This window comes from Antechinus flavipes, chromosome 5, assembly GCF_016432865.1.
Source record: "Antechinus flavipes isolate AdamAnt ecotype Samford, QLD, Australia chromosome 5, AdamAnt_v2, whole genome shotgun sequence".
NCBI lineage: Eukaryota > Metazoa > Chordata > Mammalia > Dasyuromorphia > Dasyuridae > Antechinus > Antechinus flavipes.
Window position 1 is genome coordinate 178,486,271 of NC_067402.1, and position 60,948 is coordinate 178,547,218.

At 33.8% G+C, this 60,948-nt stretch overlaps 1 protein-coding gene across 4 annotated transcripts; it reads right to left on the reverse strand.

Annotated features, from left to right (window-relative positions):
* Positions 1-819: 819 nt before the first annotated feature.
* On the reverse strand, positions 820-60,719 carry SLCO1A2 (solute carrier organic anion transporter family member 1A2). Of its 4 annotated transcripts, XM_052000597.1 has the most exons (16): positions 60,621-60,719; positions 60,168-60,278; positions 57,703-57,844; positions 53,302-53,434; positions 52,435-52,538; positions 49,208-49,354; positions 34,822-34,920; positions 32,556-32,765; positions 27,076-27,240; positions 23,349-23,544; positions 20,218-20,383; positions 18,743-18,915; positions 13,632-13,696; positions 10,140-10,257; positions 7,425-7,461; positions 820-1,962 (listed from the first exon to the last, which is right to left on the reverse strand). In XM_052000597.1, exons 2-16 carry the CDS (start codon positions 60,225-60,227, stop codon positions 1,933-1,935), a joined length of 1,845 nt encoding a protein of 614 aa, XP_051856557.1. In that variant the 5' UTR covers positions 60,228-60,278; positions 60,621-60,719; the 3' UTR covers positions 820-1,932. The 4 variants fall into 4 exon arrangements, with proteins under 4 accessions (XP_051856557.1, XP_051856558.1, XP_051856556.1 ...); XM_052000598.1 differs by lacking the exon at positions 7,425-7,461; XM_052000596.1 differs by lacking the exon at positions 820-1,962 and having other exon boundaries at positions 6,386-7,461.
* Positions 60,720-60,948: the final 229 nt, after the last annotated feature.

A 60,948-nucleotide genomic window follows, 5' to 3' on the forward strand; every position in this document is an offset into this window, starting at 1 on the left:
TTGATTGCAGAAGTGATTGGCTGATTTCTAGTCCTATGAAAAGATGCTCTAAATCACTATTAATCAGAGAAATGCAAATTAAGACAACTCTGAGGGTACTACTACCCACCTCTCAGATTGGCTAGAATGACAGGGAAAGATAATGATAAATGTTGGAGGGGATGTGGAAAAACTGGGACACTAATATATTGTTGATGGAGTTGTGAACTGATCCTGAAGTGCCCATGCATGAGAAAATACAGGACAGTCAAAATAATGAAAGTTTTTAAGAGTGTTTATTACTGGTCAAGACTGATTCCCCAACATCAGGACAGGAGAGGTCAGTGAATGAGTGGTCTCAGAGCCATATATTTATAGAAAAAAGAGAGATATCAAAATGTTTCTTGATACATTTGTCATAATAAAAGGAATTTCTATTCTAGACAGTAGGCAAAGGTTTTCACACTAAGGGTGTCATTTCCAAACAGCAATAAGACAGTATTTCTTTATGTTTATCAAGTTGTCAAGGTCTTAGGTTTTTTTAGGGCAGCACATCTGGGGGTGTAAAAATACCATCTACATAAGGGCATGGAGAGCCAGTAACAAACTTCTAAGTACAAAGATTCAAGATTATGTTTCTCATGGTCCCATCTGGGGTACTTTTCCACTTCACTCCCCGCTTTTCTTGAGATCGTTTAGAGACTGGATTCATCAGAGGCCAGGGGAGAGTAAGTGACTCTGGCAACAAACAACTTAACAGCTTGGATCCTTTTCCTGATATCAGGCTTAAACTGTGATGACAGCGTTTAGCACCCAGGGTATTTTAAAAATTAGCCGGAGTCAGGATAAGTGAAAGTCCTTCATCTTTATTCTTTATGGAGGTGAATGGGAATGGCAATACGAAGTGAGAGCAATGGCGACATGAATCCGGCAAGAGTGACTCTGGCTTTCTCACTCCACCCACCAACTCCTCCACCGAATCTCCCATATAACACATCAAACTTGCACAGAGAGTGGGCAGGGCCATTCTTATTCCAAGCATATATCAATAGAGTATTGTCCAATTGGTAATTAGTCATAAGTGCTTGGATTGGACCTCAGTGTATCTGCTCAGCTGCAGCCCATTACATCTCCTGCTTTCTTTTGTTTTAGAACACAGGTGGTTCCCTGTGTATCCCTGACCTCTCAGGGAGGTAAGAGCCCTCAAGGGGAGGTGATCACACCCTCCCTGACATCTCAGGAAGAGAGATGAGAGGCACCAAAGGGCAGTGGGGATTGCTAATGGGTTTCTGGGCTGAAGGGTCTTATTAGAAACAGGTATGCACAAGCCCATCAGCATGGGAGGTATTACACAAGCACATAGCAATAATGCACAGGCTATTAGTGATGACTCTCCCCACAGTCAGTGCAGGCTCAATGTGGTGTAACAAACATGAATTGTACATGCAAATAGTGATATAACAAACAATATGAATCAACATGGTATTGTAAAAGATTTCCAGAAGTCCCAGAAGGAAGATATGTAAACAACAGTCACACATACGCCTTCTTCAGCAACCAAGAGATAGTCCAAAACCAATCTATTGTCCATTGCTTCACGTGTCAGGGAATCCAATGATCCCCACAAGTTTTTGAAGTCCTGCAAAAGTCTTTTTATGTGTTAGGGAATCCAGTGATTCCTGCAGATTTTGAAGTCCTGCAACAGTCTTATCATTTCTCAGAGAATCCAATGATTCCTGAGGGTTTTCAAGTCCTACAACAGTCTCATGTATCAGAGAATCCAATGATTCCTGAGGGTTTTGAAGTCCAACAATTTTTGATGTCCATGAGTCCAACACCATAACTGCCATGCTCTTTCAGTTGTGGGCACAGTCAGCAACCGAACCACTGATGTTTTTTGGGTCTTCTCCTTCGTTTCAAGGATCTGCTCCATCTTTCTCTGATGGACAAGGTTCATTGCCACCCATTTGATTTCTTCTCCACCTGTGGAGATGCAAGCAAACCCTCTCTCTCAAGCAGTTACCTATTTGGTCCCTTCCATTCACCACTTTCTGGATCTCTCCACATCACCTGGCAATTATCTAAAGATAGTGGAGCTGCTCACACTGGACACTGCCCTTCTGGTGGGTTATAAAACTTGTCTGTCGGAACCAGTGCATCTTTGTCAAATATCAAGAAGTTAATAGTATAAAGGGCTAGATTTAGAAGTTCTCTAGGGTTACCTGTTGCTTCCCCTGTCTTTTGTTTTTGGAGGAGCATTTTAATGTCTCTGTTTCTCCTCTCTACTATTGCCTGTCCTTAAGGATTAAAAGGTATGCTAGTAGTGTGTAAAATCTTATACTGTGCACAAAAATGTTTAGAAGTATATGTAGGTTCATTGTCTGTTTTTATTGCTTGTGGCACACCCATAATTGCAAATGCTTATATAAAGAATTCAGTGATCACTCGGGCTGTCTATTTTGCTGCTGGTATTGTAAAAGTGAATCCTGAAAAGGTGTCTACTACAACATGGATAAAAGACAGACGACCAAAAGATTTATAATGGGTCACATCCATTTGTCAAATTTCATGGGATCTTAAACCATGAGGGTTCTTCCCTGGAGGCAGTGTAGTGCCTTCCCATGGAAAGGAAGGCAAGCTGTATAGGCTTTTACTATGCTCCTAGCTTCCTCTCTTGTTATTCCAAATTGTAAACCTAAAGCTCAAGCAGCTTGATGATATTTAAAATGAGATTCTTGGGCTTCTTGAAATAAAGGAGTATTAACCAACATAGTTAGAAGACTATCTGCCTTTAAATTACCATCAAAAATAGGACCTGGAATTCCACTATAAGAGTGGACATGCAAGTTGAAGTTCCTTAAAGAGCTGATATATATTAGAAGCTACAAATTTTATTTGGGCTGTGGAAAATTTTTTACCACACCTACTGAATAGGTCAAATCAGATATTATATTTATATCTCCTTGATAATAAGTAAGAGCACACAATTCATTTTGCTGAGTGGACTGAAAAGGAGTTCTGGCTACTCTCTCTATAGTTAAGTCACGAGAATATACAGTGCAAATATTATGTTTGGATGCATCTGTAAAGATAATTGGTCCTTTAAGAGGAACTTTAGAAACCTTTTCTTCAAGAATCCATTGCCAATTATGTAATAGTCTGGTTCTTTTTAATGGAGACCTGTGTGTAAAATTTGGAGTTGTGGCTAATAAAATTGGCCACTCTGGGATGGTTTCACAGCCACATTAATTTGTGCATTAGTATAAAAGGTGTATATCTTGTCAGATCCTATCCCAGATAATTGTACTGCTCACTTAATGGCCTTTAATAAAATTCTAGGCACAAGCATTGGATAAGGCGTAAGGCTTTGTTCTGGTTGTGCTGGGAGGTTCACCCACTCTTATAACACTGTCTCCTTGATGAAGAACTGCTGTGGGTGCCTCTTGTGTAGCAAAAACTGATATTTCCAAAGGTTTTTGAGTGACTCTTTCAACCACATTGGATAAAGCGAGTTCAACTTCTCTCAAAGCCTCTTGGGCTTCCTTTGTAAGCTGATATGGTGAATTTAAAGTACTGTCTCCCCTTAAAATATCATATAAAGGTTGCAATTGATAGGTAGTCAAGCCTAACACTGGACGCATCCATTGGATATCTCCTATCAATTTCTGAAAGTCATCTAAGGTGTTTAGCTTCTCTGTTTTTAAGGAAAGTTTTTGTACTGTAAGCAGTTTAGGGTATATTTCATATCCTAAATAATGAAAAGGAGCATGTCTTTGAATTTTTTCTGGAGCTATGTGCAATTTATAGTTCCTTAGTGTTTCTGTGGTCTTTTGTAGACATGTACCTAACATTGTTCCTCAGGTGCACATCCCAATATATCATCCATGTAATGTAATAACATTACTTTTGGAAATGCTTTTCTTATTGGATTAAGAACAGCAGCAACATACATTTGACACATAGGAGGGCTGTTTTTCATCCCCTATGGCAAAACTGTCCATTCATGTATTTTATAAGGCTCAGCAAAGTTAACGCTGGGCACTGAAAAGGCAAATCTTTTCATATCCTCCTTATCTAGAGGGATAGAATAGAAACAATCCTTAATTCTATGACCCAAAGAGGCCATTCTCTAGACAATTGAATAGGAGATGGAAGTCTAGGCTGAAAAGTTCCCATACTTTCCATCTGTTCATTTACCTTTCTTAAATTAGTCAACATCCTTCATTTTCCAGATTTCTTTCTTACAACAAATACTGGGGAATTCCAAGGACTTAGAGAAGGTTGTAAGTGTCCTTGGTCAAGTTGCTCCTGTATTATATCAAATAAGGCCTGAATTTTATCACTACCCAAGGGCCCCTGTTGTATCCACCCTGGTGTATCAGTTTTCCATTGGATAGGAACAGGTGAAAGTGTTGGCAGGCCTTCAACAGCAGCCCTACCTAAAAAACCGAAGTACTCATTTTTAATCTTAATTGTTGTAAAATAAGGAGTAAAAACTCCTGTTTCGCCTTTAAAAGTCCATCTCAAAGGGGTAGCACTAACTTCAGCTGCTATTGATCCTCCTACACCAGACATATAGCTCTCTGCCTTAATCTTTGGCCAGTGACTGGGCCAGTTGGTACCTCTAATTATTTTACAATCTGCACTAGGTCTACCAATCCTTCTAATGGTATGCCATTTATATAGATAGTGAGCATAGTTCAGTCAGCTGTCATAGCTGCTGTCTAGTATATTTCTGGATTTTGTTGCTTGGAGCCAGAATCTGGGTGACTATCACCAGATTGCTTATTAGGTGTCTGTATTAGTAAACCTGATGCTACTACTTCTCCTGGGTGATAACTCACTCATTGTCTACTTATATTAGTGACTGGGATATTATCTACACATTCCCCAGTTTCCCACATCAGTGTATGGATGGACACTGTTTTGTAAGTACTCTCAGGAGGCGAAATGATCAAGCCTATTGTGCCTTGAGGCAAGGGATCCATAGGCTGGAGAGGAACAGCTTTTACCTCTCCAGGGTTTATCTCAGTTATCCCAGCTGCATCCCAGCTCTATTCACCCCAATTGTAATCCCTTTGTCCCATCAGGTTGCTTCCTGGCTGATTGGTCATGTCTGGGTACTGGATTTCTAGGCACTCTCTGGGTGTAGTATCGGCTGCCATTATATCCCCAAGTATTTTTTGTCTTGCCCCCTGGGGCTGGGCCCCTCATCCCATTTCCCTGAATCAGTCTGCATTCTGATGCCCAATGGAAGCCTCTGTCGCATTTTGGACTTATTCTCCCACCCTGTTTTCTCATTCTGTCTTTATGCCAACATTAAGCTTTCAGATGCCCTACTTTACCACAATGAAAGCATTGACACTGTCTCTCTGGAGGTCCCTTGCCAAAAGGGGCCCTGGCTATAAAAGGTATTTGTGCCCACTGTGGCACAGCATCTTATGATCTCCTCTAAAGGAGCATCCTTGCGTAGTCCTAGTATAATTCTTCTACAAACCTCATTAGCACTTTCTTTAGCAAGTTGTCTTATCATAATTTCTGTTGCTGCATTTTCACCATTAGTTTGTAAGACAGCAGTCTGCAGACGTCCCACAAAATCAGCAAAGGATTCATTTGACCCTTGTGTTATTTTTGTGAAGTCTTCACCCTTGTCATTTTTATTGGGGAGAGATGCCCATACTTTGATACCAGCAGCAGCAATTTGCTCATATGCTGCTATGGGGTAATTAATCTGTACTGAAATGTGAAAGTATGTGTTTTTATCTGTCATAGAATCCTTATGTTTTTATAAAAATACAGCTTAGATGCTGTCTTCAAAATAAATCTTTTTCATGCTTCTCCAAGCTTTTAGTATTATCTCTGTCATGAAATTATTGGTATTACCTGAACACATGCTATATTATATTGATTAACTTATGCACATGATGCGTAAACCCAATAGAAGGCAAGATCTTTGAGGGCAGAGACTCATTTTTGTTTTTGGATCTCTATTCCTTAGTACAATGTCATCCACATAGTCAATGAATCAGTGCTTGTAGAATGAATTGAATCTCTATTGCTATGTCAATGAGAGGCCAACACTACAGCTGCTAATGGTATTAATAGAGGTAATAGGAAGACATTCTCTTTCCTTAGTATTACATCTATATGTCTCAGCTCTTGGAAGTAATAGAGGTTTTATTACATGCTGATTCCAAAGATGACAAATATATTTTGCAATGCAGCATAAGAAAGCAAAATAGATCTATCATCTATGAATGGCAAAGACAGTCAGTTAAGGAGATGATAATCTCTGTCCCTGAAAAGGGATAGAACTCAGACCCTTGAAACTTTCTGAAATATATAACTAAAGAAGTAAGAGTAGGTTCTAGAGCAGTGGCAATTATATGACAACCAGTAACCTCCATTATCCTTAATGATTTTATTTTTGAATGCCTGGAGCCTTGGTAGTGATGGGTGAGGTCTCTGTAAGTGCTAACTTTGAAGATGGAAAAGGTAAACTGTCCATGGTATGACACAAAATAAAGTAAACATGGGTTTACATATGTGAATGTTACATATGTTTCAGGTATAATTAGAATGACACTTTTTTTTTTGATTGGGAGAAGAAAAGTATCAGGGATTGTCCTTATATTTTCTTCTGTCAGATAGAAACAAAAGTCCAAAATATGTCAAAATATTCATAGCGCTTAATAGCAGGCAGCAAAGAACTAGGACAAAGTGGATGATCATCATTTGGAAATAGTTGAAAGAATTACATTATTTGAATGAAATTAATTATTATCCAGTCAGAAATGAGAAATTCAGAGAAACATACAAAATTTTGTAATGAGTAATGCAGAGTGAAAGCAAAAGAACATATACACAATGCCTACCATAATGTAAATGAAAAAAAAAACATTAAAAGGAGATGAGTGCTAAGAGAAAAATCAATAGTTATCATGGAGAACAGATAATATATCATATCCTCCTATCAATAAAGAGGAGAGGGACTGTCAGAGTAAAATGTTATATACGTTTGTCAGATTTGATAATTGCTTAATTTTTGAGTATGTTGCTAATAAAGGAGAGAGTTCTACTTCTAGGTGGGCAGGTGGTTGTATTTTTACAAAGGGCTGTGATTTAAAAACAAAAGCAAAAATAAAACACATTGAAAAGAAAAACATTGCTATATATTATCACAAAATGAGAACAAAACTATGATTAATTTTGATAGTAAATAAATTATGCATTGTGGTCTCCTACTCTGGGAAATAGTATCTAGTTAAATATTAAAATTTTGTTAGTATTTCATCATCTTTCAAATATACTAATTGCTTGTTTATATCTTTATCTTCATTTTCCTTCCTTTTAACGACCACCTCCATCATTGTAGTATTGCTTTCAGATGGCTGATAATGCTTCCTCAAAATAAATACGATGAGTAAAGCTGGGACATAGCTCACCCCTCTTAAGATGGTTGACAATCCAAGATACATAGCTCTGTGAAGAAATGTAAACCCCATAAGATCTTATATTATTAAGTAATACACTAAACATTCACTGCTTTCAAATGCTGAATTACCTATGCATGAGCAATTTTGCTAATGTCTCACTATTACATAGCAGTTAGAGCTGAAAGGGATCTTAGAGATCAACTTATTCAATACTCTCATTTTACAAATATAGAATCTAAAGTCCAGATATGTAGAATGACCTGACCAAAGTTACACTTTTAGTAAGCTGCAAAACCAAGATTTTAACCCATTTAACTTCAATATTTCTGTTAATTTCTTTTGTATATAAGGGACCTTTCTGAGAATGACAAAGATAAATAAGACATGATACCTGCCCTAAGGAAAATTACAATCTAATAATTGTATATGATAACTATTATATATGATATATGTAGACACACATGTTAATATATCTATATATAATATATACAGATATAAATGTGTTTATGACATGTATTGATACATGCATATATATTCTACACACATATGTTTACACACAATTATACACACACACACATTTACATGTAAGTTTTTTGTGGTTAATTAAAAATTCTTCTTTGATTCGTCTAGGAAATACTAAATACATTTGGAGAGAACACAAAAAGGGTGCAATGGAAAGGTCATTGGATTTTGAGTCAGAGAGCTGAAGCTAATTCCTGAGTTCACTATTTAAATCACTTAACCTCTCTGTGATTTGAGGAAGGTGGACTGAGCAACTTCTTAGGTTCCTAGCACTGTTAAAGATCTAGTATTCTATGACTATTTGTTTTTTAAGTAATCAATCTATAGCATCCCAAAATAAGATGGGGAACTGAAAATAGGCCTTTGTTTGTGGCATAGAGATATCCAAACCAGGGAGAAATTAGTATGTCATAAATCTCAAGATCAACAAGCAAATTAGTCAGTATCATGAAACATGATAATTATTGATAACTGGAATTCTATGAAAATGATGTGTTATTGCTGGTCTTCACACAAAGATTGGCCTTCTCTTTGTTGGGATATTGTCAAAAAGAACATTGCTCAAGTGTGGATTGGACTAGGTGCCCTTCTTTAGGTCATTGAGAAGCTGTTAGATGGCACAGTGAATAGACCAGAGTTCAAATATTGTTTAGGACATGTAATAATTATGTGACATTGAACAAGAAACATAACCTTTCTCAGCTTCAGTTTACTCATTTATAAAATGGGGAATAATAATAGCATCTGTACCCCAGGGTTGTTGTAAAGATCACATCTTATTTCTTACCTGACCACACTATTCTGGGACTTCTTTATTATGACTGGGTATCAGATACTTCCCCCTTAACCTCCTAATCGTTCTGCTTTTGGACAATTTTCACATTTTCTTTGTGTTCTATCTTCCTCTATTAGATTATAAATTCCTTAATAGCTGGAATTGACTTTTTTTTTTTTTTAGTATTTATATCCCCTCGCACTTAGCACATAATAGGCACTTAATAAATGTTTATTGGAGGTCTGACAAATGAGATTATATCTCTATCTATCTATCTATCTGTCTGTCTGTCTTTCTTTCTTTGGAAAACTTGAAGTATTATATAAATGCTAATTGTTATTTAAACTCTAGTTATATGATCCTATGAATGTTATGAATATACAATATTTTACATATTCTCATTGGTCATGATTTGTGATCTGAGTTTATCTATTTTATAAGGTAATGTAAGTAAAGCTCTTTTCAAACTTTAAAGAACTATGTAAATGCCAGATTATTATTACCATTTTGAAAACAGAGAAAGTGATATTATGAAAACATCCATGGGAAATAATTCATTTAAAGCAATTGAAAAATTAATGCCATGGAAAATTACCATTACTTAAAGGAAACCCTAGATAAGATGAGTATTATGAGTATTATTATATCTTTATTTAAATAGTGCAAGAAGGTATACTGTTACTATTTTAGGCACTGACTTTACTAATACAGATCACATCAGCATTATTCAGGGGTCCTCAAACTTTTAAAATAGGGGGCCAGTTCACTGTCAGACTGTTGGAGGGCCCGACTATAGTAAAAACAAACAAAAAAAAACTTTGTTTTGTGGGCCTTTAAATAAAGAAACTTCATAGCCCTGGGTGAGGGGGATAATCATCCTCAGCTGCTGCATCTGGCCCGGGCTGTAGTTTGAGGACCTCTGAAGTAGAATGAATGTTTTATTTGGAGTGTGAGGACCTATGCTTAATACTAACTCTGCTACTTACCTACCTGCATGACTGAGTAAGCAATTGCATCTTTCTGTGTCTCAATTTTCTTATCTGTTAAAATGAGGAAGTTGGACTGGATAATTTCTGAAATTCATAATCCTGTGATCCTATGTCCTCTTAGTTAATAGTTGAGCCATTATCAGGATAATTCATCAGCTGATGACCAGCATCATATTGTGCTGAACCTCTCTAAAGATCCAAAGATTTCAGGTATCAGTTTGCCATTTTCCTGCTAGGAAGAATTATTACAGTTTGTGCTCCTCTGGAAGAGTTTTTAGAAAACACACACATACATACACACACACACACACACACACACACACACACACACACATGATAACTTTCAAGACACAATGAGGCATTAATGTAAGACTTTACTGATTATATATCTCAGTAGAGGGCCTTTCACTTAATGATCTAGTAATCAACAGTTATTACCTGAAGTTGGTGGAATCATAGATCCTGCAGGCTCCTGACTTCCCACACTGCAAAGTTCCCCAGTGCAAACATGTGTAATCTATTAAAACTCCAAAGTAAATGGGAGCTGGAATTCCAGCTTAGATTAAAAAAAAAAAGATTAAGATCAAATTCTGTCTTGTCATGTAGGTTGCCATATTTTTTTCTTCCCCCCTCCCTTACTATATTAGATCCTCAATAGGAGGTAGTCAAACATATTGCCATCCATAATGCATACCACAGCACTCCTCACTGTGCAGAACCAGATTAAAATGCAATTGTGAGATAGCTAAAAAAATAAGTACAAACAAAATAAAATATAGATAATTTGTGATTTTGTAAATCAACAGGCAGTTCACATTAATTTTTATGTGTGATTTAGTGGCTTTTTTTTTTAATTTGACACCACTGATATAGTGGATAGAAACTCAAGTTCAGAACCAAGAAGACTTGAGTTTGTTTCTTTGTTTCTGGAAATATAGTGACTATGAAACTTGGGGCAATTTAAAATTGTCTAAAAGACAATTAGAATCAGATTGGTTTTGGTTTATGGTCTAGTCCTTAAGAAAGAATTCTAGCCAATAAATCCCAAAATATCTTGGAAGGGTTCAGAAGTGCAAAAGAGAAAAAAAAATACTTTTTAGAACATCTGAAGAGGGCTAGAAACCCTGAAGATCTTCCCCTCCTAGATTCATTCATTCATTCATTTAGTTTTTTTGTTTGTTTGTTTGTTTTGTTTTGTTTTGTTTTGTTTTTTTGATTAGGTTGAAAGAGGAGATTCTTTGCCTCAAAAAGCTGGAAAGGATTGAAGTCTCCCATTTCATCCAGGGCCATCTCCAGTCATCCTGATCTCTCTATGGCCACTGGACCTAGATGGCTCTAGAGGGGAAAGTGAGGTAGATGACTTTGCTCCCTCACTTAAATCTAAATCACTTGCATGTCATGGCATCACCTCTCTGAAGTCATGGTCCTCTTCAAGAAGGAAGGACAAACAACAACGGCTCAAGCACACTAGATAGTGCCAACTTGAACCTTCTGTTGCTATTATTTAGTCATTTTCCAGTCATGTCTGATTATGATCCATATGAGGTTATTTTGGCAAAGATGCTAGAGTAGTTTGCCATTTTTTTCTTAATGGATTAAGGCAAATAAGGAGTAAAATGACTCACAGAGTCACACAGCTAGTGAGTATCTGAGACTAAATTTGAACTCAGATATTTCTGACTCCAGGCATTGCATTCTAACCACTGAACTACCTAGCTGCCTCATGGGGAATTCTCTATAACAGTGAAATTACAAATGTATTTCTTACCCCTATGTTGTAAAGTTAATATGGTATTAAAGGAAATATTTTTTACAAGAGAATAAGGAATCTCTCATTGCTTTGAAGGTCTTAACCTGCTTAACCCACTTGACAGTTATTTTCAAAGGAGAAAATTTTACTCTAGAGGTGATGAGTGATCCACATAATGAACCATAATTTTAGGATCTTTATGCAGTAATGGTGTAGACACAGGTCTTCTTAAACATTTACCACTCTCAACCCCTTTTTGCAAAGGAAATTTTGATGTGACCTTGCATATATAAATACATAAAATAAGCATAGAAATAAAATATTTACTGATAATAAATAATCATTTCATGATTTCCAAATTTAGTTATGAGATTCCATATGGGGTCACAAACCACAGATTAAGAAGCTGGGATGTAAGAGATAGCATGATAGATTTGGAGTCAGGAAGAGATAAATTCATTTTCAGAAAAGTACTAGCTATCTGACTGTGGACCAATCATTTCTCCTGTTTAACCTCAGTTTCCTCAGTTATAAAATAGAGATAATAATATCAACTACCTCACAGGATTGTTGTGGGGGTCAAATGAAATAATATTTGTAAAGCACTTAGCACAGTGTCTGGCACACAGAAAATAATGTTTGTTTCCTTCTTTCTTTTTTACTATTTTATGATATGTTTGCTCAATTTTATAAATATTTTTATAGAACTTTTTTGCTCCTCTTTTCAAAACTTTAATAGCTGAGAAAAGGACTGGGTTGGAGAAGGAATTTTGTTTTTAAGAGAAATATATAAGCACAAATGATCACAGTACATACTGTTCATCAAACTCAAAGACTCCAGCTACTAGAACAATGATTCACTATTTGACAAAATATGTTAGAACAAATGGAGAGAACTCTGGAATACATTAGGCATCAGCTAAAACCTTACATCATATACCACAATAAATTCCAATGAGAATATTACAGAAATAAAAGATGGTATGATAAAATAATTAGAACAGCAAGGAAGAAAATATCTTTCATATTCACAGGTAGGGGAAGGTTTTTATGAGAAAACATAAGAGAAATTATCACCAAAATTAAAATGGTCCATGTTGATTTAAACAATTAAAATATTTTTGCACAAATAAAACCAATAAAGCTAAAAGGAAGTCAGGCAACTAGGAAAATATCTTTGTAGCATATTTCCCAGATTAAAAATTGATTCAAATTTATGACAACAAAAGCCATTCACTCATATGTAAATGATCAAAAGACATGAAGAGATAGTTTGTGTAGGAAGACATCTAAGATGTCAATGATCACATGAAAAAAAGGATTAGAGAAATGTAAATTAAAGCAATTCTGAAGCCTTATGTCACCTCCATTAGGTTATGATGAATAGTTTTGGGGGAGAGTGTTATAGGGTGAGATAGAAAAGTACAAAGTTATAGTTGCATAAAGGAATTTCAAAATTCTTATTTATAGAAGTGTAACACTTGACTGTCTCTGTGTATTGCTGAGGAAGAATGAAGAAGTAAGTCATAGTGACATTTCTTATAGCAGAAGATTGGAAATAAATTGTATGATCAAAAATTAGGGTAGGTAAAATGTTCAATATGAATGCAATTTTTGGGAAACAATGAATGTAGAAAAATAAAATTATGAAAATATGTAGTTAAAGAAAGGACAAAAGAATGTTATATAAGAAGTGATATCAAACAAAAACAAAACACATGGTAAAGACAAAGGATGCTGATGTTACCTTGTTAAAGTTAATACACACAATTTCTGTTACTCAAGAAACAAACAGAAATATATATATACATACACATATATGTATGTATATATATATACTTACTTAAAACTATTTTCAAAAAATATTGTTTACATGAATCAAGAGGTTAGGAATTTTATTTGGTTTTGCTTATACTATGAGTGTATTATTTGAATTTTTGTTTATTGTCTTCCTTGATCATTTTACCTTTCTCCTCTTTTTATACATTTTATAATATGTGTATATGTTGATAAAAGTTAAAATGCAATTATCAATTAAAAATAAAATAACATCAATATACAGAAGGGACGTAGTTAATAGAATTATGCCCTGATAAAACTACATAATTTATATAACCATCATATTTTATTTCATTTATATTTATATTATATTGAAGAAGGGACAGATAACTCATTTTTACCAAGTATTCTTGTACATAACATGTGTAGACCCACACCAAGAGCTTTCTCTTTGGGCTTGAGGCTCCTAGGGGGAAAAAGAAATAAATAAAGTCATCCTGCCATTAGAAAAAGGGATAGAAAAGACTTAAATCATTTATCTCTATTCATGCAACTTTACACATTTGAGAAACCTGAAAGGATGATTAACATCAACCATCCTCTATTCAGGGAGTGATTATACTGTTTAAGACAAGATTGCCATTTTTATTACTTTCATTCTCCTATTTTCTCCTCTGTATTCTTTATAACTTATTCATTTTGTTATCCTAACATTTCTTTCACCAATCCCTTCTGCTGCCATCCTAGTATGGTTTTCTATTACCATTCCTGGAATATTGCACTGACATCTATACATGTCTTCTTGTATTGAATTGACTCTTTTCTTCCTCTAACTTTGGATTTGTTGCACCATCACAACAATCTTACTTATGCATAGATGTTGTCATGCTACCAGTCCAGTCAAAAAAAATTAAGTTTTTATTATCCCTTAAGAAAGTTAAAACTTCTCTGCCATTTAAGTTTCTCCACAATCTAGGATCTCCTTGCTTTTTCAACCTACTCTCAGATGACCTTCCTCTTTATAATTTGTGCTCCTCAAGTGGGACTATTTTTTTTAATCCACCAAACAAGACTCTTCATGTTCTGTATTGTCTTTTTATTTTTTACTTAAAGTTCTATTGGTTAACTTCCCTTCACACTGCCTTTCTACCACAGCTGTTTCCAGGGAGTTAACCATTTAAAACTTCTCCAGCATCAAAAAGAGAGTTTAACAGAAAGAATTACCAGCCACGGAATTTGATGGTCACATCCTCAAAAGAGAGAATGGAAGGGTCCTGCCCTTCACTTATCTAACTCATTGCCTTTCCTAAAACTAATCTCTGGATCTGGAACATCCTAACTTCCTCCTCACCCTCCCCTCCCCTTTATCTGTTGAATGACTTTCCTTAACCTTTAAAATTTTATTATCTTTTATTTGTATATTGCCAGATATCTTTGCCTTTTCATTCTATTCTCCTGGAGAGTCAATCCTTACAACAAAGGCTTTTTTCTTTTTATAGAAAGAGGAAGAAGAAAAAAATAATTGATTAAAAGTGAGCAATATATTGAAAAAATGTTATAATGATGTTATCATTCTTGATGTATAAGAAGTACTTAATAAATGCTTGATTGATTTTTACAATTCTTTTGTACTTATATGCATAGCACTTGATTTTATACTACTCAAATGCAATTATCATGTATTATTGTGCAATAATTATCTGTGTTAATTTCTTATTCCTTAACTAGACTGAACTCTATGAAGGACTGGACTCTACGAACTCTCATTTGCCTCTTTATTAATCCAGTGTCTAATATTGTGCTTTATGCACCTAAGGCATTAATAAATGTTTGTTCAATTGAAATGGTTTGAAATTTAGCAAATGAAGAAGGATGCCAATTTTGTCACCTAACACCAAGTTTCCTGTGGGTTTATTTCAAAGATCAAAATTGTGGATGTTCAGAATAACATAATTTTAGCAGCTTAAATTCTAGGAGTCTTACAGAACATAGTTTTCCTAAAGTTCAACTTAAGGAAAGGAAGAACATATAAGACCTGTAAAAGGATACCCAAGAAGCTACCTGAATGGATTAACCAATATATTCTGATTTAAATACGTTATAATAAGCAGTTTATCTTATTTAGATAGCACATTGGACAAAGTACTTTTCTCAAAACAACCTTATGAAAGAGTTATTGTAAGAACTTTTTCTCTATATTATTGTAAGGAGAGAAATGGTTTAAATATTGCTTTAGTGATACAAAAGAAAGGTAACCAGCTCTACTCTGTGGTGGTGGTGTTGTTAATTTAAAAAGTTACTATGGTAATCTGTAAGAACATAGGTTAGTTGATAGAGTCATGGAAGGATTTGGATTGAATATAATTACACTAATGTGAGAGACAAACTATGGTTAAGTTTCCCCAGAACAATTAAAATTCACTTTCTCAGAAACCATGAGCAGACAATTGATTTCTCTGATTTCTGTAAAAGGATACCCTTCTACTGATTTCTCTGACAATATTGGGGGTTGAATAAATGTTGACCCAAAGCATCACCTGAGTCTGGGAATAACTTCCAGGGATTCATGTTTGGAAAGGACTCTCAGACTTTGTTATAGATGAGGAAACTGAGGTTTGAAGAAGTTAAATAACTTATCCAGAGTCATGCAGCTAGAATGTAGAGGAATCAGGGTTACAAATCCTCTAAGCCCAATTATCTTTCTACAGCACCTTCTCTTTTATCCTTTTTTCAATAATTTAGGCTCATTGAAGTCTTTAATTCTTAGAACAGGAAACAGTCTTTCATTTCACAATTGATGTTGACTTAAAATGCAAAGATATCCCTAAAAGAGGTAACAATGCACTTACTTTCACACTAAAGTATAAATTATAAAATTTGTTGCTGGTTTTTGTTTATTACAAATTAATTGAATACCTGCTATATACAAATCATGATGATGAGATACACCTTGGAAAAGTTAAAGATGGCTCTTTCATCTCTGAGTTTTATGAAATTTGAATAGTCAATATACTGTAGGAGCTTACAATTTAGTCAGAGAAGTTATATGGTTTTTTATAAAGGCTAAATAGAGAGATAAGTGTAAATTGTAGAGAAATACTGAATGGGAATGGACAACAAAAGAAGAGAAAAGGAGAATCCAGAGACACTCAATGCTAACTTTGATTACATTCCAATTTTGCCTATAGCTAACCCTGCTGCAATTCAACATAGATATTGAGAAATTAGAACTATGGCTATGAGAAGAAAGTAAAAAGCCAATTATTGTTGGAGATGTGTCTGTTTTACAGCTTTGTATTTATTAATTTATTATTAGTAGTATTAGGCTCAATAAGATACCTCAGCCAGTACACGTATACATGCTAGTGACTCCCAAAAGGGTCCATGACACAAAAAAATGAAGAATCTCTGCTTCACAAGAATTATCTCTATGACTTGCTGATGCATTACTTCATTTAAGGCCTTTACATTCTCCAATTAACTAATTATGCTCTAATAATTTATCTCTTTGATTAAACAACTAGCTATATATGGGTAAGCTCCAGAAGAAAAATGACTCTCGATGAACAAAAATGTCTTTTTTTACTTTCTTAGATCCATTTGGCAAGTATTAATTCTTCTCTTCACAAAGAATTGGCTGGTCCCAAAGAGATGAATAGGCCATGAAATTCGCAAAATAATTACTAATTAAGGCAGTCAGTACTGTTATAATGAGAAAGAAAAACAATATATCATTATTTTGCAAAGGGATTCCAGATGTCTTTTTACATGGCCTTATGCAACTTTTGGTGCCCATATATCTGTATCTCATCTATCTTCAAGCCAAGATTCCTTAAAGGCAAGAACTACATGGGCACGGTGGGTGGTTGTAGGAACTTGAGATTAGAGGAAGAAGGATGAATTTAGTTCTTTGTTAACAGTATTGAAGGTGAAAGTACATTACTTTTGGATACTGAAGATCATGGTTCAAAGTTTTGCTCTATTATTTATTAACTATGTAACTTGGACAATTTATTTTGTATCTTAACCTCAGTTTTCTTAACAGTAAAATGAGGGAAATGGACTTTAATAGATGGACTTTAAGATTCCTTTTGACTTTCACATTCTATTATCCGAAGATATATGGTCCTAGGCAGAAATAAAATGCAACTTTTAAAATTACATTTACTTACTGTTCTGATAAATCTCCTTATGATAAATTAAAGAAGTAACAGAAAGCAGACCTGGCAAGCATGACTGCCAAAGACTCAGAGGTATATACTGCTCTTTCCCCTTTCATGGCCTAAAACTTGATTAAGTAACCAAAAGCAGATTAATTATTGTGAAAAATATCAAACTGCCAACATTGTTGAATGAAAAGATATAACACATATTTTGGCCACTATAGACTACATAATAAATGCAATGTTGCAATTTCCTCTGCAACTAAATTCAGTTTCAAGTAAATGAGACAAATAAACAAACAAACAAAGCCCAACTGGGACACTTTTTCAGAAGCTTAGTTCCATAACAGCTTTCATCCACTTCTTTGGGCTAGAGACCAAAGAGAATATATAATTTAGCAGACAAGCAGTAGATGGCAGAAGTCCCAAATTACTTCAGTCTCAGATGTCCTCAGATTTTGTTTGTTGTTGGGTGGGTGGGTCATTTGACTTCATTTTTAACCAATGAAATTTTCAACCTCTTACCTACTTTAATACAGTAGCATGGAGAAGAAAGATTTCCCAGTGCCCTTTTAAGTGGTTTACTATACATTTCCAAGTTGTTGTTTACTTCCACTAACTTTATCATCATCCAGCCACAGGGATATTGGTATTGTGAAGCCTGGGGAGAGCCAGTGTCTATTTAAGACTTTAATTTGGGAAACATGTAAAAAAGCTGTTAAGAGGTACTTTTTATATTGCAGATATGATCAGGTTTGTTTAATTATCACTGGATAATGGCATTATGCTTTGTTTTTTGTTTGTGACTTCTTCCACTAATAATTATTTCTAGCCAAAATCATCTAGCCCACGAACCCCAAACATGAAAAAAAAATTACCTAACTATACTTATTATTCTTCAACTCTCCCTAATTATAGCCTTCACCCCATCAGAACTTATTATGTTGTGAATTTTTTTCACTTTCCCAAACTTTGGCACGTCTATAAAAATAGTCTATTCAACTTATTACTGCTGAGCAAAATGCTTTACCTATTTGCTCTTAAAAGCAAGAGAAAGCAATGGTAAAATGTGAGTCAAATAAAATAACCAATAGTTCTTAAAATTATTTCTAAGACTGAATAACACATGAATATTTTTTTTTGATTTTGGTAGTCAACCAGCCAACCAGAAATACTTAGAACATGGGCTATAATAGAACTCAATAGAATCTTAATCACTATAAGATACACAAAAGAAATAGAAGAATCTTACCTTCAATGAACACTCATATAATTATACAAAAGAATAGGGAACCTAGCCACCCAAAGTGATAATCTTCATTCAATTTTAAAGAGGAAAATCTTTATACCTTAGAAAGACCATGTATCCAGGTATTGCAGCTAAAGAAAAAATGAAACTACTGATTGCTGACAATATTAGAAAGTACTGAAGCATCAGAGAGCAGGCTGGTCTACTACTGCAGAGTCCAAGAAAGGCTGAAGCATTTTTTGAAGATTTGATGCAACTGCAGTTTTGGAAGCCCTGTTTAAAAAAAGACCAAGGAAATAATTTAATTAGGAGTAGTTTATTAACATTTTATTATATAAGAAGAAACCTCATTAGCTCATTACAAGAAAAAAAAAGCATGTAAAGTCTTCAACTGAAAAATCAAAGATTTTTCACTAAATCTGCTAGATCAAGTTGAGTGCTATTGATTTCTAATAGTTAAAGGATCATTTTCCTAAGGCTTGCCTTTCTCAGGCTTTAGGAATAAAGTAAAACAAATTATTATTTTTACAGGACATTCTATAGACATGTTAAGAATATACTTGTCCTGCCTCAACTATTTTCAAATAAAATTTTGAGATATATACACACACAAAATGTATGTACATATATATCACATGATATATATATGAGTGTGTATATATATCTATACCTATATTATATATCTCTATTTATATCTCCATATCAGGATGTGATCCTGAACAGATTCAGAAATGATTTAAAATGATGCAAAGTATTTTAGAATGTTATTAAATTATTTAATAAAGATCATATTTCTTTCCCTTAGAGTGCTTAAATAAATATATGTGTATATATAAATATATACTTTATATCTATATCTACATCTGTCTACTTGTATTTAGAAAAGCAAGTATTTGTGAAGTCTTCACTCAAAATAGTTTTTTTTTTTACCTCATACAATATACTTCCATTTTGAAAGTATAATTAATTTTTAAATATGTTTTCTAGTATGACTACCACTTATACTAGGATAGATTCAAATTTTTTTGTCTGAATATAGATTCAGAGTCTATATTTAGAAATACACAATCACAACATTAATTATGAAAACAAAAAAAATGTCAAGCAATTATTACATTGCCTTCACAATGTCTCAATTCATTTGTCAAAAGGGGAATAGATTAAAAAAAAAACTTATCTGTATAATTATATTTCTATACCCTTTTATTCAATTATTTAAATATTTAAGTTTTCATTATTTAGGGTTGGCATTTTTTTTGTGGGAAGAGAGGAACTTAGTTATCTAGATAATTATCTAAATACTACACTTTGTTTTACTAGGACTTGTTTGGTTTTAGCTGATATAGAATTGTTTTGTTACTGGTCTAAGTCTAATAAATCTAGGAGGCAGAAAAACAAGTCATGTATATAGAAATTGACTATTCCCTCTGGAAATATATATAAAGTATCTATTTAAATTTTAAGGAAAAGTTTAAGGAAATTGCAACTTGTGATACCAAAATGATATCTAGGTTGTTTTCAGCTATAAAGATGAAATCAAGTTCACAACTTCCATAAAGAATTTCTAGGTGTTACCATATTCACTCCTGTTCCGAAGTGTGTCTCACATCCAGCAAGACAAGCTGACATATATGACAAATTATTATCTCCACACACAGGGTCCCATATTTTATCTTGACAATTGCAGTCAATGTTGCAGTCAGCCAGTACATTTCTTTCCATATACTCATTCTGTTGTGTTCTATAAATGATTAAAAATGATACAAAGTATATTAGAATTATAAAAATATAATAAAGGTCATACTTCTTTCCCTTCTTTCCCCTTTCCTTTTAAATTCTTAAAGTGAGTATTGATGTTAGGCCATCTATCACACAGATAATAATAGCATCTCATAGTGTATATATATAGAGATGTGTGTGTGTGTGTCTGTGTGTGTATTTTTATACACACACATATATATTTCTTGATGTTCTGTGGCTACATGAGGGGGAAAGTCCGTAGGAGCTTGGAAGATAGGTTTGGTTTTTACCCAAGGAGAAGTTCTCCACAATCTCTATTGTAGCAAGTTGGTTATAAGGACCTAAAGGAGGTTCTAGCTTCTTTACGTTAGCTTCTTCCCAGTATCTTTTCCTATTAGAGACTTCTTCTTGAAGAAAATGTGACATTGCATCCTTCTGTCTATAAACTAGAAACTAGAAGACTTAGAATCTCTCTTCAAAATCATGAAAACATAACATTGAGCAATTTAATCTCCATCAATGAAGAGAATCTTCTATAAAGGCCTTTGAATTTCTGATTACATTCCTAACTTAATAATTTACAAAATTATTTCCTTTAAACAATCTGATAAGCATATTATTATTACTAGTTTTACACATGAGAAATGTAGATGCAAAATGGCTGACTAACATTGTAACACAGATTATTTAGAGATGATATTTAAAACTGTCTTCTAATTCATCAGCATTGTTTTGACTATATAATACGTGACACCTAAAAAATATTAATGTATTAACAATAAAAGCACCATTGACTATTTCCAGTGTTTCCACTCACTCCAAGGTTAGGAACCAGATCTAAGATGAAAGAGTCAGAAGATGGGAAGTACTATAGTCTTGAAAATGGAATAGAAAAGTCAGAGCTAGGAAAATATATAATGGACATATAAAAGCTACATGACTCTTTAAATATTAATGTATGTATTTATGTCATTGATGTATCAATGAACACAAGAGTGTTTAATCTGGAAAAGAACTTAGTGATCATAGAATCAAAGTATAATAGGATTCAGAGCTATAAAAAAAACTTACCTATATTTTATACCCAAATTTCTCATTTTAGAGAAAGAAAAACAGAGCCATAGGTTATATTAATTTATTTTCCTATTCATACAGCTAATAAGCGGCAGAGTTTAAACTGGAATTCAGATTTTTCTGAATTTGGCTAAGTTCAATTATCTTTCAATTATAATATGTTGCTTCTTTCAAATCAACATTGATTTGTAGTCCACTTGCCACTGTGTTGTGTTGTAGATAGGGGGACTGAATAGAATTATAATTTTATTTAATTTATATCTATCTAAACCCAAATGGATTCGTATGAACATTTCATAATAAAGCATTCTGATGCATCAGGAAATCTGTGCTCTAAACAATGTATATGTTCCCTCCGGTGATGCTGATAATAAATTCACATGGAGTCCAGTCAGTATTCTGGGGCTCTTCCTCAAATTTTCTTGATATAATGCTGATACTAATGGAATATGTAGACTATCTTTCAGTTATTACTAGATCTTACCATGTTGTCAATTCATTTTCTTAATTTTTTGATCTTTTTTTGATGTTTTTTTTATAATATTCCCCTCACATAATTTTCTATATAATTTTCCCTTTCCCTCAGAATATCTATAAAATACATAAATTCTCTGGTAATCATTCCATCAAGGCATATAATACTTGTATAGATATAATTATATAATACTCTTTAATGAAATACTAAAAATAATTAGAGATGCCAGTTGTTTATGACTAAGCCGTGTTCATATAGTAAAAACAAATACTGTTGTTTTTACTATATGAATATGGCTTAGTATTCTATTTGGCATCAAATATTCTAGAGATATTATCTATTTGTTTATATGCTCCTCCCTGGAAGACAATATGGTTCCATGAAGGACAGCTCTGTGATACTTTATGCTGTATATACTTGGAGGAAAATGTGACTTGTGATTAATAAATCTTTGAATTGTATGTCCCTAGTGAAGTAATTTTTTTTCCTTGGTAGAAATATATCCAATATTTTTATCTTGATCCCATCACAGATCCTATTCATTTTTTCATACATATCTTCACTATCTATATTAATCTGTAAACTTCAATTTTTATTTACTTTTTGTTTGGATAAACATGTTTGTTTAATGTATGAGATTGTCTAATGTGTGACCAGTGTTTAGTGGGAGAGAAATAAACTGACTGAGAGTGAATCATTACCTACTTTTTATAGTGACCAGGGCATATGATTTTTATTTTTACCTCCCCCACACAAAGAGGATTGTCTTTCTAGCCTACAAATATCTGATATGCAGTAGAAGATATGGATCTAGTTTAATACCTCTTCTGGAAATCAGAGAGCAAGGAATTGATTGTTCAGCCAACATTGTCCTGAATTCTGGTTGCATGTGTGTGTTTGTGTTCTTTATACCTATCTTGTAAACTTTTAATCACCAATACCAATAGTAGGAGACAAAGAATGATTGATTTAAAAATGATGATTCTGAAATTATATAATTATGGAACTGTAAAATAATTGATATTATTTAATTTAACCCTTTTATTTATACAGATTACTGAAGTTAAATGCTCTAGGTTACATCATTAATTAGTTGTGGAACTATTACCCAAAACTCATATTTTCTGATTCATAGTTACTCCAAATTTTGGGATGCAGTCAGAAACACAAAGAGAAGAAAATATATTTTCTCTGTTCCTGGATTCCAACTTCTTTCCTACTTCATTTACTGAAGATCACCTAGACCTAATTGGTCAAATCATAATTTGGTTTGGAAGTAGTGATTGAAAATGATGTAAAACAAAGGCCTGGGGTAAAAGTAAGTAATCCAATTAAATTTTTACTTATAGAAGGAAATCATGTCCCAAACCTGAATTGGTATTTTAGAAAGAAAAATGTCAAATTGAAGTGAACATACCCTTCATATGACACAGTTAGGCCAGCAACTGGAGAATTATCACATATTATTAAAAAACATGACATGTTCAAAAAATAGTCCAATAAAGACAAGCCAAATGCTATATAAGCAGCTTGTTTCATATTAATCTTGAACTTCTTCATAATGAAACCACCAGCTAAATATCCAAAGCATACTGGAGGCAAGTTGTAAATGCCTATAAAAAACAAGTAATGTTTAAATTTACAAACAGTATTTCAGAAAAAAGACATTTATAACCTTGTAATTAGTAAACTTTAGAACTCATTGCTGTTCTGCTTGTTCCAGGTAATTAATATTTTAAGGTTAGTAAAACAGTTAATCTCTTTTATTTCATCACTTATGTACTTATTGCAGAGAGATATGGCTTTGAAAATATAATTAAAATGATTTTTAAAGATATCTTTTTTGTAAACTTGGGAGAATTATATAATAATGTTAAGTTATAAGAACCTTATGAAGTGGGAGTCCAGTACAAATTATTATGTTCCTTCATTCTCACCCCTGATAGCTTCTAAGAAAATGTTGAGTAGGAATAGGTACTTTATAAATATTTCCTGATTGGTTTTCTTAAAATGGTTCAAAATTTTAAAGTATTGTCATTAATTTCAAGTAACTCTAATGTGGAAAACAGAAGAGGAAACATTGAAACAAGACCAAAATTACTGACTGTATTATACATCCTATTTTTCACCCACTTAAGTGAATTTGGATTTGAAGGATTTGAATATAATTTTCAGAGCTAGGTAACTGATCTTAGTTTACACTAAAGTTTGCCTCTGGGAACCAAAAGGAAGAAGAGCATTCCTTGAGTCTCAACTATCATGCATTTGTAGAAAGAGAAAGACAAGTGTAACAACTGGTCATAAATTACAGGTCTGGAATAGTTAAAGTTCAGGGTATTAGGGAGTTCTAAGGAAGGAAATAGTGAAGTAAATAGACAATCATGGAATTAAGGCTGGGTTTGGGAGCAAATGGAGCCAGAGTAGAGGAGATTGACTGAGAAAATAGGAATGGGTCAAGTTATTGAATGTTATAAGGACAAAAAAGTCTTGTAATTTGTTACAGGACTTCAAGATCTTCTGGAATCATTGGATTCCCTAATACATAAAAAGACTTTTGCAGGACTTCAAAAACTTGGGGGCATCATTGGATTCCCTGACATGTGAAGCAATGGACAATAGATTGGTTTTGGACTATCTCTTGGCTGCTGAAGAAGGCGTATGTGTGACCGCTGTTTGCATACTCTCCTAGGACTTCTGGCAATCTTTTACAACACCATGTTGATTTATATTGTTTGTTATACCATTACTTGTGTGTTCAATTCATGTTTGTTACACCACATCAAGCCTGCACTGATTGTGGGGAAGGTCATCACTAATAGCCTGTGCATTATTGCTATGTGCTTATGTAATACCTCCCATGCTGATGGGTTTGTCCATAATAAGACCTTTCAGCCCAGAAACCCACTAGCAACCCCCACTTCCGTTTGGTGCTTTTCATCTCTCTTCCTGAGATGTCCGGGAGAGCTTGATTATCTCCCTTTTAGTGCTTTCACCTCTCTTCCTGAGAAGTCAGGGGGGTCATGATCCCCTTCTTTTTGGAGCTTTCACTACCTTTCCTGAGAAGTCAGGGAGGGTGTGATCACCTCCCTTTGGGGGCTCTGACCTCCCTGAGGATTCAGGGATGGTATGACTACCTGTGTTCTAAAACAAAAGAAAGTGGGAGATGTAATGGACTGAGGCTCGAGTTGATGCACTGAGGTCCCAAGCACGTGAGGCTAAATCGTAATTATACCATACTCTGTTAATATATATATTTGAAGAAAGAATGGCCCTGCCCACTCTTTGTGCAAGTCCTGATGTGTTGTATAGGAAATGATGATTTTGGTGGGTGGAAGCAGGGGAGTAGACAGGGAAGTGGAAAGAGAGACTGCTGGCTGGCATCTTGACACAGCTGCACGCATTGCTATCACGACCCCCCTTCACCTTTGATCCCCCTTTCACCTGCAATCCCCCTTCACCTCTGCTGGTTGGCTTCCCATATTTCTGCCCATATTGCTATCACAATTCCTCTTCACTTCAAAAAGAATAAAGATTGAAGATTTTTCCCTTAACCTGAATTCCTGACTCCGGCTGATTTTAAATACGCGGTCATGAGGAACAAATGTTAGAAGCATGTCTACAAAAGATCATAGAAACACTAAGGAATTATAAATTGTACATAGCTGAAGAAAAAATTCAAAGACATTCTCCTTTTCAATATTTAGGATACGAAGTATATCCTAAGGTGCTTACAGTACAAAAATTGTCCTTAAGAACAGAGAAACTAAATACCTTAAATCACATCTTTTTGTTTGTATGCTTTTGTTCATGATATTTTCATCCCTGAAAAACTTCTATCCTTCTCTTCATCTATTGAATTCATAACCTTTAAAACTTTAGAGCTCAAACAAATGCCATATTCTCCATTAAACCTTCCTTAATTTTATCAATTAGTAATGATCTTTCCCCTAAGATCTTTAACAAGACTTTGTTTGAACCTTTCTAATATGGTGATGATTATCAATTAAGTTCTACAAGCTAAGTTTTTGATTTATCCCACTTCTAGAGCATAAACTTCATGAAGGCAAAGAAAAAGCCTTGTTTATACTTTGTAGCCTTTTTGCCACATAACCAAGTGCTCTGTAGGTAGTAACACTTAAAATTTTTAAAAATTGTTTTTATGAACAAACAAATGAAGAACATGAATCAATAAAAGAGAAATGAGGTAAAGGGGGCTAATTAAAATCAGGAGAGGTTTTTATGATTTCAGACATAAAGGTTACAACCTTGAAACAAAGGGTGAACCTGCAAATGAACTAGGAAAGATTGAGCAATTTGAAGAGTCTGTATTTGGGAATGAACATTTGAAAGTGCTTTTTAAAAATTTTTAGTTTAAGCAAAGAGGTAGTGTTCCAAAAGGCACTGCGGAATAGTAGAAAGACAATTAGACCTGGAGAAATTTCTCTTCAGACACTTACTAGCTGTATGACCTTGAACAATTAAATTAAGTTCTTTGAACTTTGATCTCCAACTATAAAATGAAGATATGCCAGATGATCCCTAAAGTTCTTACATATTTTAAAACTTGTGTTTTTTGAAATCAGACAGGCAGTATAGAGCATGAATTGGAGGATAGAGGTGGAGGAGGGAAGATCTATGTACATTTGTACCCAAGTACAAGTGTCTCATATATCTAAGTATGATTTTCAGCTAAAGCCAGTGAGCCTCTATCAGCGAATTTTCCTTTAAGTCGAAGCTTAAAACCACTACAAGACTTTTGGGACATCCTGTATTTATTAGAGATCTGATTGGGTCTTACTACATTCATTGCTACAGCTATGTCATGCATTTTCAGGAGAGTCAATTAGATTACAAAGGTAAGAATAAAATATATTTTCATTCCAATAAGTTGGTAACTCTTTCTAAGAAAGATGTCCCTAGGAGAGATGAAATAGAGATCCTATGTTTCCTAGGATGTAGTTTTTGAAGACTTTTCTTCCTCTCAATTGCTCATTCACTTACCTGGTGGAGGTGAAATATAGTGTACCAGAGATGAAAATAGCCCATGAGTCTTCTATCTAGGGGCTTTTCTTGGCCACATTTTTTATATTACACAATAATTTATAGTAAAAATCAGCTTATATTGTAGATAGAACTTGACATACCCATTAGGAAGATTGCCTCTGAGGCAGATATGCCATATTGTTGTTCCATATATTTAGCCAGGAAAGAGAACACAACGACAAAAGCATTGAACTGCAATATACTCGTGACCAAGAATAATACATAAATTCGATTGCAAAAAAGACTTTTCATTAGTGGTAAGAAATCTGAAATGAAAAAAAAAATCACAACAGTTTGTGGACTATCTTCTTCCTTCATTGTATGATTAAATAGCAAATATAAGTGCAAGGAAATTTAAATCTGACTATTAGTTGTGTGTGTGTGTATGTCTGTGTCTGTGTCTCTCTGTGTATAAATGAGTATTCACATGCATTCTGATCAATATTTCTTTCCTCCTCTCTTGAAATCTACTATTTATGGGACAGATATTTTGTCAGGTTTTAGTAAAAAGGCAAAAACTCAGTAGGTTTGCAAGTGGTAGTATTATTACAAAATATTACAAATATTCCTGTGTTTTAGAAATATTACAGTTTTATTGCTGTTTTAGCCAAATCCTCAGAGGAATTTAAGACAGATTATTCCTGTGTTTTAGAAATATTACAATTTTATTGCTGTTTTAGCCAAATCCTCAGAGGAATTTAAGAGAGATTAATACACTAATAGTGATATTTGGCCATACCTTTTAATTCTATTAATTTGTTCTTAACACAATGTTAAGTAAAACAAAATTACAAAGATCAGTTATATTCTTATGAAAATGAGTTTGATTCACTGTCAATTTTGAACTGTCTTCTTCTCTACCATCCTCAACCAAAAAAAGAAGGAAGAAGCATGATTATCATGTAAAGGGAATATTATCTTGGTCAGGATGGTTACAGGAAGGGGAAAATACAATTATTTCAGAGACATCTATTACTTATCCATATATTACTTTCATCTTGCTATATTTAATAGTGACATATTCAGCTTTAGAGCCATTCTGCAAACTTCATTTCACTCATGCCATGATATCTATTGGATTTTGACATGCTAGTGAATTTTTTACTTAACCCAGATTTGGTTTTCCATCTTAGAATGTCACTTCCATCATACTCTTTTCTTTAGGATTCTTTCCTCATGACCTGTCTCATAAATAACTCCTCTTTTAGGAAGGATATTATAAAGCTACTTATTACCCAGATAAAAGCATGCTGGACAATAAGTTTTGAATTAAGGATCGTAGATTGAAAGGTAGAAGGGGCCTTTGAAGATAATACTATTTTACTCTCTCATTTTGCAGTTTGGGAAACTGTAATTGAGAAAGGTGAAATTATTTGTCCCAAGGTTACAGAGGTAGAAAATGAATAGCATTATGAGAACTGAATCTACGTTCTCTTCCACAGCTGGTATTCTTTCCAGTCTTACCCTATGCTCAGTATGTCTTATGAGGGGCCAATTGAAGGCATTGGGTGGGTGTTTATCTTGGAAAAAACTGTCTTTAATATTTGAACTTGGTGGAAACTGGGTGGAAAATGAATGAAACTAGTTCTTTTAGGCTCTAGAGAAAGCAATGGGTGAAAATTGCAGAGACAAATTCAGGTTATATATGCTATATTAAGAAGGCTATTACTAAGCAACCAGGACTAGGGAAGAGATAATTCTGCTATTCTCTGCCCTGATCAGGCCCTTTTTCCTGGGCAACTTATAACTTGTAGGTGGTCAAAATAGCATTTAAATGATAGATTAGCTATCAGTACTCTTAGGACCCTTTCTGTGTCAAAGATCAACTTGGCTATTTTCCCATTACTTTTACCTTGATAGAAGTTTCCTGAAATAAGTAGATTGAATAAAAGTGGATTTCCATCTATGCTCTGTTGATTATTACCCTTTTCAGTGTTGCAGTGAGCTTCAAATTTTATTCACTCCAATTTACTTTTATATGGGCAATAACCAGGAAAATCTAGATTTATTTGATAGGGATTTTACCTCCTGACCTGGTAAACTAATTGAGCTATGAATCTGAAGAAGACATAGGAGTTACATAGAATGTGCAAACTCCAGAAGGGATAATATTCAGTCTCATAGAGATTCTGATTTATCAGAGAGATTGAAGTATGGTTGATATAATTGAATCATAAAAGCATAAAAGTCTTCTATCTTTGACAGGGGAACTATTTGGAAACAAATCACCATCTTGTGACTATTCACTACTCTCTAAGAATTGCTTAAACATTACTATACTCCAGGATATCTCATTGCTATGAATTCCATTTCTTATTTTCCTTCACCTACTGATTTTTTAAAATGAGACCCAAAGTTTCTTTGGCATAGGAAATTTAGTCAGTGTGACATGACATCTGTTCTGAAATAGTTATAATATTATAATATAGTTATGTATAAAAGACAGTTTCCTGGGGGCAGTGAGGGGTTAAAGGGTTTGCCCAGGATTACAGTCATTATATTTCCGGGGAAGGACTTGAACCCAGATTTTCCTGACTTCAAGATGGACTCTCAATATTCCCTGAGTTTTTGTTACTCAAAGCTCAGACTATTTTTTTTTTTTTTACTTTTAGGAAAGTGACTCTCTTTTACTAGAGACTTTTTTCTTCCACGCTCTGTTGATTATTCTAGAGAAGCAGCAATCATTATCTCTCTTCCCACTCTGGGAGCAAAGAATTCAAGGGGAGCAAAGTTGATGTACATACAGTAATTAGATTGATGAACAGAGAAGTTCACATCTTTGGGACCAAAGAATTTGTTCCAAACAAACTAATTTATATTTGGACACCTGGCTAAGGTAACTTAGAGTAGTAACTTAGAGTATTACAGTGAATTTGGTCATAATGTATTAATGGTATAATTTTGTAAGGAGAAGGCAATCTGGAACACACTGGAACAGAAGAACTCACTGACTACAGAGTATACCCTCTACTATTCTATAATTGAGTAATTTTACACAAATCACAGAACCTTTCTGGACTCTGGTTTTGTCATCTGTAAAATAAGTGTCTATATGACTAAGCTGCTTTACCTCATGTCTTCACCTGTAAAATGAGACAATTGGGTTAAATGAATGTTGGACGTTCCTTCCAGCTCTATATCCTGACTCTGGGACAACTTTTTCTTTTCTTTTCTTTTCTTTTCTTTTCTTTTCTTTTTTTTTTTTTCTTTTCTTTTCTTTTCTTTTTTTTTTTTTTTTTTTTTTTTTTGAGGTATAGGCTTATTGCATGCCTATAAACAAGAATTTTGCAGGCCAATAAGCCAGCATAGATCAAAAGGCAATAAATCAGATTTTATTTAATTGCCTTAATTAACAGCTAACATAAGGCAAGCTTAAGCGGAATTATGAAATAGTTGGAGATAATCTTTGGATAGAAGGGAAGTAAGAAGCATTTATCAAGTGCCTATTATGTGCCACACATTATACTAAATGCTTAACATATATTGCCTCATTTGATCTTCACAATAAACCTGTGGAAGTAGGTGCTGTAATTATTCTCATTTTGTTGTTGAGAAAATTGAGGCAGAGTTTAAGTTATTTGCCTAGGTTCTCTGTTGGTGTCTTTCTGTCTCTGATTGTCATAAACACACATTCTCTCTCTCTCTCTCTCTCTCTCTCTCTCTCTCTCTCTCTCTCTCTTTCTCACACACACACACACACACATACACACACAAACACACACACACACGCACACACACACACACACACACACACAAATAGCCTCAAACTCATGATAATTTCTTAGGCCTTTTCAGTCCAGTATAGACATGAGCAGAAATCATCTTATCTTTCCCTAATTAATGGTCACATAGCCTTTGCTTATAGGGGATTAATGTGCTACCTTCCAAAGCAGCTCCTTCCTTTTAATTGTTAGGGAATTCTTATTTTGTCAAGAACAAATGTGCAGTTTTTCAATCTCTGTCAAGTGTTCAAAATTCTGCTTTTGGGGGCAAAGTACAAAACTAGGATTCCTCTTCCATGAGAGAATCCCTCAAATAATTAAAGACAACCAAGTATAATGTAGGCCTATTTCTCCAGAATTATCATCTTCAGTTCTTTCTGTTTGTTTTCATGGAACAAAAATCTCTACTTCTTACCCTACACTATTCTGTACCATTGATATTTTGCCAATGTCCTTTCTTAAATGGAGGATATTTTAACTCTCAGGGACACCAATGAGAGAGCAAGTCTAAGGTCTAAGTGGTTTCTGTAGTACTATCCTTTTACCAATAGGTACTTAATATATTTATTATCAATATTTTCTAATTGAATAAATGGCACCACACAACAAAAATGAAAAGAGCAAGAAAACTATTATACCCTGTTGTGACTCTTCCCTCCTCTCCTCCCTTCTCTCTCAACTGCCATGGATGACACCAGAACTTTATTCTTGTTTGATGTTAAAATCCATCTTTAGCAAAGTTGTAAGTAAATGACATTAGCATAATTAACACGAAGGTTGGATTTCTTTAGTCAAGTCTTTGAATATTTAATGTGCACCTACTGTGTGATCAGAAAGTTTTCCTTTATTGTTGGTACTTTGCACAGAACAATTATGAGTTAGTTAAGTGTTTTTGAAAACTGAATAACTGTTTCCATCCATAAACATTCTTCTTAATGCTCTGGTTTATTATTAGAATGTAATTTATTATTTTTAGCCAATAGTCTGAAAGGCAGCATGATAGGGTAGATAAAGATCAGCCATAAAGTCAAGAAGACTTAATTGAATCTTGCAGCTAACATGATTTAGACAACTCTCTTAATGCTATAAATTAAATGACAGGCATCTTCATCTGTGGTGAGATTTTCCATACCAGTAATTATGATAAAATCACAAATCTGGTTAAAAAGTAATAATTCAATAAAACTTGAAATCTCTATTACTCAATATATTTGTAGAGTAAAAAACTGAGACATTGTAAGAATCTAATTTGCTCCTGTGGCACCAAATAAAAATTAAGTAATGATGAGAATTATAATTCCTTGAAAATTGATAATTTGTATATGGGATATTGACCAAGATATATCTTTAAAATGCACACTTCATTTTCCAATCATGATAATTAACAAGGGATGATATCCAAATAAAGCTTTGGAAAGAATCTAATTTATTTCACTTTAGGGGTTTATACAAGAAACAGCATAGTATAGTCATTAAAGAACTATTCTTGAAGTCACAAATACTGAAGTTCAAATTTTATTTCTAATACATGATAGTTGTCACCCTGATCAAGTTATTTAATGCTTCAGTGCCCTAGTCAGTACTATAAATTGAAGAAGTAGTGTTGTTTTGCATTGGTAAAAGAAGTTTTATTCCCTGGAGTTGTGGCTACACTAAAATCAAAGATCTTTTTTCTTTTAAAAGATTTGTTCACTGAAAAAAGATTGTTAATTAAATAATCAACATTAATCATAATTAGCTGTCTCAAAATGATATTGATAAATAAATTGTATTAGTTTTATACCTAGCATTAGGTATAAAATATGTTTGTAAAGTAAGAAATGAATTTCAAATAATTAAATTATTTTTTGTTTACTTACCTATACTGATGTCCCTCTTTTCTGTTTTGCTTTTATTTCTCTCTTCTTCTTCTATAATATTTTTATTAGTTTCTAATACTACCTTTGGAAGAGATTTAGGCAAGAAAAGAAATGGAACTCCAGAAAGCACATTTGCTCCTGCACATACCAATAAACCGAGCCACCATGCACCAACCCATCGTGTATCAGAAGGAGTTATGCTCAGTTCATCTGGAAATCAATGAATATATTTTAAATTAACGCTGAATTCTAAGGTTTATATTACATGGTACATCTTGAGATTTAATTAAGTACAAAAGGATAGTTTTAGGATGTACTCATGAATCTCAGTTTTACCTTGTAATTTTTAGATATATAAGGTATAAAATTTATCAACAAGATGATTTCTTTATCTCCCATCCCTAATAAAGTGCTACATTTAAAGACACTTCAGAATATGGAGTAGACATGAAGTACACAGGATGAATAGAATGGAGTGTTTGACTTTTACATCACTAGAGCGAACATCTACATTGAGGAGATCAGAGAGCCATTAGAGTATTTGAGCAAAAATTTTAAAGTGTTTTTGTCCAAATAAATATGTTTAATTTACATAAAACGTCTGTTTCATTAGCACCAAATGCCTCTGGTTGAACATAGAGAATGGAATTAAACAGATTTTAAGTATGAAATAATTTAGTTTTAAGCATATACAGCACTAAGAGGATTTTATTTATTTTTCAAAAGGACAACATATATTAAACATTCAATGACAAAAGACATTAATTTTATTCATCAAGTTAAGCAAAAACAAAAAAAATTCCTACATTTGTAGGACTTATTAAAGCCTAACAATTATCCCTCTACGTTGCCCTTTATTTAGCTCCAATTCCTGAATTCAGCTTCAACATAGTAAAATCTTTCATTTTGATACTAAGAACTCTTTCCCTCTCTCAATTTTATCTATGCATTTAAGTATAAATTCAAATAGGAGAGACAGTTTGGGTTTTTGTTGGCCTACAGTTTTAATTACATATAATAGATTAAGAAGTAAAAGTGAGCATTCAGAACAACTACTAAAATTTCCTGAGCTTGTCTAAACAGAAGCAGGTGCTAAAGTGAATAAATAACTCATAACACATTCATCCCTTCCTGTCTCAAGATTGAGTAGCAATACAGATTTTGTTCAATATATCTGATCCAATCATTCCATTACGCCCTAGTTTGGGAATATCCTCACTGTTCCTGCTACAGTTTATGATCCCTCTCTGCAGCCATTCCCAAAGGCTTCTCTTTCAGATTTTCTTGCTTGTGATCATTTTTGTTTCTATTCTCCATAAGTCTCCATAACTCCAATATAAGAGTCATGGATAGCACTTGGGAATTTGGGTAATAGTTCTATTGGCTCAAGTAAATCTCCTTTCCTTTGTCTCTTTCTTTGCAGTCTTGCAGATCAGGGTTTTGTTATGCAATAGACGTCTTCAACATCAATATTACAATTAATTCCGCATTCAAGACATAATATAACAATCAATACTTTAAAATTAAAAGTATGTTTTGAATTCAAATGCAAAATTATCTCTTTTTTTGAGACAAGGTACATCTGAGCATACTTAGAACATTTCATATGCATGTCCTTAGATTTTATATTTATTGTTGACAATCACCTCCTAAGATATCTACTGTGGCCATATGAAAATCTCATTCCCCTCCTGGTATAGAATGAAGGCCTCAGGATTTTTAAATAGGAGTCAATAAATGAAGACAATGAATTATCAGTATATGCTGATGTATAGTCTTCATTGTTTACTGGAAGCATTTTCTGAAGCACATCTTAGGAAACAGAATCCTACAGTATATTACAATGAAGCATTATGCTCTGGCTGGCCAATATGCTGAATTTTCTCAATGGAATTTGACATCAAGAACTTGGTGCAGGAAAATGCTTCTTGCTGGGACTTACCTGAGGGAAGGAGAGAGAGAGGAAAGGAAATGGGGGATGAAGAGCATTATGGGAGATATCTAGCCATATATGAAGTTTTTGTTAGTAAATATAGAGTTGAGTTGGGTTTAGGCAAGGGATGGGGGTAGGTGGGAAGGGTGTTGATCCTTTCTCTCAACTAGGCTGCACATTGAATGATAAAATCAAACTAATGTTTAAATCATGAAGTGTTTAAATGGTTCACTATCTCCCAGGGTCAGGATTACCAGAATAAGGGGAAATAAGAATTAATACAGACTTTTGGGACATCTTGTATTTCTGCACATGCACACACACACACATTACCTGTATTCACAGATCCAATGTCTACATACATTTCCACACAGAATGATGCTAACAAAAAGCCAATCAAAGGACCAATGATAGATCCTGTTTCTAAGCACCCTAAAAACAAAAGAAAAATATGAGCTTTCTGTGATTTTTATACACATTCAAAAACAAGTAGCTACTATAATAAATGTGGATCATATTCCAAAGATTTAAATGAATTAACTAAATTATATGTTGTTGGAATCCTTACTAACTGCTAAGTAATTAGAGTTGATCTAATCTTACAAGAAGATGTTTTGGGCAGAACCTGAAACAAGGTACTAAGTAGAACTACCCATAATCCCTCTCTCTGGAAGGAGCATAAATAGGCCAATGGGCCAGTCGAAGAGGCTCTGGAGAGTGAAGACGCTACAAGTCGAGATTTCAGCGGAATGACATGAAGAGTTGGAGCTGGCTGGAGGCTGAAGAAAGCAGAGGCAGAGGCTGAAGGACCAGACCTTTGGATTTGGTGACATTCGGAGAGAGCTCTTGGAACCAAGCAGAGAGATAGGCCTCTAAGCTAACCAGGCTATATTGGGATAATAAATCTGTTCTGAACTCTCTGCATACTGACCTTCTCCAGTTAGTTGGTCAAAAGCAACTTGTACAATAGCTCCTGTTTGCCTATTGCGTTGGGCTTGAATCCTACATAATTCATGAAACTCCGAAAGCCACAATAAATTTTGTCCCGGTTCTAGACAAGTTTTTGTTATGGATTTCCAGTCATTCGGAGTTAGGATTTCATAAGACAAATTATCTAGTAACATCTTCACATAAGATGATGTAGCCCCATAAAGAGTGCAACCCTTTTTCAAATCTTTAATTTTTCCCAAATTAAAAGGAGTGTATTTTCTCTCTTTTTGACCTGAGGAGTTGAGCTCTTCAATCACAGGATATGCATTTATAAAATCAGATATATCTTCTCCTTCATTTTTTGCTTTAATTAATGCTTTTTCTAATCTTGTCAAATTCTGCTTTACAGGAGAAGCTGACTGTGTTTCTGTCTCTCTCCCTCCCCCTTGTTCCACCCATGAAGGGTTAATTGGGGGGGGAGGGTCATGAGGTGTGGAATCACCTAATTCCTCCTGCTGTGAAGTATCATACTCAGAATTGTAATTAACTCCATTCTCATCTGATTCATCCTCCTTTTCACCTAGTAAAGTTGGCAGTTCTTCCTCCTGTACTTTCCTTTTCATCATTCTATCACTTAAATAACTTCTTATAGCCAATTGTATTACATTATATGTATTAATTATTGAGTTAGGCCCATTTTTATCATAGAATTGACAAAGATCCTCTCCAACCAATTTCCATTCATTTAGATCTAATTCCTTATCAAGAGAGAAACAAGGACATATATCCTTTACAGTTTGTAAAAGTTCAGTGATTTGCTGTAAACTTATAATTAAACCTTGGCTTTCCATAATTTTGACAATGCTCTCTAAACATTTTCCTTGAACAGAAACAGACTGTTTTCTAAATATCTGTCCCATCTTAGCTGAAATTCTACTTTAACTCTTCTAACAAAATTTCTTTGTTGCACTCACCCTAATTTCTGGGTTGAAGTTTTTTCCACTGGATCAGGATCAGAGGCTTTTCCACTTGAATCAGGATCGGAGCTTTTCCACTGAAATCCACGGAGGGGTCTGTTTGTCCCACGTTCAGGGCGCCAAAATGTGGTGAGCTTTTTCTTCTCAAAAAGCAGCCAGGTGATAAAAGTTCAGATCTTTTATTTTCTCCAATATAGCCCGGTTAGCTTAGAGGCCTATCTCTCTGCTTGGTTCCAAGAGCTAACTGGGCTATATTGGGATAATAAAAGATCTGAACTTTTATCACCTGGCTGCTTTTTGAGAAGAAAAAGCTCACCACATTTTGGCGCCCAACGTGGGGCTAACAGACCCCCTCAGTGGATTTCAGTGGAAAAGCTACGATCCTAATTCAAGTGGAAAAGCCTCTGATCCTGATCCAGTGGAAAAAACTTCAACCCAGAAATTAGGGTGAGTGCAACAAAGAAATTTTGTTAAAAGAGTTAAAGTAGAATTTCAGCTAAGATGGGACAGATATTTAGAAAACAGCCTATTTCTGTTCAAGGAAAATGTTTGGAGAGCATTGTCAAAGTTATGGAAAGCCAAGGTTTAATTATAAGTTTACAGCAAATCACTGAACTTTTACAAACTGTAAAGGACATATGTCCTTGTTTCTCTCTTGATAAGGAATTAGATCTAAATGAATGGAAATTGGTTGGAGAGGATCTTTGTCAATTCTATGACAAAAATGGGCCTAACTCAATAATTAATACATATAATGTAATACAATTGGCTATAAGAAGTTATTTAAGTGATAGAATGATGAAAAGGAAAGTACAGGAGGAAGAAATGCCAACTTTACTAGGTGAAAAGGAGGACGAATCAGATGAGAATGGAGTTAATTACAATTCTGAGTATGATACTTCACAGCAGGAGGAATTAGGTGATTCCACATCTCATGACCCTCCCTCCGCAATTAACCCTTCATGGGTAGAACAAGGGGGAGGGAGAGAGATAGAAACACAGTCAGCTTCTCCTGTAAAGCAGAATTTAACAAGATTAGAAAAAGCATTAATTAAAGCAAAAAATGAAGGAGAAGATCTATCTGATTTTATATGGGGCTACATCATCTTATGTGAAGATGTTACTGGATAATTTGTCTAATGAAATCCTAACTCCGAATGACTGGAAATCCATAACGAAAACTTGTCTAGAACCGGGACAAAATTTATTGTGGCTTTCGGAGTTTCATGAATTATGTAGGATTCAAGCCCAACGCAATAGGCAAAAAGGAGCTGTTGTACAAATCACTTTTGACCAACTAGCTGGTGAAGGTCAGTATGCAGAGAGTTCAGAACAGATTTATTATCCCATAACAGTCTATGAGCAAATTTCTAAGGCTGCCATAAAAGCTTGGAATTCTCTCCCTGGACAGAAAGATGGAAATAATGCTTTCACAAAAATAGAGCAAGGTCCCAATGAACCTTTTGCAGATTTTGTGGGACGTTTACAAACAGCTGTAATAAGAACCATTGGAGACAATGCAGCAACAGAAATAATGACTAAACATTTGGCTAAGGAAAATGCCAATGAGGTTTGCAAAAGAATTATATGGGGGCTAGACAAAGATGCTCCTTTAGAGGAAATCATTAGATGCTGTGCCACAGTGGGCACAAATGCTTATTATGCCCAGACTATGATGAACATGGAAAGACAAGGTCCTTCTTGGCAGAGGAATTCTAGAGAAACTCGTCGATGTTTTCACTGCGGAAAAGTTGGACATTTGAGAGCTCATTGTAGATATGGAGATAGAGTGAGAAGACAGGGTGAGAGAAAACCCAAAACCCCATGTCCAAAATGTAACGGAGGCTTTCATTGGGCCTCTAAATGTATATTGACCCAGAGGAATGAGAGGCAAGGCCCAGCTCCAAAGTATCAATCAAAGGACAGGTGGGGCATGATAGCAGCTGAGGTTACACCCAGAGAGACTTTAGAAATTCAGGACTCTGATGTCATCAACCAACAGAAAAGCAATCAGGATTACAGTTGGGAAGAATACAGGCTTTTTAAGACAACAAGACAATATCCAATGCAAACAACTCCAATGTAATTACCAGATGATGAGGAGAAATCCCAAATTTGGTAAATAGAAGAGAATTAAATAGGTTAATTGCTTGGGGAAGAGGATCTGCTTATATTTTCACAGGTGGAAAAGGCTAACAATGAGACTGTCAAAAGAACTTTAAAATCTTCAGCTTTCAGTTCCTGAAAAACCAGCAAGAATCACTGGATTCCCTGAGATGAAAAATTGTTAATGAGACCTTTTGCAGTACTTCAGAGCTTACAGGAATTATTAGATTCCTGGCACATGAACTAATGGACAATGGAATCCTATTGGACTGTTTCTAGGACTTATGGACATGTGTAAATTTTCAGGATGATTCATGTTATTTGTTATGTAAATTATGTATAATGCCTCCCATATTGATGGATTTATGTATACCATGTATATCTGTTACAAAGTTCTGGCCCATATTGATGGATTTATGTGTATCCCCTCAGAAACCCCCTATGTTTTAAAACAAAAGAAAGGGGGAGATGTTGGAATCCTTACTAACTGCTAAGTAATTAGAGTTGATCTAATCTTACAAGAAGATGTTTTGGGCAGAACCTGAAACAAGGTACTAAGTAGAACTACCCATAATCCCTCTCTCTGGAAGGAGCATAAATAGGCCAATGGGCCAGTCGAAGAGGCTCTGGAGAGTGAAGACGCTACAAGTCGAGATTTCAGCGGAATGACATGAAGAGTTGGAGCTGGCTGGAGGCTGAAGAAAGCAGAGGCAGAGGCTGAAGGACCAGACCTTTGGATTTGGTGACATTCGGAGAGAGCTCTTGGAACCAAGCAGAGAGATAGGCCTCTAAGCTAACCAGGCTATAATATGTCTCTTTAATTTTCTTTGGAATTGATTATTTATATTATCTTTGTATGTGACATGTCCCACTACTAAATGGTAATATCTATGAGGCTAGAAACATTTTTGTTCAAGTTTTCACCTTTCACCATTGCTTAACACACTTCTCTGCACAAAGATGTGTAAAAATGTTTAAAAATTTAATTTTTTCGAGTATTTGGAAACTTGTTTCTGTAATATATGCTTATAAAAGAAAGAGATTTTCTCTACAACATTCTCACAAAGACCAGTCTCAAGATCTTATATTATACATTATACACTGAAACTTTGTTACAGTATATTATTTGTTTGTGAAACCAAGTTTTGAATGAGCTGTTGAATTAATCAAATTATTTCTTATAACCAAATTCTTTTAATTGGGTCAACCAAATAAACAAGCCAATTATTATTTATTCATGTTCCATACAGTGTGATAAATACTAGAGATAGTGCCTAATCCCACAATACACTAACTTCCTTGAAAAGTATAATAAAATATAGATCTATTCTATTTCCTTTAATTCTTTTAACATTGTTATATAAAGAGATTTGAAATAAGAAAGAAAAAAGGTAAAATAAGCAGGACCAAAGTAATATTAACTGGGTACAGAAAAAATTAATTAGTATGATAAACCATAAAACAACATTAAATTTCTTAGAAACAAAAAAAAAACTCATTTATCTTGATACACTTATTTACATGAAATAAGAGGATGGAAGGATAAATTAAAGAGCATCTTAGTATTTATTATCATGTTTTCAACTACTCCCTTTTTAGAGATTATATATAAATTTATGAAACACTAACTAATTGGATGATCCTAGGCAAGTCAATTAACTCTGTTTTCCTTAGTTTCTTCAGCTGTAAAATGACCTGGAGAAGGAAATGTTGGAGAGTTCTGACAAAAGACGATCTATTGGATAAGGAGCTAACAAACCATTCCAATATCTTTGTCAAGAAATTCCATGGAATAAAAAATGATAAAAGAGATGACATTGGAAGATGAACCCTCTGAGAGTAGGGTGTCCAATATGCTATTGGGGAATTAATAGTATTAATGAAGTGGTTGTTCCAAAGCTGAAAGGAAGTTCAATTATGAATGTGTCTGATGTTGAGAGAAAAGTCCAATGCTGTAAAGATCAAAATTGCATAGAAACCTATAAAATCTATGAACTAAAGGGAGCTGAATATACTCAACAAGAGATGGAAAGATTAAGCATTGACATATTAGGTGTCAGTGACTTTAAATGCATGGGAATAGATCAAACTAATTCAGGTTATCATTACACTTATTATTGTGGACAAGAAACCCATAGAAGAAATAGTGTGGCTTTTATATTTAATAAAATGATGAGAATAGCAATATTTGGATATAAATAAATAAAATAATAAATAAATAAATAGATAAATAAATAAATAAATAAAATGACAATGACATATTTGAATACAAGGTAAATGGTTCAAATATCACAAATATCAAATACAAGTCTATGCTTCAACCACTGAAGCTAAAATCAATCATTTCTATGAAAACTTACATCTAAAAATAACTTAAAAAAGTTTTCACATTCATGATAGGGGATTGGAATGCTAAATTGAGAAATCAAAAGATAATTGGAATGATAGGTATGTTCGGCATTGGAGTACAAAATGAAGTAAGGCAGAGACAAGTAGAATTTTGTGTAGGTAAATCTCTGGACATAACAAACACCCTTTTCAATAAACCAAAAGGTTGCTCTACATATAGATAATACTTTATGGTCAACATAGAAAACAGATTAATTATATACATTGCAGCCAAAGGTGAGGGAACTCTATTAAGTCAATTAAATGAAAACCTGGAGTTGACTGTGGCTCAGATCATGAGTTTCGTATCACCAAATGCAGTCTTAAACTGAAAAAAATTAGGGTAAATCAGCAGACTATATAGATATGACCTAAATAACATTGCTTATCAACATTAAGTGGAGGTGATGAATAGATTTATGGGATTATATCTGAGAGATAACTATCTGAAGAACTATGATCAGAAGTTCATAATATTGTACAGGAGGCAGCCACAAAAAAAAAAAAAACCCAAAATAAAACAACATTCTAAGAAAAAAAGAACAAGAAAGAAAAAGGATTAACAAGACTTTATACATATCTAAGGAAAGAAAAAAGTGAAAATGAAATGAGAAACAGAAAGATATATCTGACTGAATGCAGAATTATAAAGAATATAAAGGGGAAGTAAGAAAGCTTTATTAATTGAGAAATGCAAAGAAATAGACGAAAACAAAAAAAAGAGAATGGGAAAAATAAGTGATCACGTCAGAACAATTAGTGATATCAAGGTAATGTTTCATTAAAAAAATGGGCCTAAAAAAAAGAAAAAAAATTGGAATTTAATTGAAGTAGAAGAGAATAAGAAGAGGTGACAAGAGTATGCAAAAGGACTGTCCAAGAAAGATCATAACATCCCTGATAACTACAAGCTTACTTTTGATTTAGAGCCAAACGTGCTAAAGAATGAAGTCAAATGGATTTTTAGGAAGCATTATTAACAATAAGTCTAGTAGGAGTGATAGAATTCTAGCTGAACTATTTAAAATCCTAAAAGATGATGATGTTAAAGTGCTATATCAGCAAATTTGGGAAGCTCAGCAGTGGCCATTAGATTGAAAAAGATCAGATTATGTCCCAATCTTAAGGAAGTCAATGCTGAAGAATATTCAAATTGCCAAACAATTGTGCTAGTATCAGAAAGGTTTTGCTTAAGATTTTGCTAGTTAGCTTTCAACAATATATGGAACAAAAATTACCAACAGAACAGATGGTTTTTGGAGAGTCAATCAAACTAAAGAACAAATTGCCAATATTTACTCGATTATGGAGAAAGTAAGGAAAGTTCAGAAAAAAAGTACTTTTGTTTTATTGAGTATACTAAAGTCTATGGCTTTGTGTGTGACAACAAAATGTGACAAGTCCTCAAAGATATGGGAATGCCAGATCATACTACTTTGTCTCCTGAGGAGATTGTATGTGGGCCAAGAAGCAACAGTTAGAATCAAAAATGGAAAACTGGTTTAAGAGTGGGAAAGGAGTAAGGCTATATACTGACACTGTATTTATTTAACTTATATTCAGAGTATATTATATTAAATGTCAGGCTAGGTGAATCAAAATCTGGAATTAAAGTTGCTCAGAGAAATATCAACAATCTCAGATATGCCCACAATACCATTCTGTTGGTAGAAAGTGAAAAGGAATTAAGAATGCTCTTGATGAGGGTGAAAGAGGAGAGTGTAAAAGTTGCCTTGGAGCTTAACTTTAAAAAAACCCTAATATCTTAGCAATTAGTCTAATCACTTTCTGGCAAATAGAGGGAGAAACAAATGGAAACTGTCTCAGATTTTATATTTTGGGGGCTCAAAGATCACTTCACTTTGTGATTGCAGTCATGGCAAAAAACCACTTGCTCCTTGTAAGGAAAACTATGTTAAATCCAGACTGCATAATGAAAAGCAGAGACATAACTTTGCCAGCAAAGGTCCTTATAATCAAAATTGTTTTTCCTAGTAATAGTGTATGGCTATGAGAATTTGTGGTGAGCTTTTTCTTCTCAAAACACAGCCAGGTGATAAAAGTTCAGATCTTTTATTATTCCAATATAGCCCGGTTAGCTTAGAGGCCTATCTCTCTGCTTGGTTCCAAGAGCTCTCTCCAAATGTCTTTAAATCCAAAGGTCTGGTCCTTCAGCCTCTGCCTCTACTTTCTTCAGCCTCCAGCCAGCTCCAGTCTTCATGCCATTCCGGTGAAAATCCCCCAAAGTGCTCTGTGTCTGTTTCTTTTATACAAGAGGGAGGAATTGTGGGATACGAGAGAGAGGGATTATGGGTTTTCTCCCATAGTGCTCTCTGGCCCAAAGAACTTCAAGGGAGGTGTGAACTCATTGAACTCCAATAAGTAAAGGTGTGGACACAAGCCTTGTATTAATTAGTTCTACTTAGTACCCTGTTTCAGGTTCTGCCCAAAACATCTTCTTGTAAGATTAGATCAACTCTAATTCATTAACAGTTAGTAAGGATTCCAACATCTCCCCCTTTCTTTTGTTTTAAAACATAGGGGGTTTCTGAGGGGGTACACATAAAGCCATCAATATGGGCCAGAACTTTGTAACAGATATATATGGTATACATAAATCCATCAATATGGGAGGCATTATACATAATTTACATAAGCACATAGCAATATAACACAGGCTAGTAGTAATGTAACAAATAACATGAATCATCCTGAAAATTTACACATGTCCATAAGTCCTAGAAACAGTCCAATAGGATTCCATTGTCCATTAGTTCATGTGCCAGGAATCTAATAATTCCTGTAAGCTCTGAAGTACTGCAAAAGTCTCATCAACAATTTTTCATCTCAGGGAATCCAGTGATTCTTGCTGGTTTTTCAGGAACTGAAAGCTAAAGATTTTAAAGTTCTTTTGACAGTCTCATTGTTAGCCATCTGATTCCTTTTCCACCTGTGGAAATATAAGCAGATCCTCTTCCCCAAGCAGTTAACCTATCTAATTCTCTTCTATTTACCACTTTTTGGGATTTCTCCTCATCATCTGGTAATTACATTGGAGCTGTTTGCATTGGATATTGTCTTGTTGTCTTAAAAGGCCTGTATTCTTCCCAACTGTAATCCTGATTGCTTTTCTGTTGGTTGATGACATCAGGGTTCTGAATTTCTAAAGTCTCTCTGGGTGTGACCTCAGCTGCTATCATGCCCCACCTGTCCTTTGATTGATACTTTAGAGCTGGGCCCTGCCTCTCATTCCTCTGGGTCAATATACATTTAGAGGCCCAGTGAAAGCCTCGGTTACATTTTGGACATGGGGTTTTGGGTTTTCTCTCACCCTGTCTTCTCATTGTATCTCTGTATCTACATTGGGCTCTTAGATGTCCAATTTTTCCGCACTTAAAACATCGACGAGTTTCTCTAGAATTCCTCTGCCAAGAAAGACCTTGTCTTTCCATGTTCATCATAGTCTGGGCATAATAAGCATTTGGGCCCACTGTGGCACAGAGTCTTATGATCTCTTCTAAAGGAGCTTTTTTGTCTAGCCCCCATATAATTCTCTTGCAAATCTCATTGGCATTTTCCTTAGCCAAATGTCTAGTCATTATTTCTGTTGCTGCATTGTCTCCAATGGTTCTTATTACAGCTGTTTGTAAACGTCCCACAAAATCTGCAAAAGTTTCATTGGGACCTTGCTCTATTTTTGTGAAAGCATTATTTCCATCTTTCTGTCCAGGGAGAGAATTCCAAGCTTTTATTGCAGCCTTAGAAATTTGCTCATAGACTGTTATGGGATAATAAATCTGTTCTGAACTCTCTGCATACTGACCTTCACCAGCTAGTTGGTCAAAAGTGATTTGTACAACAGTTCCTTTTTGCCTATTGCGTTGGGCTTGAATCCTACATAATTCATGAAACTCCGAAAGCCACAATAAATTTTGTCCCGGTTCTAGACAAGTTTTCTTTATGGATTTCCAGTCATTCGGGGTTAGGATTTCATTAGACAAATTATCCAGTAACATCTTCACATAAGATGATGTAGCCCCATAAAGAGTGCAACTCTTTTTCAAATCTTTAATTTTTTCCAAATTAAAAGGAGTGTATTTTCTCTCTTTTTGACCTGAGGAGTTGAGCTCTTCAATCACAGGATATGCATTTATAAAATCAGATATATCTTCTCCTTCATTTTTTGCCTTAATTAATGCTTTTTCTAATCTTGTTAAATTCTGCTTTACAGGAGAAGCTGACTGTGTTTCTGTCTCTCTCCCTCCCCCTTGTTCCACCCATGAAGGGTTAATTGTGGGGGAGGGTCATGAGATGTGGAATCACCTAATTCCTCCTGCTGTGAAGTATCATACTCAGAATTGTAATTAACTCCATTCTCATCTGATTCGTCCTCCTTTTCACCTAGTAAAGTTGGCAATTTTTCCTCCTGTACTTTCCTTTTCATCATTCTATCACTAAAATAACTTCTTATAGCCAATTGTATTACATTATATGTATTAATTATTGAGTTAGGCCCATTTTTATCATAGAATTGACAAAGATCCTCTCCAACCAATTTCCATTCATTTAGATCTAATTCCTTATCAAGAGAGAAACAAGGACATATGTCCTTTACAGTTTGTAAAAGTTCAGTGATTTGCTGTAAACTTATAATTAAACCTTGGCTTTCCATAATTTTGACAATGCTCTCTAAACATTTTCCTTGAACAGAAACAGACTGTTTTCTAAATATCTGTCCCATCTTAGATGAAATTCTACTTTAACTCTTCTAACAAAATTTCTTTGTTGCACTCACCCTAATTTCTGGGTTGAAGTTTTTTCCACTGGATCAGGATCAGAGGCTTTTCCACTTGAATCAGGATCGGAGCTTTTCCACTGAAATCCACTGAGGGGTCTGTTTGTCCCACGTTCAGGGCGCCAAAATGTGGTGAGCTTTTTCTTCTCAAAACACAGCCAGGTGATAAAAGTTCAGATCTTTTATTATTCCAATATAGCCCGGTTAGCTTAGAGGCCTATCTCTCTGCTTGGTTCCAAGAGCTCTCTCCAAATGTCTTTAAATCCAAAGGTCTGGTCCTTCAGCCTCTGCCTCTACTTTCTTCAGCCTCCAGCCAGCTCCAGTCTTCATGCCATTCCGGTGAAAATCCCCCAAAGTGCTCTGTGTCTGTTTCTTTTATACAAGAGGGAGGAATTGTGGGATACGAGAGAGAGGGATTATGGGTTTTCTCCCATAGTGCTCTCTGGCCCAAAGAACTTCAAGGGAGGTGTGAACTCATTGAACTCCAATGAGTAAAGGTGTGGACACAAGCCTTGTATTAATTAGTTCTACTTAGTACCTTGTTTCAGGTTCTGCCCAAAACATCTTCTTGTAAGATTAGATCAACTCTAATTCATTAACAGTTAGTAAGGATTCCAACAAGAATTGAACTATGAAGCTGAACTCCACAAAACTAATGCTTTTGAATTGTGGTGCTGGAGAAGATTTTCGAGTTTCTTGGACAAGAAGGATCTCCAAGAAGGAGATCAAATCAGTTTATACATACAGAAGTTAATGCAGGCTATTCATTGAAAAGTCAAATACTGAAATTGAAGTTTAAATATTTTGGCCCCATAATGAGAAGACAAAACTCGTTCAAAAAGATTCTGGTTTGGGGAAAGTTTGAAGGCAAAAAGAAAAGAGATAGTAGAGGATGAGATAGATAGGTAATACTATGAAAACGGCGATCATAAAGTTAGACAGACTTTGAGAGATATTGGAGGACAAAAAGACCTAATGTACAAAGAATTAGATATGACTAAACAACAAGAAGAAATGACCAGAGTGATCAACAATATAGAGTATGAAACTGAATATGTAAATTCAGAGAGGGAAAAGAGAATAGTTAAGCAAGTATAACTCTGATAGGCTGAGATCTTTGATAATTGTCAAGGTGAGTGACAATAAAAATAGTATCAATGGAAGTGATTATAGGATCTCAAGCAACTTGGAGCTTCAAGAGATCTCAAAGAAAGCTAAACAGACTAAAATCTCTTTTCTGTTCTCTCCTATTCTGCTCACCTCTCACGTAAGATAGGGCATTCATCTCCATCAATAGAGGAAGAATCTAATAACAATGAGCTTTGGGACTAGGATTACATAGAGAATAATTTCCCTAAGAAGTCAATGTCTTTTGTGCATTTCCCATTTTCCAGGGTTTAAGTGCTTATTTTAAATGTATCTAGGTAAAGTTGCTTTAATTACATTTTTAGCCAGTGAAAGCCAAATTGATTGCTATAGCCCCAGCCCTGCCCCAACATATAAATATGCTGAGGCTAATTAAAAGCAGACACTAGGCATTAATCTTTTCCAGCCTCTTGTTGGTACCTTTAGAGATAAATTCCCTTCTCTATTCCTCATTCCTACTTTCTTTTTCAGTCTTCCTTCCTTATTAGATAATTTAGAAAATATTCTAATTTCTCTGGTTCTAGAGTTAATAAGGCAGACTCTCATTGGTATCATAGTAGTCCTTTGTCACAAAGAATATATAAATTTCAGTCATGTGAGGCTCTGGGGCTTCAACTGCAACATTTGATAACTATTTTCTGGTACTCCCTGTGTGCTGCCTACTCTCTATGGGCATGGAATATGCCCATATGCCAAGAGTTTTTTCTAATGGCTGTTTTATTCTTCTCCTTGTGAGTCACAATAAAATTTATTAAAACTACTTACGGGCTCTTCATCTTAACCATAAAAATATAAGGTCTTTCTTAGCTTCAGTTTTCTTAAATTTGTAACAAGAAAGATTGGATATTTAACATCTACTGGTCATCCTGCTATCTAGGGGAGGGGGTGGGGGAAAGGAGGGGGAAATTGGAATAAAAGGTTTGGCAATTGTCAATGCTGTAAAATTGCCCATACATATAACTTGTAAATAAAAAGCTATTAAAAAATGAAGAAGAAAGATTAAACTAGATGATCTCTAAAATTTCTGCTGTCTTATAATATAATTCTTCTAATTTGGAAATTTTGACTTCTATGTTTCAGACACTTACTATATTATTTCTCTCTAAGTTTCATAAACTTTCAAAGTCATTCCTTCTCTGGATTTTTGTAACAACCTACTTATTGGTCTTTGTTCCTACCTAAGGTCACCTCCACAACCACATTGAGTTATTGGAATGTGACTTTTGTGGAGGAATAATGACAAAAAAGTGGTATTTGAGAAATATCCTAGCAGTTTATATAGTATAGATTGTGGAGCAGGGACAACTACAAGCAGAGAAACCATTAAGTAAAAAAATATGGAAATCTATAAAGGAGGTAATTGTGAAGGTGTTGAGAACTGAACAAGAGTAGAGACAGTCAACCTGGTATAGGAGGACACTGTAGAACTGGAACATATGATAATTTTTGGTTATGGAAGGAACAATGAAAGACAGGTAGAAATATGAGGTAACTTCTAGAAAATTTTGGCTAAATTGGTAATTATGAACTGACAAGATGGTACATTGACAGTAATGGAAAGACAGGAAAGAATTGTTTTGAACTCAGTTGTTACCAATTGGCATTGTAAGTACAAATGTTTTGTAAACAATTACAGGCACATTCTAAACAACAGAAAATATAGATTTGAGAATCATCTGTGTGGAGGCATACTTTTCTCATATTCTCCCTCTTAGAAATATTAAGAAAGCATATTTAAAATTATCCTAGTCTAAAGCTTTTATACTTGTCTGAGAGAACAGTCTTGTAAATCTTCTTAAACTTGATCAAGTCTAAAACAATGTCCTGCTCCCCTCTCTCTAGATCAACCCAGGAGGGGCCCTGAATGAATTAAATTGGTGGTTTGGGCAGAGGTAAAAAACTCTTCAGTGATATATGTTCACCAGATGAAGATAATGATCAGAAGTAGGAGGTGTATTTGAGTTCATCTTTAACCATATAAAAAAAAAAGAGTACCTTTAAAAAGAGTGGTCAAAAAGGGTTTGAATGGTTTTAAGAAACTGATTCTGCAGAGTTATGGTGAAAGTCACGATTATTAGATTTGATGAAGACAATTGTTAACTGGATTGCTCTCTAAACTCTGGAATTTTAATCTTGAATGACATACAAATTATGATTTCAAAATGATTTGTTTGGAGAAATGTCTGAGGACATGAGTGAACTTTGTCAATTTGCATAGTCCTCTATTTCTAAGTAGGAAATTGGTTAGCTTTAGGGAAGATTGGAGGGAGAAATCATACATTAAGTAATAAATAATAAAACATTCACTAAACAAGTAAAAGCATTATAATTTTTTTTAACTCAGTGAAACAACACACAATCGAATTTTCAAACTTACCAATATATAAAGGAGAATTTTCGGTTTGGGCAAAATCTTCTATATAGGAAATACCCAAAGGTTTGATAGGAGTTTCACCAATTCCACGTATTATATTTCCTACTAATACATATAGCCACATTGATGATTTGACTTCATTTGTACACTCTGCAAGTCAAAAAGAAAAGGAAGAATCTGTGATAGAATTTTTGATGTTGATTTTAAAAGTGATTACAGGGCTTCTAAATTTTAAATTTTAAAAGATTTATTCTATATGACCACAATACTTCTATTACTAATATCCCAGTAAAAGAAATGGTCATTAGGCAACAGAATCTAGAACTTGGGGAAAAAAACCCTTATAAATCATCTTATCATAAGATGATAGATTTAGAGCTGGAAGGGACCTTAGAGGCTATTTAGTCCAATCATATTATTTTAAAAGTGAGAAAAGAGAGATCTTCTCTATCTTTATTTTTCTTTATCTCTATGACTATGTCAATGTCTTTCTATCTACATCTTTGTCTATGTCTGTGTATATATCAATGTTTATATTTAGACCTAAACAGATATGTCTACACTTAGACCCAAAGATAAATGCATAAGTATCTATTTATAGTATCTATAATATAAAGTATCTTTAATAGATAGATGATATTAAATAAATTTTATTTATATGCATTATGCTAAACATACACATACACAAATATATACATATGCAAATACATATGTATATGTAGTGTAAATAAAAGAGCTAGGTTTCAAGCCCAGATCCTTTTTTTCCTTTTACTCTGTCCACAATAATACTAATTCTGGTATATTTGCTCAGACAGAAAAATGCTTCAGAAGGATGCCAAGGAAAGAAAAAAAAAACTGTCCTGGTCTATTCTCATGAATCACTGAACATTTCTAGGAAACAAGGTATGTGTGTGAGGAAGTAATGAGGGGAAGGAGATAGTCTCCTTCCTTGATGCTATTTATACATCTGCAACAACTAAATGAATGGCTCCATGGCCCATTGGAGAAAAAGCTGATTTTAATTTTCCCATCCCTCCCTCTTTGGTTCTGTGACGCTAACCAAATTGCTTAATCTTTTGTATAAGTTTTAGTTTAGATATGTAAGATATTTTAAGCATTATAGAGGACAATTGAACTACAACTCGATTCACATATTTTCAATTTATACAAAATTGTGGTTTTTGTAGAAAAACTATTAAAATCACAGTAGTAATGTTTTAAATTAATTTTAAAATTATAGTGATAATTTTTAAAAATTATTTCAAAAACTAGATTTATGATTTTCAGTATGGAATGTTTTTCTCTGCCAATGAAAATTATTAATTTCTCTGGAAATTATAATTAAAAAAAAATAGTCACTAGATTTTATTATGGGGATAATGTAATCAGATCCATTTCATGAGAGATCTCCATAACAAATTAATACAATAAAGTAAAACTAATAATACAATGACATCACCTGAAAGTAAATTTAATCATTTTCATTATTCATCATTCCCCCCCAACCTTTTTATTTTTTTAAATCAAAAGAAATCTCTTTGAAAATTACAATCTTAAAGAATGATCCAAAGCAATTCCAGTAAACTTTGGATGGAAAATGCCATCTACATCTAGAAAGAGAATTATGGCACCTGAATGTGGATGGAAGCATACTATTTTCATCTTTTTTTCATTTTTTTTTCTTTCTCATGGTTTTTCTCTTTATTTTTGATTTTTCTTTCCCAATATGACCCATATGGGAATATGTTAAAAATGAATGTACATGTATCACCTATATCAGATTGTTTGTTAAAGTGAAAAATAGGAGAGTAAAGGAGGGAGGAAAAAAATTGGAACTCAAAATCTAGCAAAATAAATATTGAAAGACATTTTTATATGTAATTGGAAAAGATAATATATAATTAAAATAAAATTAAGAAAATAAATGTCTGCCTGATCCTATCAATCTGGGCAGAATGAAATCAGTTTCAGGCTTACTTTGAGAAATCAGATCTGCTTTAAGGTGTATATTCTATTGTAAGGTATGTATATTGATTTCTAGTTCAGGACACAAGTAAAAAACCCTTCACTTTAAAGTGACCCTCAAACTGAGGAATGGCCAAAGAAACGTGTCATGAAGCACTACCAAAATGAAGAAAATCTTGTTGATCTTTGTAGTACAGACCTACCTGTACTTCTAAAGCCAACCTAGAAATTAGTTCAATGAGGAATATGAAGTTGCCTTTGGTAAGGATAGCCTCCTTTAATACCTTTAATGGTATTATCTACCATTGGTGAAGAAGCCATTTGGAAGTTCTTGGCCATTAGAAGCTCTTGCCCCCATGCCATGGAAATGAGGATCAGAATGGCTTCAGTTACTTCAATTTTGACAATTTACCATTATAGCACACTATAGAGGGGCAGAGATCAGCATTCATGATAATTGGAGTTGGTAGTTTACTGGAGGAACTGACTGAACTAGACAATGATTATCAAAAGAACAGCAAGAAGAAAAAAAGGAGAAAAGTCACAAGGTGAAATAGGATTACCCTATAACTTCCTGATTCTTTCCTGTTGAAACAGAAAAGAAATATAATTCAATTCCCTTGAATCTTTCAATCTTTGTCTCTTAAATAACTCATCTGTCTCTATAACAACTTGAATTGAATCAGAAGTGGTCATGACTGTCTAAACTTCTAAAAATTCTTTACTCCTTATCCTAAACATATCTTGATCTTCATATTTAGAATAAGTTTAGAGATTAGACAAGAATTGCTTTTCTTCATTCATCATTAAGATGTTAACTGTTAAGATATCTTCAATGATTTTTTACAGAAATTTCATTACTATATTATTTCTCTCTAAGTTTCATAATTTCATTACAGAGGCAATTAATTTAGGAAGAAACTGCCTCCACCAAAGCATATAAGCAACCACTCTGCAATTATTATAAATCTTAGATTGTAAGCAATCTGTTACCTGAAGGCACTGACTTAAATGTTGTTTTTGTATTAGAGATTGTATAATAATTGTATAATTATTGTATTATATTGTATAATTGTATAATAATTGTATCAGAGATGAGACTTGAAACCAGGACTGCCTCTCTATTATATTGTGTTTCTCCTACAAATTCACCTCATTCACCAAACTACACATTTTAATTCAAGACATATTATCTCATTCAAAGGGCCCAGAGTACTAGCAAATTTCAAAGGCACAGAAAATGGGGCACAAGAGAAATAGGCCACCTGATGGATCTTCTGTTGGTGTGATAATCTGAGTTTCCTTTCTTATGCACAGGAAATTACTTGAAGAGTTAGATGTCTTTGAAACTGTAGTCTCATATTCATATCTATTTGAAAAGAAAATATTTTAAAGATGCTAATAAAGGCAATATGAACATTGGCCAGATTATTAACTTTGTCATGACTAGATACACTTGGTAGATCTTACCCAAATCCAGTAAGGTACAATAAATAAAGTTTTCCACATTGCTTATCATCATAATAATAAGGTATAATTGATGGAAACCTTTTTCTTAATGTAAATTTACAACTACCCTTTCCAGTTAACTCTTGGTACACAAGTTTCTGGATTACAGCTTTGTGTATTATCCATAGCATATTTTCAATGCCTTACTGACTTTATGGTATCATCTAATATACTTTTATATCATTTTACTAATGATTATCTAATATTTTAATAATAATAAAATGATTTAGGTAGAGCTAACAAGAAACTTAAATCTACCAGAAAGAAAAAAAAATGATGTCTTCATGTAGACAACATAACACTATATTCTAAAGGTCCTGGAAAAAGAACTACCTATTTTCATTTAATTCTGGAAAAGCATTGAATTAAAAAATACTTTTAATCCCATAATAGAAAATGAGTTTAAGCATTGTTCTACAAATGAGAAAATTATGTAACCCTGAAAGCTGAAGTGAAAGAGCAAGGCCATTTTGCAAGGTAGTGAAAAAGAAGTAATTCTTTCTAAGTCTCTTTCCAGTAGTTTTTTCTACTATTAAAAAAACTGTTTCTGCACAAATAAATCACAAACTTCATTTATTAAAAGTGAAAAATATATCGAGTCATCAGGATATTGAAATACTTACGGATCCATTAAGAAATGAGGTAATGACTGCAAAAAACATCCGATGCCCATAGTCATGCACCCCATAGCAATCAACATAGGTCTATGCATTTTTGTTCCAAAGTAACTCACAAATACTATCAGCAAAAGATTCCCTAGGAAAAAGAACATGTGTTTCCATTTCTAAAGACAAAATGTGATTTAAAATCAGAGACTCAGAGAATATCTTTTGAAAATGCAGGAATCTACCAAAGAACTAGAGATCACTATTGACCACAAAATAGAAAATTTTGATTATATCAAATTGAAAAGTTTTTGTACAAACAAAATAAATGCAGACAAGATTAGAAGGGAAACAATAAACTGGGAAAACATTTTTACAATCAAAAGTTCTGATAAAGGCCTCATTTCCAAAATATATAGAGAATTGACTCTAATCTATAAGAAATCAAACCATTCTCCAATTGATAAATGGTCAAAGGATAGGAACAGATAATTCTCAGATGAAGAAATTGAAACTATTTATAGACATATGAAAATATGCTCCAAATCATTATTAATCAGAAAAATGCAAATTAAGACAACTCTGAGATACCACTACACACCTGTCAGATTGGCTAGAATGACAGGGAAAGATAATGGGGAATGTTGGAGGGGATGTGGGAAAACAGGGACACTGATACATTGTTGGTGGAATTGTGAACACATCCAGCCATTCTGGAGAGCAATTTGGAACGATGTTCAAAAAGTTATCAAACTGTGCATACCCTTTGATCCAGCAGTGTTTCTACTGGGCTTATACCCCAAAGAGATACTAAAGAAAGGAAAGGGATCTGTATGTGCCAAAATGTTTGTGGCAGCCCTGTTTGTAGTGGCTAGAAGCTGGAAAATGAAAGGATGCCCATCAATTGGAGAATGGTTGAGTAAATTGTGGTATATGAACGTTATGGAATATTATTGTTCTGTAAGGAATGACCAGCAGAATGAATACAGAGAGGACTGGCGAGACTTACATGAACTGAAGCTAAGTGAAAGGAGCAGAACCAGGAGATCATTATATACCTCAATAACGATACTGTGTGAGGATGTATTCTGATGGAAGTGGATCTCTTCGATAAAAAGAGAGCTTTAATTGATCAAAGATGGACAGAAGCAGCTACACCCAAAGAAAGAACACTGGGAAATGAATATAAACTGCTTGCATTTTTGTTTTTCTTCCCGGGTTATATATACCTTCTGAATTCAATTCTCCCTGTGCAACAAGAAAACTGTTCGGTTCTGCACACATATATTGTATCTAGGATATACTGTAACCTATTCAACATGTAAAGGACTGCTTGCCATCTGGGGGAGGAGGTGGAGGGAGGGAGGGGAAAAATCGGAACAGAAGCGAATGCAAGGGATAATGCTGTAAAAAATTACCCTGCTATGAGTTCTATCAATAAAAAGTTATTTTTAAAAAAAGAAAAAAAAAGAAAATGCAGGAATCTGAAGAAAAACAATATCTTTGGAAAGTCTAAATACTCTGAAATAATAGTGATTTATCAGTAAGCAAGAATTGATTAGGCTATTATTGTATGCTAGCCACTGTACTAAGGACTGAGAAATGGAAGGCAAAAACTGTCCCTTCAATTTGAATTGTGAAGATGACAGAGAACAGTGCCTGGTGCATAATATATTTATTGATTGATTGATGTAAATATCCAGGTTCATGGAAGATACAATACACCAAGGAGATGGGAAGTAATCTGATAGTAAGGGCCTTAGTAACTGGGGCAACTTGGAAATGTATCCTGTAGAAAATGGGATTAGTGGACCTGGTTTTTAGTCTAGCTTCTGTAATTTACTAAACGAATGACATCAGACAAATAGTTTTATTTCACCTGAGCAATTCTCTTTCTCTTGTATTTTGTGAAAGTAAAGGCAAAAACAAAAACAAACAAACAAACAAAAAAACCCTTCCCAACTACTTCACTGAATTATTGTAAGGGCTGGATATAATACAATTTGATTATTAAATGCTTTGTAGAAGTTTTTGCAAATTTTAAAACAGGAAATAAAATTGTAAAGATTTTTTAATACTGGGTCACTCTCTAATAAGAGAATTCTTTGTCATTAGAACTCCTAGATCATAAACTATTTTATTCTGGGTCCTCCAGACTGTAGTGTTTATTTGATAACAACTTCCTTCCCCCACAATATATTTATTATATTCATTGTTAAGGGTAGTTGGATAGCAGAGTAGATAGAGCTACAAATCTGGCCTCGGACACTTACTAGTTGTGTTTTCTTGTGCAAATCATTTAATCTCTGTCTGCCTCAGTTTCCTCAATTGAAAAATGGGTAATATCACCTACCTCTCAATGTTTAAGAGGCTCAAATAAGGCAACATTTGTACAATGCCTGGCACATAATAGGTACTTAGTAAAAGCATATTTTCTTCTCCACTTAAGCAGTGGTAGGCTAATCTTTCTCTCAACTGAAGATGTCAGCGCAGCCTGAGAAATTGTAAAATTTGAAAAAGACATTTTAAAAATTTCATGAGCACATAGGGATAAGCTTATTGAGAATAGGAACTATGACTTTTTCATGTTTGTATACTCCACAGTTCCTAGCATGGATCTTCATCCTAACATTAACTAATGTATACTTAGTGAATAAATGAACAAAGATATGAATGAATAACTAAAGGCATCCAAAGTGGAATGGGGCTGCTTCAAAAAAAAAAAAAGAATTCTTCAAAAAAATTAGATATTCTAGTGAAGATAAACTTATGGCTTACTAAGAATCTAGCATCAGACAATCTGAGCTTCAAGGAGCCTCTGAAATCCAAGTGCCAGTCTCATCTACATTTGAATAAGAAGCAACACAAAAATCTACCCAACACATAATTATTGATCATCTGTATAAGAACCCCAAATGATAAAAAGCTATTACATCCTGAAGTAGCGCATTCTACTTTTACATATGGTAATTGTTGGGATTCTTTTTTCCATATTAAATCTAAATATAGTTTTCTTTCCCCAACTTCATACTCCTGATTATACCATGAAGAATGGGAGGGAGACAGCATGGCATATTAGAAGGGAAATGAATTTTAGAGAAAATTAGAAAAACAATTTTCTAATATTTTTAAAGTTATAATCTAATCAAATTATAAAAGATAGGAAGATGAATCATATCAGATCATATCAGATAATGAGGAGCAACATGATATGGTGACTAGAAGAGCAATTTAAGTGCCAGCAAAAATTGGGTTCAAGTTCTATCTCGATTACATATTGGTTGCAAGAACCCTGGGCAATTTACTTAAATTTTTAGTATCCAAGGTAATTGCTGGGTAATCATGACATTCTTTTATATATATTTAATCTCTTTTTTTAAATCACTATTTGCCATCTACATTTAATTAGTCAAGTTGACTAAACCTCCTCAATATGTGCTAGCCCAACCAACTACTATCCCATCTTTATCCTCATTACTGATAAACTTCTCAAAAAAGTTGTCTATGCTCAGTACTACTACTTCACTATCCTTTCTCTCTTTAGCTCTTCCAATATGACTTCTGTCTCCAACGTTCTACTGAAATTGATCTTTTCTAAGGTCACGCATTATCTCTTCATGACCGATTGTAAGTCCAGTCTTTACCTTCTCTGTAGTTTTTTTTTTTTTTAACACTGATGAATGATTAATTAACTTTTTGTGTTAATTCCCTACTCCAATGAAATCATAGATTTGAATGTTCTACTCCCTTAAAATAAAAAAAAGAAATTATTATATTTAAATGTAGTCTACACTATTCAGTGTAGACAGTTGATATATTGTGGGGAAAGGAACCTAAACTTCTGATTTCACTATGATAGGGAACCTCCCATAAGAACATTCCTTCTATTTGAACTTGCATTGCAATTTATAATCTCAGAAAGTTACCTGGTCATTGAGTGATTGTGACTTATCTAGGATCAACTAACTAATATGTACTGAATGCAATATTTGCATGAAGATTTTCTTGCCTCTGTTTTCAACTCTCTAGTCACTTTGCCAAGGTTACCCTTCATACTTAATTATATGCCAACAAAGCTTGGGATTTAAAATAAATGGATAAATATGCCTCAAAATCTAAAATTCTCAGATTAGCAGAATAGAAAATAGCGATCTTAAGCAATTTTTTTTTTTTTTTTGCAAATTTTGATACTACTGGGGCAGCATGACCATGGTAGAACCAAGATAGATCAACTGGCATATGCAGTACTTTTAAGAATACTTTGTTTTGAAATAAATTCCCAATATAATTAGAGAGAGCATTTACCTTAAACTTACCTTCCCAAGCAGATCTTGAAGACAGGCATAAGACAAAGATTTAAAGATATTTTATGTCCACTGTAAATAAATAATAATTAACATTGTAAACACAAACAATTACCTATTTCAAAACTTCCACTAATAAGTCCAACCAGAGTTGTTGAGAGATTAAATTGCCTTTCCAGTTGTGTAAGGATGGAATTTAGAAAAGATCCAGACAATGTTTTGGAGATATAAGCACATATCAATGCCAATAGAAACATCTGAGAAAAAATAAGGGGAAATAAATATTATTTTCATATAAATGATAACAATTTTTTTTTAAAAATGTATTGGATTTTTATAATTTAATTATAAATAAAGTTGATTTCCTTAGAATGAATGAATGCTATTTCCTCATTAAGCCAAATTTGAATTCAGAAAGTTGAGTCTTCCTAACTTCAGGCCTGGCACTCTATCCCCTGTGCCATCCAGCTGCCCACAAGTAATAATAATAATAAATACCATTTGTACAACATTTATTATGTGCCAGTCACCGTACTAAGGGATTTATAAATATTATTTTATATGATCCTCACAACAACTCTGGGTAATAGGTGTTACTTATCTGCATTTTATAGCTGAGAAAACTGAAGAAAACAGAATTTAAGCAACTTGTATAGGGTTACCCAGTTATCAAGTGTCTGACATGGGATTTTAATTCAGGTTTTCCTGACCTTAGGTACACTTTTTTCCTCTCCATGTAACAATCACTGTTTAAGGAGGAGAAAACTCATTGTTTCATATAGTTGCCATAATAGACTATTGATCATATTTAATAAACAATACTTTAATTCTATCTCATATCTAACAACCACTTCCAGAAGCATTTTTGATCTCTGTATCAGGATAGCATTTTTTAAAAAGCATAGGTTGACTAAATGGGGCTCTGTCAATTTTCTAGTCAAATGCAAATTCATCCAAAGAAATTACATGATCCTGCATTGCCTTTGAAACTTGAATCATGCAAGCAAGCAAACTAGGTATGTTGGCCCACAGTTTATATTTACATTTAAATAAATCTGTAAAACTAAGAATGTAGGTACTCTTTCTTCTGACTCAAATCACACCCCATCCATGACTTGTGGCTCTTGTTCATGTGTCAAAAGTTTTCATTGTCTAAATTATTTGGAAAATTTGGTTGCACACTACTTACAGTACCACCAACTCATACAGATTTTTCCAAATGTTATTATTGACATATGCCCAGTGGAAAAAATATATATATACATATATACAAACATATACATATTATACATATACATATGAACTGTTCCTGTATTTCATGTCATGAAAAGTCCCTGGAAACACATTAAGTTTAAAACTGTTCTTAGTATTTTGACTTTATATTCTCAATTAGCTGAGTAGAGATAACCTGATATTTTAAAACAGATAATGATTTATCTTCTTTGCTCCAGATTAAAATCTTTTATTTGCATTAGTGACCAAAACAGATATTTTGGCATGAAATCAATGGTGTAAGATTGAATTTGAGATCACTTTCAATAAATAGATTTTCTTGGAGATTTAGCAAAACAAAAACCAAAGTGTTTTAAAAGACATTTTAGGAGTATATTGGTATATATATGTGTGTGTGTATATATATATATATATATATATATATATATATATATATATATATATATATATTTATATGTATATACATATACATATATATTATCTATATATCTAATCATAGGTCTATAGTATATAGATATATAAATCTTCACATGCAAAACAGTGATAAGAAAAACACTCCAGTTTTGATGTAGTTGTTATCTAAATATTCATCTTAATTCTCCATTTCTCTTTGTTATGTATAGACTTCAGAAAAAGCATATTGATAATAGTGTCTAGGTAGAAATCATTTCTATTTAATGGCTGAGAAGAATTCAGAAAAATACCTGGGTAATACCAATAAAAAGAAAAGACAGTTTAATTTGGATGTGGTTAGGAACAGGAGGAAAAGTGTCTGCAAAGTCAAATACTGAGGGCTGCCATGGAAACAAAAACATAATGAGAATAGACATTTTGATGATAAAATTAGCATACTGGCAAATCTGGATAAAGCACTTGTACTAAAATATTGTGAAGAATTATAATTATATGAACAATATGCTACTATTCCACTTTGCCACCCTTTAAAAACAAAACAAACAGAAAAAACAAAAAACAAACCAAAACCCTACACTGGATCAAAATGTGAACCTGATAGTTTAAAGTGCAACATTTTTAAAATGAGATCATAGAATCCAATATTTTCTATAGAATAATGCTTCTCCCATGAAATTTACTTCTAAACTAAATAAAAATCCCCATACCTTTTGAATGGTTTCCTAGTCCAACTTTTTTTGATAAAAATCTTTGTAATAGTAGTGCCACACAGAGGCACCTAAATTTACAAAGTAATGTCTTGTTCCTTTGAAATAACCAGTGACTATATAATTTGTAATTTCTATTAGATAAACCAACCAAATAAAAATAATTTCACAGGTACTCTTCAAATTGCTACATATATGCTCAGATATAATTTAATAGATTCCATACCTTTATCTTGGAAATACATTTTAATTGGTGTGTTGCAATCTGTTTATCAGTTTCTCTCATGTTCTTCCAGGTACACCTGAATGTTTATTTCTTGACCGTCTTTACATTGACCTTTTTAAAAACAACAAAAAATAAAGTGATGTTCAAAGGCATAATTTACTCTAGGAATTCTTAGAGGTTGTCCTATTTGATCTAAATCATTTGAATACACTGCAAAAAATACAGTGGTGTTAATGAGATTCTAGATAATGACATTACTAGGGAAGACATCAATATAAACTTTTCTATTGAAAAATGGCCAAGTTAAAGGCAATGTTGATTACTTGTTAATGATAATAAGAATGTTAAATAACTTGCCAGAACCCAATAATGAAAAAAAGAAAACTCCCCCACAACAAACCTCCTCCCACCCCCAAAATAAACCCCAAATCCCAAACTTGAAAATTATAGAACCTTATCTAAAGGAAGCTCTTGATATCTTCAGCCAAAACCAAATGGAATTGAATGTGAACTTTATGAACAAAGATTTGAAAACAACTGAGCAACCAAAAACTTAACATCCAGTTCTTAGGAAGTTAAATATTAACTGTTTTTGCTGAAAGCTCTTTCACTAATCTTAGTAAGCCTTAACAATCTCTATTTGGATAATATCCAAATTCAAGTTTTTTGAGTTCCAGGCTTCTTTAGAATCTGAGGAGGGAAAATGAATTCTGGGAAACTTCTGATGCAAGGAAACAATGGAAATGGAATGTTAATAATCAGACTAGGCTGAGTAAAACCG

Excerpts from the sequence above, each read along its gene's own strand:
- SLCO1A2 (XM_052000596.1), bottom strand. The coding sequence starts at position 60,227 with ATGAGAGAAACTGATAAACAGATTGCAACACACCAATTAAAATGTATT. Across the intron at positions 52,539-53,301 it reads CCTCATTTCTTAATGGATCC|ATATGAATATGAGACTACAG; the intron begins GTAAGTATTTCA and ends CTTTTCAAATAG. Across the intron at positions 20,384-23,348 it reads CTAACTGTGTCATATGAAGG|AACACAACAGAATGAGTATA; the intron begins GTATGTTCACTT and ends AATCATTTATAG.